Source organism: Centroberyx affinis, unplaced genomic scaffold (genome assembly GCF_046629955.1).
Source record: "Centroberyx affinis isolate AG114_WGS23_722 - 3 ecotype Tasmania unplaced genomic scaffold, CSIRO-AGI_Caff_v1 ptg000476l_1, whole genome shotgun sequence".
Lineage (NCBI taxonomy): Eukaryota > Metazoa > Chordata > Actinopteri > Beryciformes > Berycidae > Centroberyx > Centroberyx affinis.
Genome location: NW_027279134.1, coordinates 158,265 through 230,013, shown reverse-complemented (window position 1 = coordinate 230,013; position 71,749 = coordinate 158,265). Strand labels below are relative to the sequence as shown.

Below are 71,749 nucleotides of genomic sequence, written 5' to 3'. Positions count from 1 at the left end.
TATTGTGAATCTTTCATTCGGGTAACTTTTATGTTCCATGGGTAAGAAAAAACGTAAATCTTTAATTTAAATTTTTAAGAGAAAAAAAAACTTTCACTGTGTCCTTTCTGTTTTTGCTCAGTTCATCCAATGGCATGCCTACAAGTTTTATTTTATTAAGTATGATAAACTAATTGGCCTCTGCCTGAGCTCCTCTGGACAACATGCTGAGATGAGAGCGAGATGAGCTTTTTTCTCCACAAAGCAATTACAAATTAATTAAACACTTTTTCAATGGTGATTTCTTTCCACATTCAAATCATCCCAAACCTATAACAACGGAATTGTTTAGTGCAATTACAAATTCACATTTCTTCCAATTGGGTAATTATTTATTGGTCTAATAAAAAGTTTAATATGTTTCGGCTATTTCCCTGACACTCACACCATGCTTGCCTCTGTGCAAAGTTTTATGACTTTGATGCTTTTTCTAGTTCTTAAATAGCGGTTGCAATCAATAGATAATTGCGAGCCTCTGGTGTTAATAAATCAAATCTGTCAATTTCCATATTAATGCATACGCAATAAGGCAAAGTGCATATGCAATAAGGCAAAGGCACAAGAAACAGAGGGATCCAGATTGTTCCATTTTCTTTCAGCCGCAAATGTGTGCTCTGTTAGCAGATCAGAAAAAAATGATTTTGTGTCCGCTATTTGATTTGTTTGAGAAAAAAAAGTTTATCTGAATAGAAATTATGGATCATCTGAAGTAATTTTTTTTTTGGATACATTTTCAGTTAATAGAATAGATCCAGTGAATCCAAATGAATGCATATTGTACATTGACACAGCCATAGAACCATAATACTACATACAATAAGGTGAATAGAACTATTATATTAAGGGTTCTCAAAGCCGAATACATCTGCTATTGACGTTCACACAGTTAGGATTGGACCTATTCTTCCCACTTGTAAATGAACTGATAAAATATAACATCATGTTTCTGCTTACCCCACAAACCCCTTCAAGGACCCTTCCACATTTCCCAGAGTTCATCCTGAGAGGATTTAGAGTATCCTTAGCTTACATGAGGGTTCGTCAAGGTACGAAGCCCGCTGATGTATTATTACAGGTGTTGTACAAGTCGTGTAAGCTATCATGTCTCGTCTCTGCAGTTGCACACGCTCCACTCCAATCCATCTCCACGCTTCTGTCACTGAGCCCAGAATGCACCTGCTTCATTTTGCACTCTAATCTTTACTTTCTGTTTTCTCTGCTTGTTCCCAATATTTTATTTGTTTTGAGGGAATGATTAAATAAAAAGCACAGTCCCATCAGTATCAGTGAGTATATAGATATAGTCTGAAAAGAGCATTGTGAGCATTGTTGGCATTAAGAGTGAGGAAACTAAAATGTCAGTGTTGGATGTAAAATTCCCACTTAATAAATGTTTCAAATAGTATTTATTAAAATCACGAACTAAAAGTCTAAATAAATTAGTGCAGGCTGCCATTTCACACGAAAATCTGAGTCTTATTCAAATATTCAAACTACTTACTTTGGAGGGGGAGCTACAGATAGGAGAGGACTTTAATTAGTATTATGTAATAAATCTACATCACATTATGCAATAAAAACTGTAGTTTACTGTATCCTAGTTTACAAAGGTATCCTGGCAATACATAGACAAGACACATCACATCGAATTACCGGCATTGGGGTTTCTTAATAATTAACTATATACAAATATGTCAGAAAATATATAAATACCCAATGGATAAACAAGACAGATCAAATCAGAAGAGCTGTGTGCCCTTGCACTGTTTGCCAGCTTAAGAAAGCAGCATAATAGAAGAATATGTTTATGTGTATGTGTCTTTGAGTCTCTGAAAAGGCTGATTACTGTACTGCAACACTCTCATCTAGACATGAATATGGAGATTTGTATTTGAGCGCATCAGTTAAGTGTCTGCGCACGTCATGAAGTGTTCATCAGTGTGTTGAAGTATTCCAGGATGGTCAGCCATCTCTCTCCATGCATATAGGTGCAGTCACTGGTGTAACTCCTATGTAAAGCCAAACTGTCAAAACGTCCCAACTATTTTTGAATTTATACAGTATTACTTAGAAAAGTGGAGGACAGTATAGTATGAAGGCCCTCGAGTCATTTCTGCTGACTGTCCCTAAAGTCGGACAGATAGGTGAGAAAGCTTTCACAGTCTCTGCCTCTGATGCGTAGAACAGCCTGCATAAGGACTTACCTTTAGTGAGTTATGACTTTAGACGATGAATCTGTCAATGCTTTTTTAAATCGACTGTTCATCTCTGTCTTTTTCTCCCCTCTTTCGCTCACATTTTGAGATTGTATATTACTTCTCTAACCTTGTGGATATTTGCGAATCAATCACGCAAACTGAGGGTAGATGATGTTAAATAAGTCTGGAAGGAGATAACTCATGTGGTTAACATGTTGCTGTGGTCCAAGGAGAACTGTTGCCCAGTGTAGGAAACAGTTAAGTGATATTAGGCGGAGAGCCAAATAGACAGTTTGACTATGGGAGGGGGGCATCCACCAGCCAATCACTGACATAGAGGATGCAGCCGCCTCCACAATCCCCACTGAGAGTGTGGAAGGTTTTGGGGGGATCAAGGTTGGCGTAGGTGTACACCTAGAGATAAAAGTCCAGGAAATATTTTAGTACACGGCAATAAAGCTAAACAAGATGAAGTCCTGAGAAAATCCTGAGAGTTACTGGGGTTTAGGGCAAAGATTATAACCATCTCCATCTCTTCTATCCTTTTACCCACCAGACAGCAGTTTAGGGAATAATGGACCCATGTTTGACTTCAGTAATTGAGCTAAACAACCATGGGGAGGGGAACCATCAGGTACCCCTCTATTCTATTCTATTCTATTCTATTCCAATGGGAAGCTAAAACAAAACAGGTACAGTTTAGCAATTTGCAATGGAACAAGGACATGATAAAGCCAGTAGTATGCTGCACAAGTGGATGGTAAAATGTATGCTCTGCTCCCGCTTTCCCTAAAGCATCTTAAGATCATCTTAGCTCCATAATAAGTTCAAAGAGGCTTTTAGGAAACCAAATCTAGAACTGGTCTCAGTGGACATTTGGTACGCCACCCTGTTCACTCCATCAGACACTAATTCAAGTGGTTGTGGTTTGATGTGTAAAGCAGGCACAGGAGTATCAAGGGATTGCTGCTACAGTATCTAACTGAAGGTTACAATGGGCAAAACAAGTGGCTTTTTTCAGTGTGGGATTTTCATGTACGACAGTATCAAGTGTTTGCCAACAACAGTGCAACAAACAGAAAAATTTTTAGCTGCAATCGTGTGAGTGGAAACAGCTCGTTGATGAGAGAGGGTGAAGGAGAATGAAACAAACAGGGAAAGCTCAGAGCGAAAAATAAACAAATAACAAAACAGCATGTTCTCATACAGCCTTCGTATGATATCTTATATAAAGATATGGAACCTTGAGGGAAAACGCCCCCCGGCTATAGAAATAAACTTGAACTTGACTTGTACTTAACTGGCCACTGAGGGTACACCCAGTTCACATTTTTTTCTTTACTAGATTTTCATAGGAATTTTCATTAAAACAGTTATTTTAACGCAATGTATCACTTCACTGACACAATCAGTGACCAGGCATATTAGAAGAGACATTGATCCTCTATGCTCTTCACAAATCCATACACCTACTCACTGACAGATCCGTGGGGATCCTTGACACAGTATCCAATAACAGGCAATTCCTATATCAAAAGACAATCAATAAAAGCAATACAGAGCGAGATTGCTCAGCATGCTTTCCACTAAAGTGCAAGACAAGTTCCCGGTGAAGCCCAATAACAAAGCAAACATTAAAATATCACCTCTTCAATAAAAGAGAAGCCAGCTTTACCCCCAGCATGCACATATACTGTACACATCTATTGCCAGTGTGCTGCCTGCAGTCTTGATGCCGTGGTTCTCAATATGGTTTTGGCAGCCTGAGTCACTATCCATTTCCTTTCCAGTATAAGGTTGACAAATCAGCGGGGTTTCCCACAAAGCCACAGTACCTTAGCAAATTGGCAGATACTGACAGTCCATTTCTCCACTTTCACTCATCGTTTGAAATCACACAGTTTGGGTTTGGGAAGGGGAAAATACTTTGTGTGCATGTGTGTTTGTATGTATGTGTGTGTTGGCGAGTGTGTGTGTGTGTGTGTGTGTGTGTGTGTGGCATGGCCGTGCTCGGCAGGTGCTGGCAGGTGAGAAAGATGACATTGCGGGGGGAAATCAAAACCAATTACAGGTTGTGGGGATTGGTTTTAGGGGTTGTACAGGTGGCAGCAGTGAGAGGGAGAAGATGGGAGAAAAGGAGTTAGATGGAGGGAGCGAGAGATGATGTAGATGGGAGGGGAGGGAGTGAGCTCCAAGAAGCGCCTGTGAAAATCAGTGCCCCCCTGGGAGACCAGCTGAGCTCAATTACCAGGAGAATACAGTTGCAAAGGGAAGCCGAAAGGATACAGCATCGATCTGTCACACACTGACAGCGGGAAGGAGAGCGCAGGCGGCGGGGCGGGGGGGTGGAGGGGATGGAGGGAGGAGGGGGGGGTGGTAGACAGACTAGAAACGGAGTGAGAAAAGAGATGAAATTGGAAAAGGGAGTGAGCCAGAATAAATAGTGAAGTAAAGGCAGGAAAGGAAGGCATAAGTAAGAAAAACAAATTCTGCTGTTTAAAGACATTACATTTAGGAATGCACCGATGCCATTTTCATGGCCTACGACAGTTCACTCAGTATTTGTCTATAGTTCTCTCTAAAATAAACAAATAATGAAAAATTCTCTTTAAAAACTGGGAACAAGGAAGCCAAGACTCTAAACTGTGCTGTGCTGTCAGCCTGGAGCAGCTCGACTGGCAAAGAATAGGAGACCGGTTTACTCTTACTCTTACTTTACAATTTTGGTCTGAATATATAAACCCAACAGATTTGTACATTATAGTGTTGCTATCGGCTACAAACCAGAAAATGTACCCTGGACCCCAGCTGTGCAGCTGTGGTGCTTTAGACATATTTTACATAGTTGTCAATTCATTGTCCATGCAGCTGGTGGTGTGACATCACAGATTAGACAGCAGGACAAACCACTCATTCATACATGTATTTTCTTGCCATTAGACAAGTGCAATTCCCTTTCCTCCTGCCTCACTCAAGAGTCCCTTCAAGCCTGCTGCTTATCCAAAAAGCTGCCACTGTGGCTCTGTCTGGTGCCATACAGAGAGAGAGAGAACATATCACCCCTTTTTTATCCTTCCTGCACTGGTTACCTGTTATTTTTAGAATTGATCGTACGATGTTACTGGTTACTTTCAAAGCACAGCATGGTTTGGTCCTCGGCCAGACTCCTGCCTGTTTCACATTGCAGACTAAAAGACTTTATCACTTTTAAATCACTTCTTAAAACCCATTTTAAACATCCAATTCTTACATTCTTAATTCTTTGTTTTTATTTATTGCTGACTAATTTATTATGTACTCATTTTTGTGTAATCACTTGTTTTTATGTCGTGTCTCTCTCTCTGTTATTCTCTGTAAAACACTTTGGAAACGTCGCTTGCTTTGAAAAGCTGCTGTACAAATAAAGTTAAGTATTATTGCTGTCTCTGGCGATGGGAGGAATTCGAGATGGCAACAAAAATGTCCTAAAGCGCAGCAATAAGATACTGAAAAACTGAAATTCTGTATTCCCCTTTATGTATCTTGATTAAATGACTTAAAACTAACTCCGGTCATTTTCGAACTGAAGCCTATTTTCCCATCTTTTTTTATCAGTGCTATAGGGCCAATGGACACTCCAAAACTTGATCGCTCTATAATGAGGCACATTGGCAAAAAGATCTAAATGAAAATGATCTAGTCATGACTTTCTTGTATGTTGTATGCGGCCTTGAGAACAGTCAAGGCCGCATCAAAGTTGTCAGGTCATGGATAAACTGAAAATTAAATAAATATGTCTGTTGTCACATCTCAGTGAGCATCAATATGTTGAAAAAGACACTTTTGGAGTCCATTGACCTTTTAGGACTGTAATGGAGAGCTGCACCCAGACAAGCAAGACATAAGTAACTCTATAGTGCAGCAACTGTCGAGTTGTTGGTCAGAATCGATCAGTATGATGGGAAATGATGGGAAAATAGGAGACAATGTTTGCGTGTTGACAGTCTGTGGCACATTGCACTGCACACCTCATGAAACTGTAACTTTGCACCTGGCTTTGCAGATGCCACACAAGCACTGATGAGGCTTTGAAAGCAGTGAGGCAGGATTTCCAGTAAATCGTACAACACCATGGCACCAGCACAAGGATCACATGGATCAGCTCCTAATTCTGCTGTACCAGTACTTGTGCAGTATCCTCCATCATTGAGAGATTATGAGAGCAGGGACGTCATTCTTAATTATTGAACAGAAATTGCCGCGGTGCTTGAGTAGAGTGTAGAAGGGAAGTGGAACAACCTCAAACGAAAGAAAAATTACCTTGCAAAAACAGTGGGATTGCTGGGGGAAAGATGGTAGGAGACACAATACTCTCCTCTGTTTCATATTTCCCTTATTCTACATAATTTATGATCCTTTCTGTTGCTGAATTTCTGCTGCTATAAGGTAGAATACATGTTGAAGGTCGTGTGTGAGTTGGCTCACAGAATGCACGCATGCACACGCACGAGACGATAAAAGTAGCTTTACTAACTCGCACTTGATATTGCATGTGACATTTGTTTGGCAAGATTAGGATGGAGATGGAGCTCTGCTGTACTTGTGGAAAGGGGAAAATATGAGATCAGGTAAGATAGATGGCCCTTTATATGCAGAATCTATGAGCTTTGAGATGCTCTCAAGCAAAAGCAGATCAGCATGTATTCAATTTGAGCAAGATAAACGTTAGTTTGATAAAGTATCCACTTACACTATACCATGACCCCTTTTGTGTCTGATTTGTAGAAATGAAACCGATAAAGGATGGGAGAAAGATAGAGATAAATGGAAGACCAAGACAACAATCTAAATAAGGGATCGCTATGAATTATGTAAATGAGAAGCTAGAACTGAGTAAAATCCATTAAAAATAGAAGGATGGAGAGGCAAGGCATGAGGGTATCACGAATATGACAGATAAGGATAGCTGATGGAGAGTAAGAAAGATTGGGATAAACATGAAATAAAAACAAGCCTTGGCCTCCTAGTCATGACTTTGAACCACTTGAACACATACAGTGTCCTACAGAAAACAAAACTGACTAGACTGATAGACTGATGCAACATTAAAGTAACAATCTGGGATCAGAAGAATCGTCATCATCACATCACTTTGGGGTAAAATCCCTTCCACTTGGCTGTGCTGTGGTTAACAGGAATTCTGTCTTCGCTTTAGACTGTTTTATCATTATTTCTCTTCAGGGAATTGCAACAAATTCTGCAAACAACAAACCCCAAAAAGTGTTTATTTTAGGGATGGGATGATATGCTTATGTCATGACACGATTCGATACGCAATATGGGCTTCACGACTATGCAGATTTATGTTTATTTGTGAATCACAAATCGTTCTAGTAATGGCATATTGGCTTGCTAGAATGTAAACAATTCAAGAATGTCATTACAAAGTGCAAATAATATAATTTGGATGGAGAGCTTGTGAAATTGCGATGGGCAAGCCGTCTCATTTGTGATTACTACAGCAGAATAAAATGGAGCTAATATTGCAATTCATTTTTCTGCCCCACGATACGTATTGTCACATTTTCGTATTGCTATATATTGAATTTAGATATATTGTCCCTTCCCTAGTTTATATTACAGAATTCACAAACTCCTCTTGTATTACAGAGTTTGCAAACAAACTACTCACCTTTATGCCAGTATTATGAAAAATGTACCAATGCTTCTGTACAGCCTGTGCTACATTGTTTGTGATCTCAGTGTCTTGCTGATGAATCAGAATGTCATATGAGTTCACTGCGGGCTCCGAGGCGAAGGAACGGCTGCCGGCCAAGGATGATCTGCAGTTGCCTGATTCACTGCTGCTCCGCGTCTCTTTGATGGCCTTGAAGAGCCGTGGGAAGCGTGTGACCCGCCGCCTGCCTTCACCTGAGCAAAAATAATCTTTTTGGAGAAAGCCTTGGTTACTTCCTAGGGTTCTACCTGATCACATCTCTCCATAAATCCAGCTGTCTGTTTGTCCTTTAACACGAGAAAGGCCATAGAAGGCGTACAAGGTGCAAAAGAAATTCATGTTGTTATTTGGTGGAGAAGCGGAGGAGTCACAGCCACAGGTGTTGGCTCAGGCTCGGATCAGATTATTAGATTAGATGAGGGCACATGAGTCATAAAATGTGGGAAGTCCGCTTTGACAGAGTTTTGATGGCGCACGCTGTCTCAATGGGTAAATGCAGCAGTCATTCTAATGTTGACTAGTGTGTTTGAGGAGGAAACATTCACACTTGGGTACCAAACCCCCTGCAGCCCTTTGCTCTGCCACTAATGAGGGTGTTTTGTGTGGACTGTCAAAGCTGTATTTTTCCCAGGTTTTTAGAATTATGACAATACAGGCATTTAGTCACGAAGGATCAGTACTAATAAGTAATATTAACAAAACCAGAGAAGTAGAATTTTTAAATCTCAACACACTGGTCTTTACCTTGGCCTTTCTAGTGTTATCTCATCAAGCCTGTATCTAAGAGTTACCCAAGATTAATGTTCAAACTTTTACCAACATACTCAAAAGCTGATACTGACATGTTTAACCAAAGCTGTTAAGATTATTCACCTTTTCTATTATTTTTATGCGTATCTTTTATGTGTAATTGTCTTGTATTGTTTTTATTTGATGTGGACCTCTTTTTTAAGATGAGTCTTTAAGTTAAGTCTTTGAATTGAATCAGAAGTGAATTGAATTGGGGTTTCTTTGTTAAAAGCACTGAGAGCATTAAACACAATTTAAACACACTTTATTTGATCTCACTCTGACTACTATAATCCCCTGATGATTAGCAGAATTGTGCAGGCAGGTTACTGATGAAGACCACACACACGTCACAGGATCATAAACTGTAGCCCCTATTTTATCTTAACTAAACTGGTTGTATGTTTTTAGATCTGTTTTTAGATTTTATCGTTTATTTATAAGGCTCAGGTATATCTGGACCCTAGCTACACTGCAGATCTTTAAACACTAAAATTTGTATCTCTAAAAAATGTATGCTCTCCTTGCTGTAATCTAGAGACAGCTTGATGTTAGGGTTAATACTCTGCCTCTGACCCAGACCAAAACAAACAAAGCAAAAGACAAAACAAAGACATCATCAGATAATGTGCTTAAGAAAACTATTTATTTCATGGTTAAACACAAAGTCTTCTTCCCATTTACCCAGGTATAGACCTGCATAAGAAGGACTATAGCAAGCCCCCATAGCACAACCTTTTGTCTGTTTAAATACTTTGTCCTGAAAAATGAAAATGTTATTAGTCAAAGTCCATTCTGTCAGTGACAATAAGAAATCATTGGGTGGCATTTCAGATTCTGGCCGAGCATTTAAAAAGTGGAGTGCTGCTAGGCCCTGTTTGTGTTCTATGGTTGTGTACAATGCAACATACATAGTGGCTAGAATAGTCTCTGTGCCTATGTTTTCCTGTCCTGAACATAAACTGGAAGTGAAGGCAAAAATGGTTTAATAAAATAGTCAATATACTTTGACACTGGTTCAGTAAGGCGGTCATTGCCTGATGTCACAGGTCTACCTGGGGGATTAACCACACATTTATGTATTTTCGGAAGCATATAGAAAGAAGCCATTCGTGGATTTTCATTATATAGGAATCTTAGTTCAGCTTTAGAAATCCAACCATTTTCTTTTGCCTCTATGAGCATCTCTTAGTTCTATTTTGAGAGACTCAGTTGGATTAAATGTCAGAGGTTGGTAAAATTCAGTGTTATTTAGTTGACGATGAGTCTCTTTAACATACATGTCCTTACCCCAAACCACAATAGCGCCCCCCTTGTCTGCTTTCTTAATGACAATTTCATCATCTTTTGATAATGCTTCCAAGGCACTTTCTTCATTACGGGAAAGGTTACAATGTTTTGGTGCCCTTTTGTTCTTGAGTAAGTTCTCAATATCAAAATTCACTTTTTTTGCAAATGTATTTAATGTAGCATACACCAAAGGACTAAAGGTGGATTTTGGTTTGAACTGTGGTTTAAGGTTCAGAGAGGCAGACTGACCTGAGTCTATTGAGCTTGTAGATGCTGTGGAATTTTGCTTGTACCATGCCTTGAGGTGTAAATTGGTCAATCTTTGTATCAAATTCCTTTGCAGAGTAGGTAGGGGCAAAAGATAATCCTTTGGCGAGTACTAGGATACTCTCCTCACATAGGGGTTTACCAGATATGTTGATCACGGCCCGTATCTGGTTTTGCTTCATGTGTATCTGGGTTCCTGGTTTCTTTCTCCCCCTTCGCGTCCCCCCTGGGGGCGGTACATTGATGATGTCTGTTTGTTTTGGTCTGAGGCAGAGTTACAAGCTTTCCATGTCTTTTTGAACGGTATTAACCCTAACATCAAGCTGTCTCTAGATTACAGCAAGGAGAGCATATAGTTTTTAGATCTCACAATCTTTAAAGACAATCAAGGGACTTTGCATACATCTATATTTAGGAAACCAACAGACAGAAACACCATACTACATGCCAAGAGCTTTCATCCCAAGTGGCTCAAAGAGAATGTGCCTTATGGCCAGTTCCAACGAGTGCGGAGAATTTGTGACCAGGAAAAGGAGTTTGAGGCCAAATCGAAGGAAATGGCGTCACGCTTTCAGGAACGGGGATATAGAAACTTTACCCTACAGAAAGCATGCACTAGAGCCAAACACCTGGACAGACAAACTTTACTACAAAGAAATGCTCCCAAACAAACAAAAGATAGAGTGGTATTTGTCACAACATACAGCACAGAGGCAGAAAATATTAAACGGATTATAAATAGGAATTGGGGTATTATAGAGAGTGATGATATACTCAGTCAGATCTTCCCTGAACCACCATTAATCAGTTTTAGGAGATGCCCTACTCTACAAGATAAACTGGTACACAGCCAACTTCAACCAAACACCCAACAAACATGGTTGGGTCCAAAACTCAGGGCATCCTACAAGTGTAACCATTGTAATCACTGCACAAATTTAATACAGACCAAGACATTTATGGATTTTACATCTCAGCAGGAGTTCACCATTAATAATTCCATTAACTGTAAAACCTCTTTTGTTATTTACAGGCTAGAATGTCCCAATTGCAAAGTTTTTTACATTGGAAGAACAAAAAGACGGCTACAGGACTGGCTAGCAGAACAAAAATATACCATTCGCACAGGGAATGTCAACTACCCTATGGCTAGACTGGATCTGGACTTCCATAACAGTAACCCATCCACATTACAAGCCTTTGGCATTGACCACATCCCATCTTCCATACGGTGACAGACAAAGGAAACTTAACCAACGAGAAGCCTTTTGGATTGACAAACTACAGGCTAACACCCAGGCCTAAATGAGGACCTAGATTTTACTGCTTTTTTGTAAACGTTTGTTTTTTGTAAACATCTTTCTGTTTTATAACCATTGTTATTGTTTGTATTCACGTTGTTGCTCTTTAATTCAGCTTTTGATGATTATTGTGGGCCAAAACCATTGTTTGTCCTCCCCAATTTTAGACCAATTTCCAAACTCCCATTTCTTTCTAAGGAGAAAGTTGCACTCATACAATTGCAATCTTTTTTCGACATACATGGCATTCTTGAGGTGTTCCAGTCTGGTTTTAAAGCCCTTCACAGCACAGAATCTGCACTTTTAAAGGTTTTTAATGATCTTTTATTAGCTACTGACTCTGGGGATTCCGCCATTCTTATGCTTTTAGATCTCACAGCTGCATTCGACACAGTAGACCATAGTATCCTCATTTCTCGCCTGGAGCATTGTGTTGGCAATAAAGGTACTGCTCTGGAGTGGTTCAGGTCAGGTATCCTCCTCAGCACCTCTCCCTTGTGGAGTCCCTCAGGGTTCTATTCTCGGGCCTATCCTCTTTTCCCTTTATATGCTCCCCTTAGGGTGAGTGTCCATATAGCGTTTTTTTCTGAGCGCCAGCGTCTTCTTTCAATTGTTCCCAATGATGAGAGAGCGTATGCGGCCGCATGCAGCCGCCTAGAGAAAAAACGCTGCACCCAGCGTCTCAGAGCGCTCCAACTTTTTTGTGCGGCTGCTCCGAGCGCTTCTAGTTGAAAATCTCGGAACTTTTCAGAAAGGTGCTGGTGTCGTCACCAGCGCTCCAGTGCGCTCCAGCGCACCTGTATGATATGTCTCACAGAAACTATCACAACAGAGACAGAAAAGCCCATTTGTTGGAGCAGATCAGCCGGACACTGAATGTTGCTGGTGAGTGTTGTGCTTTCATCACCATGTGTTGTAAGCTTGTTGTTAGCTGTGTAGTCAACCCTCTGTTAATGTAGCGTTAAGTTAGCTACCTAGCTAACGTTAATGTCAAGATATTGTTGTCATAGAAACAAAACCCACACGCAGCGCCTCATCAAAAAAGCGCTGGGAACGCTTTTTTGATGAGGCGCTTGGATGAAGCGCTCCTCAGCGCCCTGCCAGCGCTTTTCTGCCAGAGAAAAACGCTATATGGACACACGCCCTTAGGGTCCATTCTTAGAAAATATGGCATCTCGTTCCACTGTTATGCAGATGACGCACAAATTTACCTGCCTTTGAAACGGAAAGATGCAAACTCTTTAAAACCATTGTTGGACTGTCTCAAGGACATCAAAGCTTGGATGGCCTTAAACTTTTTAAACTTCAATGAGAGTAAAACTGAAGTCCTGATGTTTGGACAAAGTGGTGCCTGTGACGCCCCTCATATGGACCTGTGCTCCCTGGAACCATATGTAAAGCCCACTGTAAAAAATCTGGGTGTGATGGACAGTGATTTTAAATTGGATAAACAGATAAACTCAGTGATAAAATCTAGTTTTTTCCAGCTGAGGCTCTTATCTAAGGTCAAGTCCTTTTTATCGTTTAGTGATTTTGAAAGGGTTATACATGTTTTTATCTCGTCCCAACCTGACTATTGTAATGCCCTTCATGTTGGTGTTAGCCAGGCCTCCCTCTCACGCTTGCAGTTGGTCCAGAATGCTGCAGCTCCTCTTTTAACAGGAGCACGCAAGCGAGAGCACATTTCCCCCATACTGGCCTCCCTCCACTGACTCCCTGTACATTTTAGGATTAATTTTAAGATTTTATTGTTTGCCTACAAATCATTAAATGGGCTAGCTCCAACCTATCTCTCTGACCTTTTACGACCACACGTCCCATTAAGGTCACTCAGGTCCGCTGACCAGTTGCTTCTGGTTGTCCCAAGGTCTAGGTTGAAGCACAGGGGAGATCGTGCCTTTGCAGTTGTAGCCCCCAAAGTATGGAACGAGTTGCCTCTGCATGTTAGGCTGGCCCCTACACTGCCTGTTTTTAAATCCTGTCTCAAAACACATTTTTATTCCTTGGCTTTTAACTCAGTATGGGAGTTGCCTTTCTTTTTCTTATGGTCTTATTGCTTTTATTATTTTATTGTCCTTTTGTCTTTTAAACTGGTCTTTGTTTTTATTGTGTTGTTTTATGTTTTTTGCTATTTTGATTGTACAGCACTTTGGTCAACTGTTGTTGTTTTTAAATGTGCTTTATAAATAAATTTGGATTGGATTTGGTTTGTATTCACTATGTTACTCTTTAATTCAGCTTTGATGAATATTGTGGGCCAAAACGACGCCATCTGCTAGAGTTTGTCTACACCTTTTCTAGGCCACAACACCATGGGTGCATCCCAAGTCTCTTAAATTGCATCCACGTTTCCCTCACTTGCGTCTTTTCTCATGCGAGGAGAGAGGAAACAAGGAAATATGTTTTTAGAGAAATGAGACGTCCTTTCCTCTGAAGCGTCATGTGAAGCGACGTCCGTTTCTGCATGACAAAACGGGTTGTGGATGAAATAAACGTAATTTAGGTTCCCCATGTTCTTTCATTAACGTTATATATCAAAAAGCATAAAATAACGGGCATTTACACTTGTACTGTTTCTCTGCCATCTCGTTCAAATTTGCCAGATGTAGGGGCGGAGAATTGACGTCATGGCGTTCAGCTGAAAGTCTTCCGGGAAGGCTGCTCTCGTGTATCCTCGCTCATAGCTCCTCAGACATCCCTCCTCGCTCCTCGATCCTCGCTCCTCGGAGCAGAAATAAGAGCTTTGGGACGACCTTCAAAATGACGGACCAGAACGACTTCCGGTTCAAGCGAGGATAGAGGAGCGAGGAAATATCAAATAAGAGACTTGGGATGCACCCTATGTCCAAGTGGAAGATTCCTATTGGTGGAATACCACTAGAAAAGGGCCAGGTGTTCCATGAGATCGGTTTGACTTCCTGACGAAGGCTTGATGCCGAAACGCGACAAAGTTTGTTTTTAAAGTCTAATATGACCATGCCATCACAATAAAGGCATTTTAATTGGTTAAAAAGGGTGTGCCTTGGAGGTTTTTTTTGGGTCAACATGTATCCCTATCCAAAGAGCACCTCAAACAAACTTAATTTTGAGTCCAGGAAAAGCTCCTACCCAAACGGTTTTTGTTTTTTACTAAAATTTGGGATCTGGGATTCGTGATTACGCCCATAAAAGAGAACAGCATTATAGCTCAAAACTCCAAAATCTTTGTGAAGTCTTTTGTGGGGGAATAGCTGAGACCTAATTCACACAAATTAATGTTCAAGTATGAAATGCTGTTCAAAATCATTGGTTGAAAAAGATTGACAGAAGAGTTTTCAGTCATTGGCTTTCAAACTTGTTGAAGAAGAGAAATTGACTCTTTTCTCCACCAGTGTGTAGATTTTTTTCAGAGGTTTCATGCAGCATATCTGAAGTTCTGCGTTTGAAGTTCTCCAGCTTTTTGTGTCTTTACTAGCAATCCTTCTTTAAATTTGCAGCCACTATTGTTCCTGAAGGGCACATACGCTGTTAGTATTGAAATTCTTACAAAAGTACAAAACAAGTGGTATTTCATTCCAGCAAACTGCGTTCAATAACATAGTTTTTATTCAGAAGTATTTTTTGTGTAAAGAAAAAGTGCAAAGACATTCACTGCACCACAAAACAAGCAGCACCTCTTTGATATAAAAAATCATGAAAAAACACATATTTGCGTAAACTCATGTGCTTACTGAGTCTTTAGTAAACATTTGTTGTAAAAGAATGAAAAAAAGTGCTTAACGTGCATTCATACAAGCTTTTTTCCCTTTTGTATCAAAAAACAAGGTTCAGAAGCATTACATGCAGACTTAGGCTCACGATACAAGTTAATGATAATGATAATAATAATACATTTTATTTATATAGCGCTTTACATGATATTCAAAGACACTTTACAACAGCTAAAAACAACAATTATATAAAATATATAAAACAATTGGTACAAAAAATGTTAATAATAATGATAAGATGATAAAATGATGACACAAGCATATTACAACCGTAAAGTCGAAAACAGTGATGATGGTTTGTTTTGAAATGGTGGGTGATGAGTTTATTTTTGAATGTGATGAGTTAGTTAGAGGCTTGAGGTCGGTGAACTGCGACAGCGTCTCAGGAGAGCAGTGATTGGAGTTGTGCTCTTCCTTCATCTACAGTGTTGCTGAGCAAAGGTTTCCTCCTCTGAAGCGCAGCGGAGTCCCGGCTCACGCTGTTTCGACACACTGTGCAGCGCCAGACACTTGAGTGATGTAACAGTAAGTAGGAACGGTGGTAATGTAAGTAGAAAGGGTGGAAGTAACTAATTACCTTTACTCACTTCACTGTAATTGAGTAGTTTTTTGAGTAATTTTTGTATTTTTTAATGTCGGTAATTCTACCTTTACTTAAGCACATTTTTACTGAAGTATTGTACTTCTCTACATTTTAAATCACATCCATTACAGAGTACACATTTTGTGGCTCTCCATAAGCGACAGAAACTGGGCAATCATAAATTGACAAATTTTTAATTAGTTACTTTTTACTTTTATTTAAGTAGATTTTTCTTCTACATAAGTAGGACAGTGTAGTACTCTTTCCATCACTGGTAAGTAGTAACAGTAGTAACTTAGCCTGAGAGTTGCTGGGTTACAGTGTATGAATGGCTCAGTTGCTGAGTCTGCTGATGTGAGGTCTTTTCGTTGGTTTATTTGTTTATGAAGTGAGATATTGAGCCTGTGATGGGACAGTGAAGTGATGGGATGGACCCAGCACCTGTTGTCAGCTTTTTGGGTCCTGTCTCACGGCTGGCAGGACCACAGACAGGATGAGAGCAAGACATTGTGCTGATCCTTTCCCATAAGAGACAAACATCTCGTTATCTTCAAACAATAATGAACAATAAGCAATAATTTTATGCTCATTGATGTTGTTGTCGACTGTGAAATTGTTTTTTTTTTCCCCTGTAAGCCTTTCCTCACTGACTGTTTTATGAGGGTAATTTTATTATCACTGACTAATCTTAGGAAGATGATTTTATGGTTTTGTTCCTCTGCATTACTCTATTAATTGCTGCTGTTTTTTTACTGTTGATGCTAATCCAAATTGTACTGTTACTCATGCATAGTCTAGTGGAGCCCAGGACAGTGTCATCGCAGATGGGCTGTCATCAGCTTCCATTGTTCCCACTATAATATAATTCTCCTGGATGGATTCCTGTTAATATGCTTGATGCACAATGAAGGAATAGGCTCAAACCCTCCACTTGGATGCAAGTAAAGTACATAAATGTAAATGAAAGCAACTTGTTTGTTCAAATGTTCGTTTTTCCCATTTGATATAAATGTAGAGAATATAGATATCTATGGAATTTATGTTTCGAATCAATGCATTAAAACACTTTACACACCCACTTAAAAAAATACTAAAAATACTCAAAAGACAGGAAATTTAGACTCCTTTTCACATGTAAAGAGCCAATTGTGTGTATATGGAGAGGCTGTGAGCTGCTACATCACCTGTGTTCTCTCGAATGCCCAAGACAAATTTCTCCTAAGGGAGACAATAAAGGCTAATCTTATCTTATCTTAATTAACTGACCACTCCTTCATTAATTTAGCTCCATCAGAGATATATAGCAATATTTTATATTTTGGTTATCATTAGTGTCTGCCTCAGCTCTTCTGGTTGGGAGTATGTCTTGGAATTGAGAACTTTTGAGCCAGGTCTGCACATGTTTCTGTACAGTCTAATATGACTCTCGTACAAAGTGTTTCTGAAGCAGGGAGGCATGAGTTCCATTATGGTTTCTCTTGCAGACCAAATTGGAAGTGACCTTAACATAAAATAAAGGTAATTTGTCCAGGTTACACTGCTTACAAGTGATGGTGACACATCCAATCTAAAAGCGAGGCTCTGTTCATGAAAAGCTTGCCTCAAGCAGCAAAGGACAAGAAAAAAACTGGTCAATATAATAGTCAGCTTTGTACATTAAGGCCCTACTGAGAATTTCTTCATCAGCTTGCTTTAGTCGTTGTGCACAAAAGAATAGAGCCAATATAAATGTGTCTTTCATCAATTTAAAATAAATTCCCTTATTGAAATAAAATAATTATTTCAATCTTGAGTCATGACCCACACACACACACATACTCACACTCAGACAAGCTATAGTGGTAGTGGGCTATTCCACTTCTAGCGCAATTGCCTCTTGATTTTCTTGCCACTGCACCAGTTTCTGCAAGAGATATATATAGATATATATATATATACAAAAAAAAAAGTTACCAAAGTGGTGGAGAAATACAAAATAGAGAGGAAAATAGAAGCTTTGACACATTATTTTCATTGAAGAATCAACTGTTGCCATTGTTGCTGCTAGCAATATTACCACTGCCTCCAAGCTGAGCCCCAACTTGAAGATAATGTATAGAAAGGATGGATTGAAAATGGTGAATGTTGGGACTCAAGGGGCCCCATATTTGCCTTTGTCTGGGCCCCCAAATCACTAAGTCTGCCCCTGTCGCTGTGCCTGATGCGACCCTACCAAGTTTTCTGCAGTGCTCATCATGAACTAAACCCAGCAAAATCCTGGTGATAAAGTATGGCACTTTTACTCAGCAGATCTATAGGACCATGGCTGGCCCAGGATTAACTGTATGAACCCTATTGATTGGTCCACCCTCTAAAGGCTCCAATGTGTAATATGCTGCATGTCTACATTCCTATATACAGTAGGCCCTCCAGGCATCCTGAATCCTGCATGATACTATTATGCAGGTAAACAAACTGACTTACATCTACAGGTCCGTAACCTTTGTCTCTGTGTTGCTCTGCTCTCTCTTCTGCTTTCTTTTCATTCTTTGGAGCGTGCTTCATTGAGACGTTCTCAGTGCAAAGACAACCACATTCTGTCATAGTATCCATAGTATCCTAATCCTCCTGACTGCTCTGTGGGTAAAGGTGTGTGTGTGTGTGTGTGTGTGTGTGTGTGTGTGTGTGTGTGTGTGTGTGTGTGTGTATACACCTGTTGTTGCCCTGTTTTTGATTTCTGTGTACTCTTATTCATTGTATTTGATATGTTTTGTTTCTTTCATTGTGTGCCCACTGTCTGGCATCTTTACACTGTACAGCACTTTGGTCAACTACAGTTGTTTTTAAATGTGCTCTACAAATAAACTTGACTTGACTTGATAGTAAGCTGATGTATAAATGAGAGAATGAACTTTGGTTCCAAATGTTCTGTACTTGGAAGAAAGAAATTATGACTAAGATATTCACAGAGTCCATTTTGAATGATGCATCATGCCCCTTGTTGACTTTACCTATAGGTCCTTTTGGGGAGTTGTCTTATTTTTTTAATCTCTTCTTTTCCATTTAACTAAGACAGCAGCATGCAAGCAGTGGGGAAAGAGGTGACTTTCAAGGCAGCTATTCTCACATCCAACATTCTTCCTTACATTCATATGATTTATTCTTTCTCTCCTTACTTTTGTATTATGGTCAAGAAAACCAGAATTGGAGCACATCAAGATTGCTTATCAGAGTTTAGAACAAAAGTAGACTCCACACACCAGAAGTTCCTCCCAAGGTGTATAAATGTATTTGCACCTACTGTGACATGTGCGACGTTTCAAACTCTGTGCTCTTCATCAGACTAGGTGAATACCTGCTTGGTGTCCTATGGCTGATCAAATGACCTCGCCTCACAGGGAAGTAGTGTGGATAATACTGGTATTCAGTTGACTTTTGTCTGATGATGAGCCTGGAGGTTTAAATGTCATATAGGTGTTGATACATTCACACACCTTGGGAGGAACTTTTCAGTGCGCAGACTCTAATTCTGTTCTGTTCTCTGTAGTCTGTCCGGCATCTGCTTGCTTGCTTACTTCTCGGACTTTGACAATGATGCTAATTGGCTATGAAAGCAGCCAGGTCTGACTCAAAGTGAGTCACTGAGATTTTCTCCCTCCAAATTGTTTCAATTTGACGAGTTTGACATCCTTCTCCCTCCACCGGCTCTCTGGAGAACATCCGGCGCGCTCGTTATTTTTGCACTTCTGTTGAAGAAACTCAGGGCTTCCTTCAGGGATGCGCGAGTGTTTTTGATGTAAATTTTATAAGATAGATGTATATTTCATAAGTACCTAAATGTTTTAATATTAACGAAAATACTCAGAAAAAAGGGCTTGATGAGTCCCCTTCTGTGAACAGTGGCTGAGTGCTATGAGGGGGACAAATAGGGGTTTTAACTTCAATGCTTATCAAAGGGCTATCCTCCTACGCGAGTTCACATCGGACTTCAGCTCTAAGTGTTATGATTTGTACTCAGACACCTAATCACATGCCAGCGATTCATGCACATCTTTGCACAAGCGCACGCATATTTAATACTTCATCTCGACAAAGAAATTACAGGGGATTTGGCCTTCAACCCTCAAATCTGACAATCTGACACGCCCAGCTCCTCACCCAGACAGCAACTGTGGCTCTGATCTTCTGCTGGTGTAATGAGGCAAAAGTGAAACTGCCAGTGACAATCCAGTCTGGCTTTCATTATCCTGTCCTCAGGACAGAAGTGATTAGGCATGAAAGTAATGTGACATCTTCAAAGAGGCTACACGACTTTGAGAAACAGCATGCATTCATGTATGAATGCACAAGCAAAAGTCTGAACTGTTACAATGGAAACCGAGCTTGTGCTGATCGCAAAAGTAACAGTAAATGGGATGAGGTACATTTACATGCCTCAGCAGTTTGGATGATATCATGATATCAGCATCGCCCTGCTATCATATTTAGGTTTCACATATAGGAGGTTATTGCAAACAGGATACAGCATTTACATGCACAATACTACATACAATACAATACCCTGTATATTGAGGGAATATTTTTATGAATGCATGGCTCTGTTTATCAAGTCTGCCTGAATGGCTCTTTACTGCATAAAGTGTGATGCTGTCTGTGGTGTTAGGTTTAGTCAGTATTCCTGCTTATAAGACTGAGTGTGTGTATTTATGTGTGTGTATTTATGTGTGTGCACTGTTAAGGCACTGTGTGTCTGTCTGTGTGACATCACCACAGGGTCTCAGGAGACATCAGGTGATGTTTGGGTGTGTATAGCCTAGATCATACAGCTGCTCCCTTCTGGTCCTGTCCATGGACAGACTTTCAATAATTCAATACACAGATCACTCAAACCTGGGGACACCTGATCAATATTTCATCCAGTGTCTGAGGGACGCCCCGCTATAGCGGCTCCTCCCCCACTCAAAAACAAGAACAAGCTCAACAGCCTCAGATAGAATCAACAGGAAATGGTAGGACAGTGAAAATCACACAGTTTAAATTAAAACAAAGCCCTCCTACACATTGATTTGTCTAACACGATTTCACCACTTTTCATAAAAATTGGACAGAAATTATTCTTGCTTAACAGTGGTATGAGAAAATTCATTATTTATATAGCACTTTTCTAAAACAGAAGTTTACAAAGTGCTTCACATTAAAGCAAGGGAGGATAAAATAATACAAACAGTGGAACAGAAATATCTATTTTGTTAAGACAACATAATGGGGGAAAAAAAGGAGATAGAAACAACAAAAATTTGTTTTAAGACGTGACTAAAAAGAAGATGCAGTCTTTGATCTCCTGATTTCCATTGGTAGGTTAAGGCTATTGCCATCCATACAGTTAATGATTTGAGTACGTTTGAAATTTGGCGAGCATCAATTAAAAAGCAATTAATGACTCTCTTTTGAATAATTACAGTTTCAGGCATCTGACTGGCTAAATTATGAATGTGAAGCTTAATGATTTGTATTGACCCCAAGATGACTAGCTCCTGTTTGCACAGCAACCAATAACCAAATATGTGCAGTGTGCAGTAACTGATTCAGGAGTATGTTCTGATAGAATGCATACTTTGCATTCTATCAGGTAAAGAAAAAAAGGTAGGCAACGAAATTCCAATTTTCGCATGAAAGCAAATGTCTGATAAAAATATTCACGTCGAGTCATTTTTAATTAAGTTCTTTAAACCAAACAGGCTCACCAGATTTTATTGAAGAGTAATCTAGAATTTCATACCTGTCACTTTGCATACTCACTCTCCTCTTCATGCTTTATAGTTATTAAAGTTCATATGAGCTGTGTGCAGGAAAAAGGTCATCAAACAAGAATAATTATATGTGCTTTAGCCATGTTGTACAGTATACTGTAGCAATTCTATGGCTCTAAGATTTTCTTTCATGAGCACAGGCATGTCAAAGGGATTAGCATTTTTGCTCTTTTTGACAGCAGAAAGATTTTCAGTTTTTGTGTTTGACATAACTTATCTCCCTTACACCCTCCTGTAAGACAGTGCCAAAGAGACACACACACACACACACCAGTCACAAAAGATATGATTTCTATCAGCTATTTTCCAGGTTTATGTTTTTGCAAAGGGAAGAGTAGGTGCACTGAAAGAGCCATTTTAATCTTTGTACACGTGCCATGATAACACACGGCCTCTAGCCTCTCTACCCCCAGTTACCTTTTTATCCTCCTTTCCCGAGCTCCTTCTGGACCAATTTCACATGGCAGTAATTACAAAAACAGAATGCTTTTGGAGGCTCCAAGCTTCTGGACAGCGGCAGATAAGAGAGGTTTCTGGACTGGATAATGGTTGGGATTAACCTCCTTAACACCCTGACTTTCCCTCTAATAAAGCAAGGAGGTTGACAGGAATAGAAGCTATGACAGACAGCCCAGACTGCCACAGAACGGCAGATCACATAAAGACGTCATTCTGCATATTAAACGCACAAAAACTTTCTCTCTTTCTCTCTCTTTCTCTTTATCTCTAAGCACAAATGACACCAAAGGCAGATTCCAGTACGTTTATTGTGCTTGGCAAATAAAGTGATTCTGAAAATTCAAAAAACACTCAAATGCATTAGAGAGGCCAAGCCTGAATAGATATTAGCTTAACAAAGCATACACTCCACTAAATATCTTTAACAGTCACTTTAAACTCACCAGCAGACACCAGCTCTTTTAGTTTTAAGTAATTTTGCGATGGTTTCTGAGCAGAGGGGCACAGAGAACATGGAAGCCTTTTTTTTTTTTTTTTGCCTAAATCAGTTTTGCCAGAGTGCCTGAAAGCCCTTCTGCTCAATTCAATTTAGAGACAAAAGCAAAAACAGGGGGTGTTGTGGTCGGGATGGTGGATGGGCGGATGAGTTTACCTTCAGTGCTGCTGACTGGGGTTTAACTCCCACCTTCTATATAGGAAATTTCTACTGTGAGTGAAATGTTAAATTTTAGCTTTGTGTTTTTCTTATCTAACCATAACCTTAACCAACGCTGTTTTAGTTGCCTAAACTTAACCGTTAGCCAAACTTTAGCTGAAAATGCCGTGTCCAGTTTATGTTGTTGCCACAGAATCCAAAATCGGGTTATTGTCACAATCCAATTCATAGTGGAGGAATGTAATTTTCGCATAATTTGTGTCCACAGCATGTAAATCTGCATTTCAGAGTTCATGCTTCTTTCACGACTTTTTGTGAGATCATGTTGACTCGGACTGTTCTTGCCGCTGCATGAATGATGTCGTCGAATATCATAAATGAGCATCATTTGTGGAGTTTTTCTTTTTGTGATGATATAAGCCATGCTAGTAATTTGTTGAAATTTTAAAGTCCCCATGAAATGAACTTCCATTACTTTTACTTCCTGGAAAACACAGGTGACCTCATGCTGCACTAGTAGACGTAAATATAAATCTCTAACCAATAAAACCATCAGATTTTTGAACAATTCCGCCCCTCTGCACCCCTCCCCATCAAATAAAATTGCCTTTCTCTGCCTGACTGATATTCCATTGGTTTACACTTTTGAATGATCCCTCACTGCATGTCCCACCCCAACATCCTGTTTCAACAGGAAATTCATCAAATCAAGGAAGTACAGATGCCATTTCATGGGGTCTTTAAAGCCATTTAAGTGGAGTCATTTTTTCATATGTGCACATTTGGTAAAACAGCTGCCACAGTGGAATACGTTTGAAAAACAGTTGTGAAGTGACAGTGAAAAAGTGTCCATACTTCATGCACACAGACTATTAATAACACTGTACAATAGAGGTGTTCCCTGTTTTCCTTGAAAGTGAATTTCACTGCAGAGTATTTCAGTATTTCCAGGAAACAGAAGCAGAGCCGTGTCTGATGACCTTGATTATTGACCCAGACACTGCTTCTAGAGACAATGTACATGATTTAAAGATAACCACCTTGAGCGCACACACACACACACACACACACACACACACACACACACACACACACACTCACTGCCCTCCGTGTCTGCTTAGCCCTGTGGTCGATATCCACTGGTGCATGACATTGTGTCTGGGGAAGGGAGACAAAGGTTAATGAGAGGGGAAAGGGCAAAACCTCTCTCTCCTGTATGCAGTTTCTGCCCATTTTGACTGGAGAAAAATACAGGCAACACATCACAAGGGGGCTGAGCACGGACAAGAAGTGATGTATGTGTGTGTGTGGCCGGGTACATGCACGTGTGTATGTATCTCAGGGCTGGGATTCCAAAAAAAGATCTTTCAACAGTGTTTCCAACAGTGATATAGTTTGGACCATATAATTTCTCATTAGGCGTATCTGGGCAGACTTGTCCTCTTTGTACTGATTCAAGTTCTACTTCACTACCTCAGCCAAGATGAGGAGCACTTGCACAACATCATTAGGACACAAAAGCTTAAAAATGAAGATAATGTGTATAGAATCCAGAATTTAGTATAATATGCAGCAGAGATACAAGAAATGTGGGAGCATAATGGAGATTGTTGGAAGGAGTTATTACTGTAGGATATATACAGAGCATAATAGGCATAATAGCCATATATTGAGCGTAATAGGCGTGTGGAGAAGAATAGCAGAGTGGATGAGTTATTAAATCCAGAGTGAAAACTTGTCGGAGCAAAGTCGGATAAAAGGTCAAGGAGCAGAGACAGTTACCGTGCGTTCACAGGCTCTGATTGCATGTAGCGGTCTTGAGCAGCTACAAAGTTTTGAACAGGCATTTTCAAAGTTAACAAAGCTAGCTAGCAAGCGCTAATTAGGTAACATGAACTGCAAATGATGGTTTTTGAGCCGTTTGTCCCTGTAGTCTTTCAAATTAAAGTGGTAGAGAACGGGAAGCCTTGAGTGACTGCAATCAATTTCTTGTCCATGTATCACTTGCCAGGCAGAACTACTACTGTCCATGAAACTACATCATATCGGTACGGAAACAAGGAAACACGGAAATCTGATTGGCTGTTGACGGCCGATGACAGTGAAAGTGAAAAGCCGACTTCCTCTGGTCACTCGGCTCGGAAATGAATGGACTTCCGGTGACTTGTTTGATCTTGTTGCTTGCAGTATGAACCAACGGCTGGAGTGCTAGACAGGTTGGTACAAAAGAAACATCTAGTATAGGTGATTTTCTGTGATTGCTCTTTCCTACGTTAATGACCCCAGGGCTTCAGTGAAAGCAGACTCCACTTGTAACCCCTGATGCCTTTAATCCTCTTTAACTGCGCCCTGCTCTTCTCACCAAAGAGGAACTAGCAGCAGAAAATCATTTTTCTACTCCACAGCCTATCAACAAAGGCTTACATTTGACTCACGGCTGTGCACAATTTACACATGAACAGCGTGAATTAGCGAGATAGAGAGAAAGAGAGCGAGAAGAGAGAGAATAACAGCTGGTCACAATAGGCAGGGTGGCACGGCCTCACTAAATGTCACGAGCAACGGCTAAAATTGTGTAATCTTTGACAGAACAAAAAACGTAATCTTCTCTGTTTGCTCTGTGCTCCCAACACTGGCCGCAGTCTGTTGTAGTGTGAGCGTTTCGAATACGCACCTTCCGATCGCGAGACTGTTCATTCATGTTGGTCCGTGTCTGTGTGAGTGGGAGGAAGCAACTGAGTCCGTCTGCTGTGTTTCCCGGTGCGTCTCCGATCTCCTTTCATTTCAGGCCGTGGCTGCAGCTGGGCAGTATCTGCTCCCTTTGTGCTCCTCCACTCTTCCTCCTCTCCTCACCTCTGGTGGTCGTCCATGGTGTCTGTCGGTGAAGCCAGTCTTGGAAGCGATGAATCTGCATGGCCCCGCTGTCGCCCTGTCTAGTCGGCCACTTGTGGGTGCTTCTGTGGCGGACTGACCAGCAGCAAACAGGTTAGGTTGGTGTTTTGTTCAACTCATCAAGTTTGTTGACGCAACGTAGAGTTTCGCTGTTTTATTGATTTTCCAGCTGTATGGTAGCCTTCTAGCCTACTTTTCTGTAACTGTTTACATTTATCCCAGCACACGATTGTTTAAGGAAATGTCTTTGTGAAATGACGTTGTTATTTGCTCAGTGTGTCTGCTGGGCTCGGTATTTTGACAGGACAGAAACTTTGATTATAATTTTCTCCTCCAAAGTGCCTGGCTGCGCTGCCTCTTTCCCCCCAGATTTGATTAGTTTACCATGCTGCTAATCTCGTGCTCATTTGCATTTTATTGACTAGAGCTCAACTTTTTCACAGCCTCACTAGCCAGGCTCAAGCTATCCCAACATGTGATGCGCAGTGACTCATCACCCTGATGATTAGTGATGATGACCTTGATGACAACAATGGTGATTTTGCGCCAGATCACCCAAGATACTGTATAAATCATTGGGCTGGTATGGGGGAAGTGTACATTTACCTTCCCTGTCAGACTCCCCTTTTCACAGTCCAATGTAGTTTGCATAGCTAGATGAGCAAATCCAGTAGTCGAAGCCTAATCCACATAATTTACATATTCCTACATACCCTCTAAAATAAAGTAAAATCGTTTCAAGTCTACAACTCATCCAGGGGCGTGTCTAGGGGGTGGCAGGAAATCTGAATGGCCACCCCAAAATCCTGAGTTATGATTTTCTGATGGCCATGTTAGAGGCGGGACCATCAAGCGAGTGCAGAATGAATCTGCGAGAGACGACCAAAGCAGGGATCTTCTAATGTGACAAAAAAAAAAACAGACATTTCAATATTTGCACTGGCAGACGAATGAAAAGTCTCTGTGATGCTGTTCAGTGTATGCTGCCAGCCAAGGACACATCCAAGAACACTTCAAGGGCTGAGGAGAACAATGCAAAAAGTTCAGCAGAAATATTATGGACTGAACTGAATAGGCTATGGATGATGATGGATAAGCCATGACTATATTTTTTTCTGGGCACTGGGCCTATAGTTGTCTTTCTCTTGGCACTGCGCCTGTAGCCTGTGAATTGAATCCCCAAGCCTTTTTTGGTAGCCTATAGGGCAAAAACCTGTGTAGGTTTTTATATATTTCTGTTGCTTCTTCAAATCATGTAAGTCTTTTTCCTCCTGCAATTACATGATATACAGTTTCTACTAAAAATGTAAGAGTAGAACAAAGGATATTTCAGTGCTCATTCTGAGTCTGTACCAAATATACTGTATAAAAACGGTTTAGAGAAGAGACGGGGGGTGGGAAAGTCATCTCCTCCAAAATAAAGGCATGACAAAGAGGAAGAATGCAAATGCATGGTAGATAAAGCAGGAAAGCAGGAGAAGAAGGGCGGTAATAAAGTGACAGTCACAACACCTCTGAGTTACTTCCCTATCGCCTTGTAGGAGAAATATGGGGCTTGCACAAACAAAACAAAAAAAAAGAACACATAATATTCATATTTTACCCTATAATATACCCGCATGTACGCACACATGGATACACACAGACACACACACACACCGAAGGAAAAAAGACACATTTCTGCACAGATTCCATAATTCAAACTTTTCCACATAGTGACCTTGATTTGTTGATAAAGATATTTCTTTCAGAGCAAACCTTTAAACTCCCAGAGGTTTATATTTAAGTTATGAGCACTGCTGTACTGTACTGTAAGTATTTACCTCCACAAAAGAGCTTATGTTTTTTCCCTTGTTACTTAGTCTGTCTGTCTGTCTATTTCAAAAACCTATGAACAGATTTCTAGGAAATGTGGCAGAGAGATCGTCCTTGGGCCAAGGAAAAATTTTGAGTTCGGTGGAGCTGGGATTTCTGCCTTTAGACAATTTTCAGCCATGGCTATGAAACTAATGGAGATAGCGACTTGATTCCAAGATGTTTACAGCATCAAGAAATCAACTTAACTTAAAATCTAAGTGATAGGAATGATGTCTTTGGGTGTAATGGCAAGTTGGGGAATTGTTCAGCGCTGGTTGAGGTTTGTGCTCTCCGAGGTCTAGTTTGATTTCTCTGAAGGAGTCTTATTTTCTCCCCTAAAAGATTATCTGTAGCTTCTTCCACATACCTATGGGCTTTCTTCCTGCGTTGGCTCAGCAGTGGTGCTGGGATCAAACTGTATAAAAGATTCAGGATTTCCTATCGCTCTCAACCCAAACTATGCCTCTTATCCCCACTACACCCCCTCCACACCGAATAACCACATGAACACACACACATACACACTCACACACACACAAACACACAGCATCAACCCAAAAAAGACTGCATTAACTATTTAGGCGGTATCAAAGGTGTTCTCAGGCTGTGCTAAAAACTGAAAATACTCTGTTTTACGGTGGAAGTGGCTGTAAAGGCAGAATGCGCGGTAACCATTATATTCTTGTAAGTTTCTGAAGCATCTTTTTCTGTGCATCCTTTGCCGCTATATTGGGAAACTTTACACACAGAGAGATGACATGGACAACATCAACATCAACATGGAGAACCAGACAAAATGTTCCAATGCTCCTGTGTGAAAGCAGAAAAAAGTGGGTGTTGAGGGAGGCTCAAAAAGGCTGGAAATAATCACAATGCAAAAAAGAGAGAACATCCAGGTATAAAGTTGCCTGGACACACTCTCTTTTTTGCATCGCATTTATTTCCAATGCTAAGTCTTTTTTCATTTTATTAATGGAGACAAAAGGATGGCCCCAACTCAAAATGTCTAAAATGGCATTGAATATTTTCTTTTTCATATTGATTTATGATGCTCTTAATAGGCCTACAAGGACTAACAGGATATATTTTTTTTTTTTTTTAAAGAAAATATTTGAGCAAAATCCTTTTTTTTTCTTTTTTTTTTTTATTATGAGTAATTTGTAAAGTTTTCTTTTATGTTTTCTTTTATTTCTGCCCTACACAAATATTGTGAGCCTATCATTTATAAATATTCCCACAGGGACAGTTTGCTATTTTCATATTCAGATGCTAATCCACAGCTTTCTCAAGAGAACACAATGATGTCTAGGGTTCGTTCAGAATATTGTTCAATGTCACCCATTCTGACTCAGACTGCTGTTCATTACATATGAGAAATGGTGGTGTGATAGAAAGGAGGAAAGACCAAGGGACCTCTGTTTATAAAACAGCTAGAGAACCCATCTGCTCTGTCCTTGGGCTGCTTCAGCTTTGTGAGCATCTGTATGTGGTTGTTGTGTGTGTACGAGTGTGTGTGTGTGTGTGTGTGTGTGTGTGTGTGTGGCAGAAAGAAAAGAATAAGCGAGCATTAAGACCACAATTTGACAGGATGTTGCGCAGAGAGGAATTAAAAATCAATGCCATCCTACCATCCATGCTATTCTTCTCTTTCATCAGAAGCAGTGGTGACCATTGACCTGCACAGACTGTTCATCATGAGGTGTCGGTAGAAAAAAAAATGAAGTCTTCAGGATCACTGCAACAACCTTGATCTGTCACGGCACAATTGATAAAACTGACCTTTAAGATGAGAAATAAAGCAAGACTCCAATCCACATTTTACTAGCTGTAAATTATAGATTTCAAGCCAAATAAGGAGGTTTCTGACTCTTTTCTATGACATTATATGGCAAAGGATTGTGGGTTGTCCATTTGCCAGAGCTGGATAATGATCATATTTTGAGTATACAATGGAGAAATGCTATGGACTCAACATGAACATCTGTCAGCAGCCAGATGGCAAAATGTCCGATGGATGTAAAACAGAAATACAAATATCGACCAACATATCTCATTGTATTATGAGCCGTTTGTCCTGAGAGAGGATGAATAAAACTGAAATGCACAACATCTGGATGTTCCTGAAGTTCCCTCTCCCTTCACCTCTGACCAGGGAATGAACTATATGAATCATTTAATTGAGATTGAGCTGATTTTATCCATGAATACACTGTTTTCTGGTTAATAAAGACAGGTGCCAGCATAAAAGTCCATTCACAATCCCACAGAGACGCCCACACACACACAGGCGCTATCACAGGCCACAGAGTCAGCATGGCCTTGTTCATGAGTTCAAAGAGGGTGGAGTAAATGGCCCGTGAGATTGAGCGGACAGATGTTTGCATGTTGGCGCTTTAGTTGAAACCAACTGCTTCTGACAGTCTTGAAAAGGAATGCATGAACTATTCAAGGTGAAACTGAGTAGCTACTGATTTAGAGCCAACTGTGCGATCACACCTACAGTTTGTTTTCTTTGGTTTGAACCATAGTTGAAAATGTATCGCATTTTTGTATTTGGTTCGTTTCAGTTCACACTGCCCAATTACAAGGGATATTGCAGGATACGCTCATAAAACCGTATGGAACAAACAACAACATACACCATATGTTTTGGGGTGGTTTCTGTAGTTGGTACGATTACATTCCCTCTCCTAACAAACCGCACCACAGTTTGTTTTGAAGAGGATCGAAAGGTCAAGTCAAGTCAACTTTTATTTATTTATAGCCCAATTTCGCACAGCATCCCTCAAAGGGCTTCACCACAACAAAAGGCAAAAGCAGAAAAAGCAAAAATTTATTTGATTCATTTCATTCTCACCTGGCCGCACACATCAAAGTAAAGGAGTAAACGCTCCAGAGTGTGATTGAACCAGTCCAAACATGCCTGGTGTGGACGCACGCTAACACCCTATTTGCACAGGACTAGTATTATGCTGAGACCTCATGTAAATAATGAATTTACCCCCCTACCTGTGAAACACACTCACACAGGGTGATGAAACTCGCTGAAATCACAGGTGCACCGGCTACAATCGTTAAGGTAAAGATTTTACAAGTCGCCACTTTGTGATTTATCAAAGCAAAACTAGAAGTTTTCGCCAAAAATTTATTCAAAACCTTCCTGTATAGATTCCACTGCTGCCTCCATTTTCCATGACAGTAGGAAGATAGAAATTGCGCATCTATACGAAAAATCACTTCACTTCCTCAGGTACTGTGTGAACCTACCTCAAACTATTGTGACGAATAATCCCAACATTATATTCCTATAACATTTACCTAACAAGGTTTTCTTGGAAGTTTTTGGTGGTTTGAGGGTCTAAGGCTGGTGGAGCTGGGTAGGTTAGGATAGGTTGGCTGTTATGTCTTGATAAAATCTGCTTTTGTGTGTCTTGTGCTTTTCCTGATGTTTGTCCTATATCATTCTGTTGCATGGTTGATTGTTGATCAGTTGGATCTAGTCAGGCTCATGTAAAGCCCTTTGAGACACGCTAAAGGGCTATCTAAATAAACAAACCTGAACTTTAACATATTGCATTTAGTGGATTCTTTTATTAAAAGGCCCATAATGTAGAGTGCATACATTTTTAAAATGGGCGGCCATGGGGGAAATAAAACCTTCACGACTGAACCGAACACAGCGACTCTGTCATTGTTATGGATGTTTCTCTGCCTTGCTGTGGGCGCTCGCCTGCAACCCCAACCCAGCTCCATGCTGTGAGACAGATTTCCAGACAGGATTTGATTCTACCTGCAAATCCTGCCGCATTAATGGGAAAGCAGAGCATATCTGCTAACCAGGGGAGTTCACTCAGGCCTCCTGGCCAGCGAGGTGCCGCGAAGAAGAGAACAAGGCCTCGTCTTTGCTCTTCTCAAGCAGGTTTTCATTTCTCTGCCTTCATTTTTTTCTCTTATCATCCCGTTTTCTGTTTCCAGTACAACACACAACCTCTGATGTCATTCAAACTGAAAGAATGTTCGCTCAAGTCACAGTGTAGCTCAAACCAACGCTATGGATTAGGTGTACAATCAATATTTTCTGCCTCGTCTTGACATCATGAGATGAGTTTTTGCTCTGCTGTACATTTACTGCCATTGGAAGTCAGAGTGTGTCGGCTTTAGCCTGACAGCTACCAGCCAATGTGTGTCCACTAAATATTCTGTCCATCTTCAGCATACATATATATATAACTCACATATTTTTTATTCATAAACACATGCCAGAATCCCTCCCCTTAATTGCTCAGGGAAGTATACATCGAGCTGGATCCCAGTTGCAGCACCAGACACTCTTCATTACCTGCACTTTCCCATAAGACACAGAGGATTTGGTTGTGAAGTAGTTCATTCACCTCTCTCAACTCTCTCAACAAACGTAGGATCTGTGATGGACCAAAGTGCTTGAAGTGCCCTCAGCAGCACAATGCATACATTCTCTCTTTGTCTCCCGCCTTCTCTGTCTCTCTTTGAACACACACACACACACACTCACACACACACACGCATACAGCCACACTTATTATTCCTTTCCTTTCATTTTCCTGATTAGATCTGTTATTTCAACTTGTTTACTTTCCATTTATGCATTTGTATTGCTCTTACACCATCTTCCTCCTTGTTTTGTTGTCCTTTAGTTTCTGTTATCCATTTCAGTTGCATTATTGTCATATTAATTTATTAACAACTTCTTCTGAGATGAAATGTTTTGTAAGACACTTGAATCTCTTACCAGCACAATCTATGCATTTTCTGTGTTTTATCATTTAAAAGCATGCTCTATCAGCTCTACCAGTCAGTAGGAAGGTAAAGTCAGCAGTATACAGCATAAATTACGAAATATAAACAAACTATGCAATGTACCATTCTGGCTTCCCAATATGTCATGGGATTTTGGGCTATGTTTCCTACTTACAGAATTTGAGGGCAATTAAACCACAAATACATGAGTTTTGATGTTTTGAACATTGAGATCAAGTAGAACTTAATTTCCCATCATACACTCCAATCCAGTTCTTCCTCTCGTTGATGTCTGATGTAAATACAGTATATAAAACAAGCAATCGGGGTTTTTTTGCATTATAATCGTCAGGTATAAAACACACCATGTCAATAGTAATTCTACCCTCGCCTATCTACCTAACATTAGCAACCTGGACAAGGAAGTTTTTGTTTGCCCCAGTCCATATCAACAGAGAACTTCCTGTACTTGCATCCTATGGTACACAAATTTGTCTGTACCTACATAATTTTTTAGGAAGAATCATTGTTTATTTGTTTATGAGTGGGGACTCAAGTCACAGAACTTAGACTCGAGTCAGACTCAAGTCACAATTTTAACTGCTTGAGACTTGACTTGATGCATGAAGAGAATATTTGAGACTTGACTTGACTTGGGTTCTGGTGACTTGGGACTTGACTTTGACTTGTACTTTGATGACTTGAAAATGTTTCTAAATTCTGTGAAATTCTGTTCTCTGAATTTGTATGGAATGATTGAATTTATTGAAGTTGAAACTGATTATAGAAATCAAACTCATGATACTCATGAAAAGTCCTAGATATTTAGTTTTCTTCAAGATATTACATTTCTTGATTTGACTTGGTGTTCTACATTTAGACTTGGGACTTGACTTGAGACTTGTGCCTCAAGACTTGAGACTCACTTGTTGACTTGAGCAAAGTATGGAGCATACAAAATTTAAGCTTACAGGCCAGTATATTGTTTAATTTGATTATATGAAGATGTAATTCTTGAGATCAGTAGGTAGCATCTGTGGATGCTATGTGGATGAGGATTTTAGTGAGATTTCCGTTTTACCCCCTTATACTGTTATGTGATTGGTGGGGGAAGCATCAGCTCAGAAGAAGCACACAGGCTGTTATTAGACTCATTACAATCTTTTAAATCAGGGCTTAAAACGTTTCTGTTCACCAGGGCTTTTTAAGAAATCTAGAGCAACACTCATCTGCACTGTAATATTTATTTATTTATATCTTTTTTATTTTCTTTTAAATGTGATTTTAATGCACTTTTCACTTTTCTAATCCTCTTGCACTGTCCTTTTCTGCACTAGTTTACTTTCTAAGTCTTTTATCTTGTGGATCTCTTGTCTGTACTTTTGCCCTTTGTAATTGTACATTTTTTACATTTACTGTATTTTTTATTACTCTGTAAAGCACTTTGAATTGCCTCAGTGTATGAAATGTGCTATACAAATAAAGCTGCCTTGCCTTGCCTTGAACCTGGACTCACTGGAGATGGCGGCGCAGAGAGAGAGAGAGAGAGAGAGAGATATTGGTTAAACTATCTGCCATTATGGACCGTGGCCTCCAGCCTCGACATGACATGCTGTCAATGCAACAGAGCACCTTCAGTCACCAAATTATTCCACTGATGCGTGCCAGGGAGAATTTGCGCCAGCGGCCATTTGGCTCCACAATGGCTTCTCTGGCACCGGCATGAGCAACAGGATTAGCTTTAAGCACGACGTATGCTTGCTGCGGAGATGAATTTCAGCACACTGTTATGGACGAAGCCCCGCGTTAGTTTCAGACTCGGCAGTGTGACAAGCTAGTGATCGTCTGAAATTACGTTAAAATGTCACGTGTCGGCCTGTGCTGCCTTCAAAAGCTTCTCCTTTCCTCCTCCGGGTTCATTGTCTTTGTTTACGTCTTCAAGCTAACATCTCATCCTAAACTTCTCTCATGTCACCTCCTTTTTCTTCTTTTCCTTTTACAATAAAACGTCTTCAATCACCGCTATTTCTCGGTTATAGGTTATGGTTACCCCTTTAATATTCATGCGCCCCCACTGGCATGGACTGTAAATTAATGAATGATATGCAGCCGCTGCAGGTATACACAAATTCATATGTGGCGCCGTATTCGACTGTGTTTCTAAAGTATGTTAAGTTATAAGTATGCCGCCTCCTTTAGGCAGCTGGGAACTGAAAATGCATAACCTACCCATATAGGAGGATCATACTGTCTGTCCACAGCTCTGTTAACCTGTATATATCTCTGTGAAATATGTCAAAATGTGAATTGATCGATTTTCTGGAGTTACATTTTGTCTCGCTTCTTAATATTTTTTTATTCCTTTTGGTATACAGATTGTTTCTTTCCATCTATCTCTCTACTCCTCTGCAAATAAATAAACCATGAAACTCCTGCCTTGGTTCTATAGTGGCCCGCCCATATGTTCACTGTAAGGCGCACTCATTCTCTCACCTCTCTCTTATACTGACAGGTACTATTACACATACTCATAAACTATTTCCTGTGTGTGTGTGTGTCAGAGAGAGATGGCGTGTTGTATGCAAGTGCACTTGTGTGTTTGCATGTTTTATGCTTTAATGGCTCTTTTAGATTTGAGAGTAAAGGTTGCCAAAATAAGCATGCCCACAGGCACAGACACAATCAATTAATACAAGAATGAAGTTACTACAATATAAGTGGCTAATGAGAACTTATATCACACCGGTTAAATTGAATCGGTGGTCCCCTGGCATTCCAGACACCTGTATTAAATGTCTAGAGGACAGGGGTACTCTGTTCCATTGTGTGTGGGAGTGCCCAAAGTTACAATCTTTTTGGGAAAAGGTTGTTCAGAACATATCCAGGATGGTGGGCAGGGAGGGACCTTTCTGAGCAAAACGTTGTGTTCTGGGTATATATCCAGAGGATTTTATAGTTAATTTGAAACATTCATTATTGATAGACTTCGGTCTTCTTCAGGCCAGAAGAATGATTGCCCTCTTTTGGAAAAATGTTGATGTACCTTCTATACATGCATGGATAAAAGAGATGGCATCTTGTCTTGTTCTAGAGAAACTGACACATATATCCAGGGGAAGAGCAAATGATTTTGCAAAAATATGGACTCCACTACTAGATTTCCTTGAGAATGAGAATGTGCTATTAAAATAAGGGTGCTGTATATTGCTGCTTGATTTTGATGTGTTTTTGTAGATTTTTTGTTTGTTTTGTCTGTTTTTGTTGTTGAATTTATGTTTATCACACTTGATAATTTTGTGTTTTTATGTGTATTATGTATTATGTGTATTACGTGTAAAATACTAAAACCAATAAAACATTGTTTAAAAAAAAAGGATGCCAAAATATATTTAGACAGACGAGCTGACATTTGAAGAGATTGCTTGCGCTCTGCACATCCCTTTTCTCACATAGAATGGAAGATTGTGCCCAACGCTTTCAGGTGTAGGAAAACTTTTAAAGCCATTCAAAATCCACAAATAAACCTCCCAAAAGAGAGGGGACCCAGAGCATGTTTCAACCTCCCTGCAATGCTCCCTGAAAAGACAAAAATAGCCACACTCCAGGGAGGGCAAGATCCTTCCTGACCAAAGCAAGATAGGAATCATATGCTCCAGTTCAGACGTGAACAAAATAGGTGGCAGAAAGGCATATACTAACAGTACAGTACGCCTGCTGAGTTAGATATTTTTGCAGATAATGGGTAGTTTTACCAGTCTAGCATCATTAATCCAGATGGGTGGCTTTGTCTCCTCCTATCCTTTAAGACCCGAAGCTCATAACGTTACATATCTTACGATTATTATCAGACATCAAGCTGGCAATCTAAAGATCTAAAGATTTGTCTATAATCCCTACTTTGTGTATCGCACACTTCTCTCCAGTCAGCAGTTGCCTACCAAGACCCTAACTTTAACAGACTGTGTATTCTATCTGGCATATTATACAGTCCTTTTGTATAATACATGAGGTGGGCTAAATGATCACATATTGAGTGTGGCCCTCCTCAGATTCAGAGATGTAATACAAGAGCTTAATAAGACAGACCATAATATACAGGAGAAATGTACGTCCAACATCAGCTGAAAAAAGCAAAATTTAGCTAGGGCCTTAAAACATTCAACTATTCTATTCTATTCTATTGTGTAGATAAAAGTGTATTTTATCAACCTGACATCATCTATGCAAATGCAACACTATATTCACATCATTGATAAATTAGTCACTTTTATGCACTGATCGCATATTTTTAGGCAAAATCATTTGTAAAAAAACGAATTTATAAATGCGCCATTGAAAAAAAAAAGTAGGGAATTTGCTTTGGAATTTGGCGGACTGAGTGTATAAAGTTCCTTAAATAAACTGGGGATGGTCCAGGAGAGAACAAGGTGTGATTGAGTAAAGAACCAATGTAGGGTGTGTGTGTGTGTGTGTGTGTGCGTGTGCGTGTGTGTGTGTGTGCGTGTGTGTGTCTGTCTTATTTTAAATTAAACAGTTAAATATAATTCTGTGTCAGGATGAAAAAAATACAAACAATTACAGACTGCAGTTATATTTAAAAGGAATCACAGCCAACTATTTGTGAGCGCCAGGAAGAAAAAAAAAGACCTACACTGCCAGGAGGAAACAGATGTGGGGAGAAACACCAGCAAATACAGAGAGCTGTTACATAAAACACGGACCATCAACAGCATAGCTTTGCTATTGCTGTGTGTGTGATGTTTTGTCGCCACCCAGTGGACTTTCAAATAGACAGGCAACATGAAAAAGTCTGGAAATATTGACCACCATATTGATTTAGATCTGTGATTAAAGCCAGGCATTTAACAGCAGCTTTATGCAAAAAGCCATTCAGAATCAAGAATTCAACAGAGACAATGCAGGCATCCATCAACTCATCACTCCATTCATCACCAATATTTAGGCATTTTTTACATTTTATCTTTATTTATACTTCCAAACAGGCAACTTACTTCTTCAAAACAGAAACCTGATTCCAGTCAAGGTGACAGCAATCAGACTTTCAGACATCTAGATGGAAAAACAATGAAAGGCGAGTAGTGAGTGAGTGGCATCACTTCTGATTACCTGGATAATCATGTTGATGGCCGACTATTCAGAAACTAGTGAGAGAACAATAAGAAGTGAGAAACATCCAAGTTGTACAAAAGTGACATTTCACAGATGGAGGGTTAGAGAGGGTTAACAGGCAGTTAGGGTCAAGCCTTTGTTTCGGTCAACAGGTTAATCTGGTTAGGTTTAACATGTTTGAGCCCACCACACTGCAACCCGACCCTAAACTCATTTATTTAACAAACCAGCCTTACCTTGTAACATGACAATCGTAAACAGACTTTTTAACCCAAATTTTATCCTGACCAAATAAATTTCACATTTACTTTTATCCACACAATCAAATTAATTTCAATATGTACAGATGTGGGTTGTTTTTTAATTAGTTTATCACCAGCACCCTGATGACAAATCATCCATCTTCATAGGTCACCAAAATTAATTTTAGCTGGCTATCATATTTTACTGTATGGTTAAATTTTTATCTTTTCATTGTTGTTTCATGTTTTTTTCTAGTACAATATCATGGCAGATACACAGATTCTACACTCTTGCAGAGTTTAATTCCTCTGGTATCCATTTTACTTTAAGGTTTGTATGTAATTCAATTAAAACAACAGAGTGATTAAGAAATTTGCATAATTTCTTGATGCATTTATTTTTATTATTGGCCACCAGTAGACCTTCTATCAAGATATGAATAGAAGAACCAAACTTTCTGTTAATCAAATCCTCTTAGGGACACTCAAAATAAAACCTGTATTAACCATGGCCATAGTGGAGCTACTATTTTTAAGCAAGCCAAAACAAGATGGCTTTGTATCGATTTAAGACCATGGGTAGGTTGGCCTGCTCTTGGCTCTGTTTTCTCCTGCCTGGTTTTAATCTACATTATATTGTGCCAGAGAGCCAAAAACAAATTTCAATTCAATTTCAACATAATGGACAAAGGCAAGCGTGATGCGTACAAGATTTCTCCAATTTCACCTAGTCGATCCAATTTTGTCAAGTACTTCAGCTTTGATAGGAATGCAACACCACAGACATCAAATGCATAGCTGAACAATTATTTGTGATTAGTGCAAAACACATCGACACCATTCCAGTAATTCATTATCATTTAACGCTAGAATGAAGCTATCAAAACACAGAGGAGAGAGAGGGGCTGACCTGTCTGGCTAGGAGGAATCAAGCAGCACAATGTGAAGTGTTTATTACTCAACGTGAATACCAAACTTTTTATAGTTGATGATATGGGACATATCAGCATACAAGGCAAATAAATATGGAATCAATAACTATGATACACTGTAGTAGCAGATTCCACTTATTAAAAAATACCACACATGAGCCATCAGAATGGAACAAACCCACAAATTAACCCACAAATGAAGATCTGAGATAATGGAATAGATCTTGGCACTTTGGCAATTGGTAAAACTCAGCCAGAACTTGAGATGCGCAGGATTTGAAGGCAACTGGTCTAATTCCTCCTTTAGAAACAGTAGCTTTGGGTAATCAGGACTTTGAACTGGGGGTAAATGATGAAACCTTGAATGAAAGTGTATCCTGTATACTGATAGTGAAGACTGTGAAGAAGATTGTTGGCAATACTCATTAAAATCCTGATAGAGCATATGAGGAACAAACTAGGAAATATCAAGTCAGATAAAGTCACAGTTAGTTGAATGGCTCTATTTTTGATTTTGCCTCTAATTTTAAGTTCAAAAGTTAATGGAACAAGGAGCGTTTCTACTGGTGTAAGGCCCAGTTCACATGAGCATCTGTGGTATGTCAAAAAACAGACAATATTCCATGTATTTATATGAGACCTACGCGTTGACGGACGACATGGATTGACAGAGAGCAGTGAGTGAAAATATCCCAACCCAGTCCGTCAACAGTTGAAAGTTGTTGAACTTTTGACAAAAGGACTTTATCTGCCAATGAAATTTGCACAGAGGCGGTTTCTGACCAAACAGGTTATGCAATGGCCTGCTGGGAAAAAAAATGGAGGAACAGATTATCACCGTGGTCTCTGCCTTTCCAGAACTGTATAATCCAGCTGTTAAAATTTCTAAAGATATTGACCAGAGAACATTTGCGCGGCGGGTGGAGAGCGTTCAAACTCACCTGGCAGTTTGTTCTTAAACCCCTCCCACCCTGAACCTGAAAATGTTTTTCTCTCACTTTTCATGCACAGAGCAGAGTGGAAAGCGGCCATAAGTGGCAAACCAATCTCAGTGCAGAAAGAACATTGCATGGATCAAGTTCTGTGGACGCCCACAAAGATCAACAAAAGCAAAAGTAACCTAGTTCTCTCAGGTTTCAGCATCTGTGAAAGAGGGGGGGAAATATTGTGAACTATGAATTCATAATGTGTATAACAGGTTAATAACAAAAAAAGCAATAACCTTCCAGAAGACATGCATCCTGAATGGTGTAGCTCAGTGATTCTCAACTTTTTTCGTATCAAGAACCCCTAATTTAGTACACATTAGAGCCATGGACCCCGATTTGATGAGATTTTGTCTGTCGGACCCAAATCTGAGAATATTTTTACTGCTAGATATGATTCTGTCCAGAATTCTATGATTATCTGTATTGTAGGTAGAGAGATAACAGTGAAACTATGATCAAAATAGTCATTCTTCTACATTCTTTAATTGTGTTAACCTCTTGTAAGTGAACTACTGGGGAAGATTAATAATTCATCAATTTTCTGGGGACCCTGTAGAACCCCCTCAAGCACCCCTGGTGGTCCCCGGGCCCCACGTTGAGAACCGCTGGTGTAGCTGATCAATGTGTCAGAACCACAAACAAGAGATTTAGCATTGAATCCAGCATCATCACACTATACAATACAATAAAATACAATAATCCTTGACCAAATGTCAGTCACTTTATCATGACTGGAATTAGGAGTCAGACAATATACTCAAATAAATCAGTCTAATGTAATCATCATTATTTATTTCAGTCAGCAGTTTCTGTGACTGTGCAGAGGAAGTGAGCAGAGAGCAGGCAGCAGGCTGGCAGAAGGAGCCGCAGTAGGAGCCATTATCTTTTGTTTGCCAAAGGCCAGTAGATTGGTAGACAGCCACTGTTTCTACCAGCCTCAGCCTGATTCTCTGTGGGCTTGCTGCCAAAGTAGCAGCACAGGCAAAGCGTTTATCCCTCTACGCCAATGCCAGACCTTTATCGTTAATATGGAATATATCAGCATATAGGGCCTATGAATATATCACCATGATAACTAATACACTAGATGCCTCTTGTTCAAAAGTACAAATACAGACCTGTTGCTACACTAGATCCTCCTGTCTTTTGATAATCCTGATAACCTCTAATCACCTCTCAGGGCTTTCACCGCGGGTCACACTGCTAATACACACACACACACACAGAGTGCAGAATTATCTCATGCCCACTGACCAATCAGACGTCAGCATGGAGGGAATCCTGAAATTTACATCTCGGATCATTGCATAGACTGCCATAGAATTTGAGTATTGCCCATTGAGCATCTCTAGCGGACCAGTTAGATTAGATGCCTTGCTCAAGGGCACTTTGACAGGATTTGGGGAAAGAGTGGAGAAAGCACTTCCTGTTTACTTCCTTTGCTCAGATTTTCCCCGCCGTTCTGAGGATTCAGCAACATTCCAGATTTTGGCTCCAGGTTTGTGGTTTGACTTGTCTGTGGCCAAAACACAGAGCAGTATAGTCTAGCTACAGGTACACAGCAAAATCATTAGTGTTAATTAAATTCTGAGAGTGTAAAAATTAACATTATGCCAGGGTTTATGTAATTCCACACCATCAGAGTTAATTTAACACCTTTAGATAGTTTTGAACAGCCGCCCCAGAGCCATATCAGCTCTGTGAGTGAACAAATAACTCTTGGCGACGCCAAACAATTGTCACTGAAAAAACAACACTTATTAAGTTTGGAAATTTTGCTGTGTATAATTACAACCATTCTGAGTACAACAAAGGATTGGAATTTTGGCTATATTTTTTTTCGTATACATAATTGCGTTCAAAAGTACTCAAAACGGGGTTAGACTGGCGAGACAAGGCAGAGTGTAAATATGTTTGGATGCTGGACAGTTTGTTAAAGGTAACAATCCAGCAGTTAAAGTATGTAGTTACCAACAAATAAATCAAGTATTTCCAGAAGGAGGTCGTCAGCCTTTGCCCTGGTTAATTTCAGCCACACTGGGGAATCCTCACAATCCCTGCTTTTTATAGGATTTGTCTCCCTAGTCTCTAATTCGTTGGCCAGGGAGCAAATGCAATCTAATTAAAAGAGACTGATACACAGATTCCAAATTAGCACGACCCAGAGCTTCTTAGCTTCTGAGCTTGTTTTTCCAAGGCACAGAAACAACATTGAAACTGATTAGACAGACACAGACTTAGAACTCTGCCGCACTGAAAACACCTGAAAATTTGAGTCTCAAACAAACCAAAAACTTAAGGGTTTACAGGAATAAGGGGATGGATGATGACATCTGATAACCAGCAGTTACTCATATTTGGAAAGCCTAGCCTAACAAAATGAACCGAGGGCAAACAGAAGCCTCGACTGATGCTCCTATTCAGTTATTTCTTCATGTGTTGGCATTAAGATCAGAGAGGTAAATTACAGCAAAGAGCGCAGTCAAGTTCATCCTGCTTAGCTAAAGGAAAAATGGGTACAAGAAATCATTTGTGCTCTCTGCTGTGACCATTCTAAACAGGGACATAATAAAATACCAAAGTACATTTTTCCACTAGAACCAAAGAAAATCTGTAGGTGGGACTGCACCCTGTGACAGTTTTCAGCCTCAATATTTTGGCCTCATGCTCAAAATTGCTCAAATCTCTTTTTATTTAGTCTAACTTCCTCATAGTTTGTTGGACCAATGCACTATTGGTCCAATGCTTCCCTGCTTCCCTATACAACAGCAGTCATAGGGCATGCTATACTGCTGGAATGCATATAGTTTGAGATTGTATGTCACATAATGTCTGCCACTCCTACCTAAGACTTAAGTTAGACCCACATTTAGCTGTGACCCTAATTAACTGAGAGAGAGGAAACCCCACCAACGTAATTCCATAGTAATCCTGAGGCCGCACTAATCACCTGCCTCATATGCAAAGTGCAGCCTAGTGACAGCACCTAACAGAATGAGATACCCAGTTCAACTCCAGCCCCTTCATCTCTCAACAAACACGCAAAGGCTACAGAACTATGGGCAGCACTTTTTAAATTCCAAGCCAACCATGGGACAGACGCAGCAAACAGAGAAGAGCGATGAGATTGATGTCAAAGCGCTTCAGGATATGTACAAAAAGTTTGTCATGGAGTGTCCAAGTGGAGTACTTTTTCTTCATGAGTTCAAGCGTTTTTTTGGTGTAGACCCAACAGGGGAAGTATCTGATTATGCAGAATGCATGTTTCGAGCTTTTGACAAAAACGGGGTGAGAAAGTAATTGCCTTTACAGCCTTTGCGTACATCTTTACCAAGATATTTAAAAATGTGATCTGATTGTTCTCATTCATCCCATCCTGCAGGATAATACGATCGATTTCCTTGAGTTTGTGGCAGCGCTGAATCTTGTTTTCCGGGGAGACTTGGAGCATAAACTGCGCTGGTCGTTTAAGGTGTATGACAAAGACAGCAATGGCTATGTGGACAGGAGTGAACTGCGGTCAATAATTGATGTAAGTCCATACAGAAGACAAATGCAAAGCAAGATCTTGTGAGCATTGGATGGAGACTGTAATGCTTATCTTGTTAAAGGGGAATCCCTTAGGGAAAGCTGTTAGGAGTTAACATTTCTTACAGGGAATGAAAGACCAGCTGCATCTTCTGTATAATTCTTAGCACAAGCAGTATATTTTTAACAAATATTTAGCTAATAATCAAGTCAGAAATGTCATGCGAATGACCCTGCTATACTAGCAAAGAGCACAGGACGACTTTGAAGGCATAAGATTGTTCAGAACTCCTAAAGCCAGCCTAAGGCTCAGACTAACATATGAAATGTGTTGAAACAAGGGGGGTAATTTTCTATTATTTAAATTGAATGCCTTCACATACATTTTTGGAGCTCTCAGGCCAAAGAAAATCCTTTGGAAAATAATTTTGTAGCACAACAAAATGTGCAAAAAAGCCAAGGGCAAGTGCATACTTTGTGATGCATCTACTGTATATCTGGATCAGCCCAAAGGAGTGCACAAATCTTGTACTTGAAGACTGCCTGGAATTAAAAATGACTTGATACTTCAGTTGTAAAGACCCCTTGAGGTGAAAAATGACCAATAAGGCACCTCACAAAAATACATTTGGCCAATTTAAAATGAAAACAACCCAAAACCAATTATTTTTAGCATGTCTGCTTCTTCAGAGGAACCACAAGGATGTCTTTAAGTTAAAGCAAGCATGGTGATAACATCTGTTCCACTACAATCACCTCTCATCACTGTCTTCTTTTTTTTATATTGTCCTCTTCTTTGTTAACACTTGCTGGCATTGAACAGTTAGTTGTTAAGCTTTGTCCCAACATGATGCGCACTTGCACTGGTCAACTCATTTAACTATAGCCCACATATCCTTTTGTTCAGAGCCACTTGTCATGAACTGAGCCCCATTTCATCATCTTTAAAGGTTTAATAGATAACTGTAGCATGTAGTTGCCTTGGAAGTCTGACGTAACACAGAGCACCAACCTTTGCCCAAATATAGACTTCCGGATCAAAGGGAATTTCCCTATGGAGAAAATGAATGGTGTTTCATATAATGGTCCCTGTCACAGACTGAGATTTAAGATAGCATTTTAAACTTGTACATTTTTATCTACGCACATTTCTCTCTCAAATGGCCCTTGATCCGCTGAATTCAGATGCCACTTTCGAGTTGAAGCAAATATTTTGTTAACAGCAAGCTAACATTGCTGCGCATGTTATATGTCACCCTAGCTCTGTGACCAGCTATTCAAGTAGGTTTGCATAAAGGAAGCTAAATAACAACACACACACAACATAATATATAGAGTAAAATTTTTATCATGATTTTACAAGCATTTTGAGGCATTGAAACGTTTGTTTACATTTGTAATCTATGAAAACACTGGATTAAAACAAACCTGCAAAATGAACTCATAGATTAGTACTTTGTTAAGTAAATAATTCATTCAAAATTAAACATAAAAGCCCTGAGTTATGTGATATTAAATGTATTCATGTATCAAAGGTAGCAACAGTTAAAATACATTGTAAACGTTGTTAAATTATAGTGCTAGAAAACACACCATTTTAACTTCTATAACTTACTACAGTAGCTACAGTTAGCTGCAGTAAAATGGTCAGTTGTTCAGTTATATGCTCTGATTGTTTTCAATTTTAAAGTGGTTGATCAGACATCAACAACCACATGATTTCTATGAACAGATTGCAATATTTGTATTCTAACCAAAGTAAAAGTGATCCAAAAGTGCAGAATGTATGCTGTATGTAATTTATGCTGTAGTTTAGTAGTGTATGTGTACTTCAAAATAAAAATAAATAGGTACAGTACTTTCTCCTCCGAATAACAGCACACTAACATGCATGATGAAACAATTTCTAACATGAAATGCTATACATGTCTGCATATTGTTTCTCCTAGAGCATCTACAGAATAAAGAAAGGCACAAAGAAAGACACAGATGAAACACAGCTTACAGTAGATGAGGTTGTTGATCGAATATTACAGGCCGTAGACACAGATGGAGACGGTAAGCATTTAATCTTTTTCACTTCTCCTGTATTCAATGCAATGAAAGCACTTCGGGACCCAGTGTGGACACAAGGAAGACCTTTAATTCTGTTCCGACTGTTTTTGTTCCACAGGTCATATTAACATGGATGAGTTCATTAAAGGGGCACAGCAAGACCCCTGGGTGCTGAACATGTTAAAACTGGACATGAACCCCTATGGATGGGTGCTGGAGCAGAGGAGGAAGAGTGCTCACTTCTGAAACGACACTTGCCATCGAAAGCCTTTCCTTGTGGACAAAGGGAAAACTGTCAAAGGCAAAAAGATTGTATCTCCAAGATGTTTATGTGTCTACATCATCCTAAAAACTGGCTTCATTTTGCACATGCAGTTTCACATTCAGAGACTGAATAGAGCCAGTTCAGTCAGGATGGGCTATTCCTTTGGCTTAAAGGCAGCTTAGTTCTGAGGAGCTCAGCACTTACTGCATCAAAAGAACAATGTTAGACAGACGAATGGACAGAAAATGTAAAGCTCCTTTCTCCTTTTCTCTTTTTAGGTTGAAAAAAAGAATGAACAAATTTTGCTTAATGCATTTACTATATTTTTACTATAATTTACTATAATTTTAAGCAACTGCAGATATATTCCACTGCTGTTTGCTCACATCACAGCCTTCTTATGATAAAGTGTCAATATGTAAATAGTGGATGTCTCGAATATCTGATTTTCAGATTTTTTTTGTACTGATTTTCATTTTTGTTTTGTTTTATTTTCAAGTAATTAATCATAAAATATATATCGTTAAATCTTGATATTTCTGGGACAACACAGAACTATATTGTTATAATGCATATTGAATAGATTATCTTGAATTAAAGCACATGCCTTAAAATAATCCCTTTATTTTTACCTGATCACTAGAAATAGAAATATCTGTAATGTATTTGAGTGTCATTCACAGCAGGTTTAAACTATTATGAATACAATCATCAAGAAAATAATAACAAATAAAAAACAGACGACGAGGTTTAAATGTTTGTACAACATTTAATTGTACAATGTCAGTAGAGAATTAATATACATCAGTGTCATTTCATTCAGTGTAATTTTGTAATAAAGTTGAATGATCAAAAGTGTATGTTAATGCAATGACAAAAAACATGGTTACAGTATCAAAACATGATACCGTGATACATTGCTTGAGTTTGGCATATATAAAGACACTTCCCCTTAAAAAAGAATGCAGCATGTTAGTGCAACACACTTTACAAACCACACTTTTAAGTAATTCACATCTGACTAGTAGGGGCCCGTTTTGTATCTAGAGGGCCTGTGATGCCTGCTCCCATCCCAGATTGTGGGGTTTGTGGGATTTACACCATGTCAGTCAGGAAACATGAAACAGGCTGACTGGCTGACTGGAGGTTCTGCAGTGAGGCTTATTTTAAGCCTGAGGGCTTTGTCTCCACCTAAAGGTGAACTACTGTCCTTCCATTAATTATTTAACAGTGTCTGATGCCAACTTTTATTATGATCAAAACTGAAAAATAGTGTCTCCTAAAAATATTTCATTGTTTGTTCTCCTTTCATCTTTTAAATCATCATTAACGCTTCCTGTTATTTTTATACAACTTAAAATTGTTGCAGTAAAATGTATCTTCACTTCACTTCATTCCAAATGGTTCCACCTGAACAAACTATCATTGAATATACATATGGCATCAAGTGATGATTACACTTTGAGCTGAAAGAAAAACATTTTCACCTAGTTTGCAATAAAATGACAAAGTCATTAGCAAAATAATTGGCTTTGGTTTCTTAGTGTTATGATCGCTCGTTAAGATCATAAGCAGAGGGAGTCCACATGGTAAAAGGTATGATTAACCAATTTTTTATTAGAATACAAAGCAAAACAAAACAAATGGGATGTGTAGGAAGTATCAGTGTCGGGCTAGTGTTGGATGTACGGTGAAGGGGTGTTGTTGCGTGCAGGGAAAGAAAAAGCCCAAACAACCAAAGGGAGCAGGAGAGGGAGAGTGAGAATGGGTGAGAAGTCCACTCTCTATAACCTCCACCCAGGTGATGGCCATACACCTAATGAGGGAGGGAAAACTGGGCAGGAAGTGCAAGGAGAGAGAAGTGTGGGAGAGCAGCACGCTTAGACGTCTTTTTAACACTCTATTATCGTTTGATTGATCCATTGTGATACTGCTTGGGGCTCCACATTTGCTGCCAATATCATCAAGAGCAATAATAGTGAGTGGTTGTTTTTTTTAGGCCAGCAACTTTCAGTAGCTGGGTTGAGTATTCAGCATTAAAACCAGACATTTTACAATTATTTCTTTTAAAGAAAATCTTTAGATAGTTCACAGTCTCTCCCAAAACACAACAGTAATCAAACAAACTGCATTACTTCCACTATACTAGAAATTAAAGACACTCACTGGCCTATATCCAATATTTAATAAAAGGCCAATATCAGCACAATAAACTGGCAAACCAATATATGGGTCTAAGCTTGTGTGTTGCAGGCTTCGGATCAATGCAGCTCTACATAGAGCTGTGCCATGTTTTCTTTAACACACTTTTAAGGAAATCAGAGCGGTACACAAAGTATTGCTGATGGCTCTGTTTTAGTGTTCACTGTGCTTTCCCATCCAAAATATAACTCCTGAATTCACACTAATCACATCCCAAAACACACCAAATAGTGTAATTTTCAGTTAAAACAGATTAAATTGCACTGTTGTCTGCCAGGTTGATTAAACACAGTCCAGTTGGCTAAGCATATCATTTAACCTGCCAAGACTATAGTAAGAATTGACCTACAATGGCTTAGTGAACGTCTGCCAAGTTAGAGAAGAGCCAATGAATGATTTGTTCAGGGATTAAAGTGAATTAAATCCATAGCCACTGACTTCCCAAACATCTACTGATTAATTTACCTGGTGAGATTTTATTTATGTTTTATTATACATGTACCTCTAAACCTCTAAGGATGTGATTGCTTTTATCTATAGCCTCTCAGTCTTGTCACTGTTACAAGGTCATGTTGTCATTTCAGTAAGAAAACAGGTTGGAAAAATGTGATAATGAAACAACATGATTTGCCACTTGGATATGAAAGGCACTACTGACCCTGGGTCACTAAAAGTTCAAGATGGGATCATGTGTGTGGATTACAGCCTTAAACTCAGATTGCAGAGGCCTTTGGCTAAAAATAAGTGTGTTGGTTAGGTTCATGCATGAGTCAGGTGCTGCACCCGACTCACAACTCTTGACCTCTGAGCCAATGGGACCTTCAACGGCAGCAATGAGACGGACATAAATACTAAAAACAAGCTTCTGAATGCAATTTACCTTTGGGATATTGCTGCACTAGAGTATCTTTACCAGACTTTATTTTTTTCACATTTTGCACACAAGACTTTTTGTCCCCAGATTTTGCACTGATGTGATCTGGATTCAACATGGGTCAAAATCAGCAACTTCCGATGCAGGATGAGGAACTGGAGTTGAACAGCATCCAGGACCTTTACAAATCGTTTATCATGGAGTGTCCCAGTGGATCTTTGTATTTGCACGAGTTCAAGAGGATGTTTGGAGTGCAAAATGGAACGCCGGAATCGGAGTACATGGACAACATCTTCCGGGCATTTGATATGAATCAGGTAAGTATCAATTCCACCATGAGGGAAAATATTTGAATCTTCAAATTAAAGTCCCAGGCAATATGAGCAACAATTTCATATGGACTTAGTTAGATAGTTTACAATATCTTTTTTTTTTTACAATCATTTGCACATATATCTTTGTTTACACTTTCAAAATATTGTTTTCCCAAAGGTGTTTATTTGTATTTTCAAATTGTATCGTTGGTTTGTAGTACACAAGTGGACAATGATTCTGATAAGGTTTGAAGAAGAATTACAGTTTATTGCCTACTTAATCACTTATGAATGTGAGCAATCTAACATGGAGATTACTCATTAGTTAACATCTGGCCTATCACACCCACACTCACACACTGTGCCCCAACGCAAATTTATTTTAAAAGCAAACTGAAAGCATTTCTTTTTACTATAGCCTATGATTAGGTATTGTATTATCACTGCTTCCTTGTGTTTTATGTGTTTTTTTATGTATATCTCTGTACATATATGTTTCTATTTTTTAAATGTAGAGCACATCGAGTTTAACACACAAAGTTTAACTGAAACAACTTCTGTATTTTTAAAGTTTGATTTACAATGTATGATAAGATACTCATTAGTAATCCAATCTAAAGCTTTAACACAAGCTAACTGACGTTTAACGTTTTCCTGGTTTCAGGACAATACAATGGACTTCATAGAGTATGTGGCTGCACTGAATCTTGTACTTCGAGGAAGGCTTGAAGATAAACTACGGTGGTCCTTCAAGGTGTTTGACAATGATGACAACGGCCGTCTGGACAGAGATGAACTCAGGAAGATTGTAAAGGTAAGAGCCTCGATTTAAAGAAAGCTCTTAGTAATCTGAGTAAAACAAAAGAGTTTGCTTGAGGTACACCTTCAATTTCAATGGGTTTTTCCAAAAGATTGACTTACAACTGACAGTAAATCAAAGTGATTTAATCATCTGAATCTTTTATCTAGATTCAAGTAGCAGAAGAGATAGTTAAATCATGTCCTGTGTATTGGTAAAATATGATTTAAACAAAAAACATATTCAAACATGTTTTATAGATGTTTCCCCATAGTGAAATTAAGTGTAAGTGCACATTGCACTGTGGGAATGATGCTAAGCTGCCATCTTTATAAGCATGACCATTAAAACTGATGATTGAAATGGAAATTAAGAACTAAAGCTTTCCTTATGATAAGCTTGTTCATTGTGTGCATTAGGTTTCAGTGAGCTACTTTTTGCTGTTTCTATCAGCTCCTTCATAAATATATAGTAGCTAACAATGTTAATTTGGCCCTTTATTGACCTGGCCATGACTTTACCACACACAGTATGACTGCTCCTTGTTGTATAACACTGTATAAGCCTAATCAGTTAGTTTAAGCCACACAAGCCCAGCTTAGTGTAAATATTTAACTGATGCAGAGTTACAATCTGGGACCTCTCATAATGCAATTAGTGGCATAAGAAGCTAGGGTCAGCAGGCTGTACATGTAAATGTTTGTAGGAAATATATTACCGCCATTAGTTATACACTATACTTTACTGTTTTTTCTTCAGATTTAAATGTAAATATATATTTTCAGAAGCCATTGTTTTGTGGGCATACAACAAAACATATTAGCTGTCTTAACTTTTTTCAGCTGGTGGATTATGGCCCAAAATATTTATATTAAAATCATGTGGTAATGCTTCCTATTGTAATATAATCATGTAAAGTGATCAGTCTATGTTTGGTTCTAGTATTAAAAAAAGTACTCATAAAAATACTCATGTTTCAGCAAACTGTTGCGCTTGACAATCTTAATTGTTTTCACTTCTTCTAATCATAATGATTATGAATGAACACATTATCCCATAGATTACTTAATACATGATATTGTATGAAATAATTGGTGCAGAACTTACGTTGATACAGTATTTGTGAACTTCAGTGATGGAGGTCAAAATCAGAATCACATACTTGAAACCACAAAACTTATCAACATGATTAACCTTTTATCTATTTTTTTTTATTCTTTCAGATAATCTACAAGATAAAGAAGGGCTATGTGTCTGATGAGACAGGCACAGAGAGCCTCACACCTGAGCAGGTGTGTGACCGCATCTTTCAAGAGGTCGACGCCAACGGTGATGGTAAGTTGACGTGTGGCGAGCGTTGATGGCGTGCTCAAGAACCAATGAAATCCTCAGGCAGGTTTCCTCATTATTTGATGGTAAATAAGTCTACTGACACTCAGATCTGTTCTCCTGGGCCTGCAGGTCAGATCACGCTGGATGAGTTCGTCCAGGGCGCTCAGCGGGACCCATGGCTACAGAACTTCCTGCGTCTTGATGTCAATCCCTGTGGTTGGGTCCAGAGGTACTTGTGCGACAGAAAACTCATGAGTTCCAAAGATTCTCCCACGGACTCATAACGGTCCGGCATGCCAAATGGGAAGGAACTTTATGGACGTAATGGAAGGAACATTAATATTTCCGCCAGCAGAGTGTGATGAGAGTCCTCTTGCCTTGAAAGGTTTTCTCTGTGATACCCAATAAGGCCTATGGAGATTTTAACCCATCTATGACACTGGACACTCCCTGGAAATCCTTGTGGCAGCCAGATGCATAAAAAGACACACAATACATAAACGCACACTCACAATCCATTCAGCCATTATTGAACTTTTTGAATTAATTCTCTATGCAGCTGAATTATATTGTGTTTCTTTATTTTGTCTCACATGGCAGCGTTACAAACAAAAGTTCACAAAACCAATAAAGACAGAAGTAACTTTGAAATCTGTAAATGTAAAATGTATGAACTGAACATAATCAATTATGGCAATACCAGACTATGTGCAATAGATTGGCATAACGATATACTGTATATACACCTTGTATGATAAGTACAGTTCTATATATCAATAATTATGCATTACAACAATGGTTTAACATTTGTGATAAGGGCTCACGAGTTGTGAAACGTTTGACCCAGCAATCACATCTGTTGATTACAGACAGACAGAATTAAACGTCAAGACCTTATCATAATCAGCATGTTTAATGACAAGTTTCATTTTTTCTTAATCAAGCGATGTCAAAACTGTTGAATATTTGATAAATAGTCAGATGCAGACACTAATGGTGGATTTTACAGTGCCTTATTGTTTCTTAAAGAAACCAATTAGTTGTTCTGTACATGTAGTATACAATAAAGGTTGATACTTATTTATAATTTTAAATTAAAATGTCATGTCATCTAGATACTGTGGGCTTTACCTTATACTCATCAGAATATGAATAAAAAGTTAATCACAGCAACATAATTTATTTAGTTACGTTAGTTACGTTAGTTATTTGTCTATTTAGTTATTTATTCACTTGTTCATTCATTCATTCATTCATTCATTTGTTGTTGCATGCTTGTTAATCACTCACAGATATTTTAATGATTACAGTGTGGAGCTTTACATCTAAAAGTTACTGAACGACTGACTTGTAACTTTCCTTTTCATTATCGGCTGTTCTCTAGCCTTTTCTGTCAAAAAACGTCTCATTAAAGAGATTTGACTCAAATGTTGTCTTTGTGTGTATTTTTTGCTTTAGTGGATAAGCCAACAATTTGCTATTAGGATAACTTCAAAAAACAAACAAACAAACAAAAAAACAAAACTCAAATCTCATTTTTATTTTGTATATTATACCATCTCAATGTCACAGTCACTGACTTTTAATTTGTCAGTGATGTGAGTGGAGGACACCAAATCTTTGTGTTGATATAGTTCACTGAAGTTCAACAATTTATGCATACTAGAATTTAGAACCTCCTCCTCTCCTCTTCTCTCCTCTCCTCTCCTCTCCTTGTCTCCTCTCCTCTCCTCTCCTCTTCTCCTCTCCTTGTCTCCTCTCCTTGTCTCCTCTCCTCTCTCTTCTCCTCTCCTCCTCTCCTCTCTCCTCTCCTGGTCTCCTCTCCTCTCCTCCTCTCCTCTCCTCTCCTCTCCTCTCCTCTCCACTCCTCTCCCCTCTCCTCTCCTCTTCTCTTCTCTTCTCTTCTCTTCTCTTCTCTTCTCTTCTCTTCTCTTCTCCTCTCCTCTCCTCTCCTCTCCTCTCCTCTCCTCTCCTCTCCTGTCCTTGTCTCCTCCTCTCCTCTCCTCTCCTCCATGGTGAGACACACAAACACACAAACCGCTCTCCAATTATAGTAGTGAGATTAAAGTTAAATAGGGCCGGTGCTTAGTACAGTGAATATAGACTTGGAATTTAATTCAAATAATAATAATCCACCTCGAATAATCCTTTTTTCATCCTCATGGAAGAAAAAAAAAGGCTGAAGTTGATGATGAAAGCCAAGCTAACAGACTCAAGCTGTTCTTACTATTTCTTAAAACTTTGGACTCCATTCCAACTTTAAAATGCTCATGTACTTTAAGAGATGTTTGGATGTATTCAACTTGTTGATATTTTCCCATAGAAACAAATAATGGAGAGTGAATAGTGACATCTGGCGGCCAAATTGTAAACAATTTTAAAAGATGAACTCTCCAATGAATTCAACAGTTTAATCTTTCAAGCTGAAGCAAGAACACTTACAGTACAGCTGCTTTCAGCTGCCCACATGTTTTCTGCAGGAAATGAACCTTTCTACTTTGACGTGATATTCAGGCTTCATCATTATTTGTAATGCTGTTACAGTGTGTTATTCGGTTGTGCCACAGCATCACATTGCATTACATTTCCAATATGGTTTGATCCCCCAGTTGTCATGAATAGAAGTCCCCTAGAGTCTAAAGGTAGACTACCCTGTCATTATAATATATGTTATATATAAGACATGAAACTGACCGAGGCGAGGTGAGTATAGACACAAGGTGGTGGCAGTCTAATTTATCAAGGACTGGCTGAGAAGTGACAGCTATAGCACATTAGGCTAAGATGAAGAAGCATTGTGTTGCCATGTGTGTGTGGCTTGCTGTGTTAGAAAATGGCCGGTGTTTTTGTGCAGAATGCTGCTGTGCTCGACAGTCAGTAGCATTGGATGTACAGCAAAGATTAAATTAATGTTGGGCTATACAATTACATTATTACTTTGCATAAATATGTTTGCAGTGCTACAGGTAAATAAAGAAGAATACTACACTTTATTGTGAAGCATAAACTGAAGAGAAAAGATCAGTTTTTGAGGACAGGGGGCCTCCTGGAGCCAGGACCATCTCAGAGGCAGAGGGTTGGTTCTGCACCACAACACACACTCACCCACCTCCCTCCCACCTCCATCTCATCTCCCCTCACTGTTTTGCATTTTACAACACGTTCAGGGCAAAAACAGGCAGTTACATTCCTGTTACATCACTCTTTAATCCCACTAAGCTAAATCTATAAGAGCCTTTGAATGGCTGTATCTTCAGCTATGCAGAGCATCAGGGAACATCTGAATGCAGCGTTGTGTCTCATGTAAACAAACCGCATCCCAAATGACATTCAACCACCTCACCTGAATCCATTTTTCCATCACTATTACATGGATTACTCCTGAAGAACAGACAATAAAAGGTTTGCTTTGTGTTAATAATAATTGATATGAAGGTTAACAGTAGACAACAGCAGCAGGCAGAGGTTTGCAACCAATCTGTCTATTACCCTACTCAGGCTCTGTCTTGAATTCACACAAAGTTGAAGAGAAACATACTAATAGGTATAACATGAAATACAAATCTGTCTAAACATAACAACATAATAGGAAATAAAAAAATAAAAAATCACACTCTCCATTCTCACCAGTCAGAAAGGATCATCTCTACTAGAAATCTAAGCTCCAATGAAGCTTCTTACTCATGTTCCTATTTCCAACAATTCAAGCACAATAAACACCCGTCCTACTGCATCTGCATCTAGAGGATATATTAAGCCAAACACTCTGAGTGGTACAGAGCACATAATCCACTCAGTTAGCGCCTCCCCTCTGCTGTTCTTGTTAGTCATATCTGCATGCTGATATTGGAATATATTAATCTGAAAATTACAAATCAGAAACAGTTTTATTGGCCCAGTAATTTGACTCAGTGGGCTGCTCCCATAGGTCACATTAAACATGAAACAGCACAAAAAAAAGGAAAAAAAAAAGAAAATAGTATAAATCCAAAAGCTTAAGGAAAGGGTGTCATTTAGGAGTAGTATATAGAAGAAAGTATTCTATAAGTATAAGTAGACCTACTAGTACAGGAACATATGTTAACAGAATTTTTACACAATTAACTGCAAGTTCTTACTATATTAAAGGTTTATTATGTCAATAGGAAGTTATTACATTAACAGTTGTAACATTGTCAGTGACAATGCCACCACCTCAACATCTTTCAGTAATGGCTAACATTAGACTGCAACAGAAGTCTGAACCGCATAGATCCAGACAAAGATATTTTACAGTTGGAAAATCCAGTAAAAACAGCTGCGTACAGCAGAGGGAGCCTCTGTCCGTGGAAACCTTCTAGAGGCTTCTGCCAGGTCCGGTTACACCCATGTTGTGTTGAGTAACAGAGTGGGCTTAGTGTATGTGTGGGGTGAAGGAACATGACTAATTATGTCTGTCTAATTATTCAGGTCTTCAGGTGTAATCCAATCAAGACTCTTACCACTCTTACCCTTCAGAACACATTGCTGTCAGTCGAAGCTGCTGTCCTGCGTCGACCCTGATGACCTGTCTGTCTGAGTGTCCACCAAAAACACACCACAATAGCACTCTTTTATTTATTTATTTATTTATTTATTTATTTATTTATCTATTTATATTTAGCAAGGGACTTTTATAGAGCTATTCAGCATATTTCGTAGAAAAATTAATCTCAGGACAGTGAAAAGGATTTTTCCAGACCGATTGTTTTTTTATATCTATTTATTAACTAATTCATTGACTTTCTTCTATAATTACGTTAAATGTCTTTTTGTTATGTCTCCATCCCCTCTGTCATGGTGTGTTGCTGCTTGTGTTTTAACTCGTTTGTGTCTTAATCTGTTGTTTTTCTATGTATTGCACCTTGACTGCCCAAATTTCCCTATAGGGATAATAAAGTTTACCTTACCTTACTGTGTGTCAAGTCATGTGCCTGAGTAACAATGGTCTTGCATGGGTGTCTGACTGGCTGTTAAAATGAATTTCCTCCTTGACGACAAATAAAGATCTAATCTGATATAATACAATCTTTGTTAGTTTGACAAAATATTAAAGGAGAATAAGTGGCTGAAGTCTCAAATTTAGTTTTCTATGATGCTGCTAACAGCTGTTTACAAAGAAGTTAGCTGAGATGCTCAGCAGCAACACAGAGATGTTACTGTGGGAAAGTGTGACAATGCACTAAAGTTATTCAACACATCTAATGAGCAATTAGCTCACCGAGACCCAGAGGTCTTAACGTCTGACAGACACTGACAGACTTGGGGCAAATAGAGGCTTATGTGTTGCACTACAGGTACGAGCTGTTCTCAGGGTCACAAGATTATCCTCAAAATACACCATGAGCTCAACTCCCTTCACAGCTGTGTGTATGACTAGAGGAGATTATAAAGAGCAGGTATATAAAGGAGTGACTGAGGGAGAACAGTACAGGACAGAGAGAGTGCAAAAAGAAAGAGGACCGTCTCTTTGTTTTGCATCTCCTTCTTTGCTGAAACCTCCCAGAGAGCTTCTCTCCGCAGATCCAAACACCCAACCAACTACAACGCAGGTAAGTGGCATGACTTTAATGTCTACTATTTTAGCTCTTCACTGAAATTAGTTTTCATACGGCAGCTCTTACGAAATTGGATTCTTTTATGAAGGGATATTTCAAAATTTCATGCGAAGTAATTTTCTGTGTGTAAATGTTGTTTTACACTTTTAAAAACCATTGAGTGGATTGAGAAAGAAAAGCTACAAAGAAGGTAACAATGTTACATGTTGGACTTTCTTGTTAATATGATGCTGTGAAATTAGACATGATGACAAATTGTGATCTTGGATTGGAATTATAAAGTTTGATCTGGGCGGACTGAAACTATATACTGAGCATCAACGATTTGACATAAAATCTAGCAAGATTTTATGCATTATCTGTCTTTTTTTATATTTAATGCCAAATATTTGATGCGAAAGTAAAAAGCTGCCATTATAGTTGTTAAAAAGTAGCTAATTTGAGCTGCTTTGTACTTTAATTTGGTCCAAATTGGAAGTATTCAATCTCTACTCATTACAGAACATTAGAAACCCCATCGGTACTCTGGTAGGATACACATCAAAGCAACAGGGAAAGAGGGGAAAGACAGTAATGGGACAGGCTGATAGAAAGAAAGTCACAGGAGTGATGATAGTCATTTTCAGCATCTATTTACTTTCAGATAGACCATTTCAACACTAAATTTGCTGCATCCTGCTGAAGCATTGGTGTAGATATGGTCAGGGTGGTTGTTCTGTATGCTGTTGTATTCATTTTTACACAGATTCCATCTTTTAACTTGATTATTGTTCTCCAATTGAATATTTATTCAACTTGAACAAAACGTATGGCTATATATTCACCCTTAGGTTTTTTGGGGGGTTTTTTATGCCCACAATTTTTGCTTAATGCTTACAATGGCAAGAAAACATTTTGATGAGAGCATAATATGTGGGGAGAGGAGAGGGACGTGTGTGAGTTTCTCTTTGCAGTATAGCTGCAGTAAACCACAGCTACACACAAAATAACCTACTGTCACAACTGATGACACCAAAACAAACTTTCTCATGTCCTCAGGACAACTGGTCATTTATTATAAGAGCTTCTTGAGCTGGTCACATAACACAAAGTGACAGCTTAAAATAAAATGTAATCACCTGATTATGAGGCTGGGAGTGGGGCTCTGAGATAAGACAGTCAGGTGCAGGGGATTAGCTGAGGACGGGGACTGCAGCCTGGAATAGGTAAAATAGGGTGACATGGGCAAAGTGAAAGATGAGCAAGTTTCTGAATTGATATAATGGTGTAGTATTGTTATTTTAATTGTTTGACTAAATGGTTTCTTTGATACGTGTTTCATCAGATTGATTTCCCTGTCTTTTTTGTTTTCTTAGAGATGAACGCAGCAGCAGCAGCAGAAGGCGCCAAGCCCGCTCCTCCCAAGTTCAAGCAGAAGGAGACCAGGCAGTTCAAGAGCAAGGCTCCCAAAGCTGGACAGAAGGGGTGAGCTGGAAAAAAAAACAATCCCAATCATGTGATCCCAATCAAATTGCAAGGTTAAATGAGATGTCATGCCTCATTATCACTCTCTGTTCTTTCCTTAGATTTGACAATGACGTTCCAGGGATGGAGGGCCTTGGAGGTAACTATCAATTCAAGCTATAACTCCAAATGATTAAAACATAACATGTAAGTACAAATTCCAATAAGCCACCGTTTCTCTCCTCCAGACTCTGCGGTCATCTGCCCCTGGGAGGCTTTTGGTGACATGGAGCTGAGTGACCTGGCCCAGTTTGGCATTGTCTAGACCTTATGCCAAATGGACATATTTTATTCTTGGTGGCTGCGATCCAGCAGCTTTTTTGCTCTGCTCTTGAGTTCTCTCCCCCTCTTTGGGCATGGAGATGAGCTTCACTTGGTTCCATTTGAGGCTGAAGACTGAAGGAGCATGAGGGATTGGGTTTCTGAGGAAGAAGCTCTTGGACGGCAGCCCCCAAGGACCACTCCTCTCCTGTCCTGGGCATCCAGACCTCACCAACTGGAAGCTTTAGTATTCCTCTTTAAATACATCTGAATGAGATGTCAGTATATCTCTGTTGTGGCCCTCTTCTCCTATATAGCCCAGAACCTGTGTAAAAGTGTAACACATTGTACCAGTTACTTGGGTTAAAAAATGGGGATGAAAGGGGATCGACTGAGAATAAACACATCTTTAAGTATTATAAAAAATGGATAGGTAGATTATCTCACATTTTGGCCAAATCACTAAAATTAATGTATCAGTGTAAATATTATTTTGTAAATATCTATCTATCTATCTATCTATCTATCTATCTATCTATCTATCTATCTAACAGATACCAGGTAGAAAGTCATACAATGTATTTCTATATTGTAATCTCTCTTGTGGGTGATGTTGTACTCCATATGTAATAAACCATATTTTATTCTCTTAATTCTGATCTCTCTCTTAATTCTGAGCATCATTCTCACAATTCAAGCACTTTTTTTTATGCACAACCATTTAATAAGTGGTGTAAAAGACCCACAGTTCATATTATCTATGGTACAGTGTAGTGTGTAAAAATAACATTCCTGTTCATGTTCTAGCCCTAGGGATCACCCAAATGACCAATGACTACGCCATTGCACATCTTCAATGTATTTCCCAGCATTTCACCGTTTCATTATTCTCTACATTGGAACACAAGGAAGTGCACTGGAGATATCTACATATTGGTGATAGCTGTGGAGCCACATAGACAGGATAGTGATTTTTAGGAATAGCAAGAGTTTACACTCAAAAAAACTCAAAGCGCATCCCGTCTCCATTATTATTTTGCAGAATGTTATAACCGAAGTCATGAAACTCGCTAAACAAATGCAGTGATGCTTTTGAGCTGGTGTTACATCAGGTATGCTAAGAAAGATTCTGATTGGCCTTTGAAATTTTTGGCCATCTTAAAGGCTTACTGAGCAGGATTTTCCCTGAAATAGATAAACTCATACAAAAATGATCTGTCTGATCGTCAACCTTTTGGCAGTGGATGTGTCCGCCTGCAACCAAAACCACTGCTGAATCGTTTAATATCTAAAAGCCACGCTGGCTACAGTAGTGGTCCTGAACTCGAATACAGAGGAAATGGAGTTCTGGTCAGAGCGAGTGTGTGTCGTGAGTGTGTGTGTCGTGAGCTGGCAGCTAGCTACCGTTAGAGAAGCTTGTAGTAGAAAAGCTGATACCTAGCTAGCTATAGTTAGCTAAGCTAACCAGCAGCTACCTGTCCAACACAAAACAGGCCAACTCTGCATCACTCTTCATCCCCATCCTCTCAAGTTGGCCAACTGGTGAAAGTTGTGTTTACAAGCAACAACCAGCAAATTCCTACTCAGTATGCCTTTAAGGATTCATGTGTGCACTGGAATGGTAGCTATTAGGGGATGTGTCAGATATTACAAATTGCAAAAGTAGGCTACAACTGAATTCATTTGCATGGCAAAACTGAGAACGTGTTAGAGGGAACAACAACTGCTATTATTTGTTTTTTGTTTGTTCGTCTGTCTCATGTGATTTGCACTTATCTTAGGCCCTGTCCACACGTATACGGATATTTTTGAAAACGTAATATTTTCTTTGCGTTTTGGCTTTCCGCATTTTAGGTCACTGAAAATGGAGCTTTTGGAAAACACCTTCCAGGGTGGAGAGTTTTCCTGTTGGAAAACGCTGACATCATAACCTCAACTTGCGCATGGCAATTGTTGTTTTATTTGTACTGAGCATGCGTCAGGAACCTACGAGCGATGGCGGACCACAAGTTTGTTTACGTGCCAGTACTGTTAGGTTTGATTACATGTTTACAAGTCAACCTTGCTGTACTTCTCTTACTTTACTCTTCTGCTCTTTTGAAAAAAGTGGCGGAGCGCTCAGTTTGTTGCCAGGCAACGCTCAAAAAGTGAGCGTGGATCTTATCCACTCAAGTTGAACTGAGGAGGAAAAAATGTGTTTTCAGAAACATCCATATACATGTGGACATGCAGGGCCTTAGTAGAGCCAGACGAAAGATTGATGTTTGTTTTCTTAAAGGGATATGGGCCGTGTATTTTTTCACCACTCATCAGTTCGTTACATTGCACATGTGCTGGCTCCTTTAAGACCATGTTGCACATTAGCAACACTCTATCAGATGATATAACTGTCCCATTCACATGCAGAGCATCAACACTGCAGAGGAGCTAATGGGTTTAGCTATTATTATCTCTCACTGTGCTGAGCTCATCTCTTTCAGACAGTCCATAGGTACTAGTAGTACCTATGGACTGTCTGAGGTCTTATGAGGATAAGTGTAGGACCGTACTACACTTACTACACTATATCAGACTCATGCTATTCGGTTAACATTTTTAATTGTTACAGATGTTTAGTTAGTTGCCATTACAGCAAACCACAATTTTTGATGATTTTATTTTATTTGTTTGTGCCCAGTGTTTAAGCAGTCAAAGAACACATTACATATATTATTATAATACATATATTACTATTACTGGCACTTCAGGAAACCTGTTCACCATCTGATTATCAAAATTTTGCAAGTAACAAAAGTTATGAAAAGTTATTGATACTAATTTTTTCCATGAACTATTAACAAGTATTCTTGAAGGTCTTCAGGTAATTTTTGACCTTTTTATGTCCATTTGTTGATGTTCACAAATGGCTCAAAACTAATTGTTTTCAGGAATATTCAGGGTCTTATTTTTCCATTCGTGTTTAATAAATGTGGTATTTTCTTTAGAATTGAACCCTGATTTCTGTATTTTCTGAATTCATATCTTAAAATTTCAATCAATTTTTTTTCAGTGTTCTATGATGCAGATTTGGTCTCTCAGCTCTCGTTTGAGAGTATTCAGTGTGAATGTTCAATGTTTGTTTCTAAAATCTGTTTCTGGCTCATTCTGTAAACTGGTCTGGTTTGAAGTCGCTAACTCAAAAAAACAAGAATCTGCTTGCCATCCACATCTTGCCATATTTAATGAAGAAGCTGAAGAAATGATGTGAAAATCATAGAGTGTATGTTTAATTCAATAAATGACTTTTATTTTAGTAAAATAAAGATCTCAATAAATAAATAAATAAATCCAGTGTCTCAGAACTCTACAAAGATATGAAAGGGAAGGATGAGAAAACTCTTACAATTTACTTTGTTAACATGAAGCTAATCTAAGACACAAAGATTTTTCACAATTCATACTGCATACATAAACCCTGATTTACTGAAGCCTTTCATAGGTGCAAAAACATTTAGCATGTGCAAAACCAATGACATAACTCCTGACTGGTCAACCAAACTGTCTTGCACCCGTCACAAGTCTTAGTGCTGACTTTGAACACTCCATTGGGTTTTTGTACCCACTGAAGGTTTTAGTAAATCTGGGCCATAGATTAGAAAAAGAAGAAGCGAGTGGAAGATCTAACAGATCTAAACAATGCCAAACTGAGCCAGGTCACTCAGCTCCATGTCACCAAACGCCTCCCAGGGGCAGACGACCGCAGAGTCTGGAGGAGAGAAAAACAGTGTAGTGAGCAAGAGAAACGGATTAATGTAAGATTAACTAAACAAGAGACAGAAATAATGTGGTTATTCAAACACATCTTGAGGGCTTGGAGCCAGAGGGGTGTAAGTAGGTCTTGGCAAACTTTACAGGAGAGCAAAACCAAAAAGTGGATCTATTGATCAACTGCTGTAAATATCAACATGTGATGCTTTTTTCTTCTTCTTGCAAATTGTAACCATGGAGTGCTGTCATGGTGTTGGTCTAGGAAAAGTTCCCCTCCCACCCTCTAGAGCCTATGAAATGCTTGCTGCATGGGATAGGGAAGCTATTCAAACTTTCTCTGCTGGCACCAGTACTGTTTAACTGTTTGCAGTTGCATCAAAATGTTAGTCCTTGCACCAAATAAATACAATTTTAACTATCTATGTGCTCCAGTGCCTTCTTTGGGTAAACGGGGCAGAGACCTTCTTCTGTTGTAAGTACATTTTGATAATGATAATCTTATATAGAGATACTTACACTACTAAACAAATCTTCTCAAGAGCTTTTACTTGACATATTGATTGACTTGATCTTATTTTCACCCCAAAATGGCAGTTACATCCTTCTGGCTCCAAGCCCTCGATCTACAAATTCAACTGGACTACCATTCATACCTCCAAGACCCTCCATCCCTGGTACGTCATTGTCAAACCTGTATTAAATACACAAATACATACATTTTTGAATGAATTACCTTCAGCCTTTTGAATGTTTGGACAATAACTGTATGTGCTATATCTTTATGTTGTTTTCTAAATTAATGTGGGAGGCTCACCCCTTCTGCCCAGCTTTGGGAGCCTTGCTCTTGAACTGCCTGGTCTCCTTCTGCTTGAATTTAGGAGGAGCGGCCTTGGTGCCTTCTGCTGCTGCGTTCATTTCTACAAGGTAGGAATAGTGGGTTTAAATTGTCTGTTATGTAAGTTGATGAGTGGGTCACAAGTAGCAAACACTCCTATACTATACTTTGGAAACTGTAAGTATAAAGTGATACCACAATATTCCCTCACATTAATAACGCACAAGACAAACTAAGGCAGAAGATGCAGGGAGAAAGAGTTTGCAGTTAGCTATGTGACAAATAAACAGGTGAAAATGGTGCATCCAATTTGTGTTATTGTCACTTAATCCAATTTGTGGTGGAGAATCGTAATGTTCACATACAGTATGTTTGTGCTCATTTCACAAAAGTTTATGAGACTGCGATGAGCTTTCTGGACCTCTTCCCATGATGGATAGTTACAAAATCAGCGGTAGTTTGCACAATTTAGTTTTAAAGACTGCTCTTTTTTGCCCAACTCCTTCTGGTCTTTCTTTCTCCTTGTCTCTCCTACCAAGGCACATGCAGCGGGGCAGACAGGGTAAGCAGTGTTACAATTCCCAATAACTGTTCAATTGGACACAAAATGCATCATTTTGTGTCCAACTGAACAGTTACTGAACTAGTTTTGTCTAATCTAGTTTCTGAAACTTTTCTCGAGTCAAATGTCGAGCCATTGGTTACATAAAGAATGAGTCTTAAATCGGTTCACTGAAGTGTGTGACTGTGGGTATAGCACTGCTTCTTGTCATGGGTCTTACCCACGATTCTACCTTGCCTCTATTTTTGCTCTTTTTGTCTGCTGCTTACCCAGAGGTGTGGCCCACTGCACATGCCTACCCGCCATTAACGAACTGGAAGGCAAATGAACTCATAAGTACAGACAGACAGCAAAAAGCATAGACGTTTTTCGTTTTAACACAATTCCAATATTATCGTGTCCCCAGCTTCTTCTCTTGTTAACAATTTAGTTAATCTTTTACCGTGACATTTGATTGTTGGTAAGTCAATCAGTTATTAAGTAAAATAGTAAAAAAGACATGTTTAGACTCTTAGATTCCTTAGGTAAGAGTCCTTATTTTTTATAATCGGAAAAGATGTGACACACTGTTGAAGTGTCAGAAAGTGGCTTGGTTCCATTAAATAGGTGGAACTTGACTGCATCACCCATTTCAGAAGTGTCTGTCACTGTCAGTGCTGAGTTAGAAGTCGTCTAATCTCATGTTACCTTTTAGAAACGTTTGTTCATCCAGAAACACACTTCATGGAGAAGGAAATGTACCTCAATATTGTCTTTCCTTAATGTATAAATGTACCCAAGTCATGAGATAATCAATCACCTGTTGATAATCAGTTGTCCAAAAGTATACTGTCAACCATGCAGTCAGTATTACATCACAACATGATTAAAATAAAAGTGTTTCTCTTACCATAAATGTCAGTCTGTTGACTCGCCCACTGAAGAATGTATAGTTTCTAAAAGTTTCCTCTCCCACCATGCCGACTTTATATACTCTAAGTCTTGTTTATAATCCAATCATTCGTATTTCCTGGCCTGGTCTGGGGAGGGGAGAAGAGTATTTTGGGACTTGGGTCTTATGAGTAAGCCTCATCAGGTGAATGCGAATGTGTTTGTTTTGACAGTCCCACCCAAAGATGGTCTTAGTTTTCAGACTGTGTACATGCGTATTAGCACGTAAGTAGGTTTACGTCTGAGTGCGATCAGTAAAAATATAATATAGTCTGTTGCATGACCCCATCCACCCATCTAAACACATTATCATCATTATTAATTAACGCTAACTTTGTATTGTTTTGTTTACTTCTGTCCAGTTTTCACATACTGTACAGAACAAAACATTAAAGGTGTGTAATGTTATCACGAATGGATGCTATTGGTAGCCAGGCAGATACTTAGTTACTATGTTATCACATAATGAACAGTTGAAGTTTTGCACCATGACAGGTTAACACTGTAAAAAGGTAAATGTGTCATGAAACAGCCATTCATTATGTGGTAAAATATCATCTTCCTGTGAACAAAGCAGATTTATAGATTAATTCTAATCTAGTCAGTGGCTAATAAATTCATTATATGTTTGTCGAAGGAAAGACAATGATTCTTCTACTGGAACAATTCAGTAACTGAAGAGGACATTAAATACAATCTGATCTGATGTAATCTTTGATATTGATGTTCTGAAAATACTTCTTGGCAGCTGATCACAACACAGTTCCTTGTTATGCAAAGGGCTCATGATCCCTTTACTTCACAGCAGGCACATTGTATGAGATTATTACCTGTAATCCCTCATTGACTCACTGTGGTGTCCTTGTATGACCAAGTTGTTTTTTCATCAAATTCATGATCACATTTCTCATTTTGGTTTGACTTTCTTTTGTCATTTGATCATCAATTTCAACTGCTGAATGTTCAATGTCGTATTTGATGTATTTGACGTACGTTCAGATGCAGATTTCTTATTGTACATCAGGGAACTAATGGTAATGCTAGACATTTTGTAGATGTTTAAATGTGTAAAGAAAGGAGTGTATAATTTGGAAAGAATGTACAGAATTTCCATATCATGATGTGAAGATGAACACTCCTTGATTTATATATTCATCACTTCAAGTGTGTATTTTCCAGAGGCCACAAAACAGCTGCATCAGCATCACTGCATGGCCCTTAAATCAAGATCTGAACTGGGCCCTGAGGATGTTCCATTCAACAGGGATTGGGCTACTATGGATTCTGTGATATTGGTATGAACGATGCAAGGAGATAAACAATTAACATTCAATTCCAGAAACTCACATTTCTTAAGCCAAGAATCCTTTTGGGCATCTATATTTTTGTGTTAAAATTAGGAGAAAACAAATCCCCAGTAGAGGATGTAACTTTGCTAAACATTTATTTTTGTGATGTGTTTGCTTGTTACCTCTGCCAGAGAGGTTACGTTTTCGGTGCCGTTTGTTTGTCTGTTAGCGGGATTACGAAAAACTACTGGCCTGATTTTCATGAAACTTCGTGGAAGAGTGTAGCATGGGCCAAGGAAGAACCCATTAAATGAGTGGATCCGGATCCGACTCACAAACAAGCAATAATAGCACAAACCTTGGCGGAGGTCTGCGCTCTCTGAGTGCCCTTCTAGTTTTTAATGAAATTCTTGCTTTGATTCACTCTTTTGTCAGTTTTTTTCTAAGATGTTTGAAGGAAGTGTTGCTATAGGGAAGAATGCTTGAGACTTGAATTATCTCAGTATTTGAATTTCAGTCGCAGTTTGACGCTCTGGTCGTAACAGTTGACGCAGACGGAGAACACATTCTGGAGCAGCTCCAGGTATCTCCTCAGGTCAACATACATGTATATCATCAGTTGAAGCAGTGCTGAAGTCATTACTGTAGGACATGTTTAGCCACTGCTTGTGTTTGTTTACATAATTGTGTAGAATGAGATGCACATGTCTCATAACTGGGTGGTAAATTAAGCTCCTCGCTTAAAACAAATAGCTGTAATTATCTTTGACTTATGAGGCTTACTGATTGGCCTACACTCAAAATACCCCTCAGGCCTCGTGGTTCTCTGACCACTTTGTTATGAACAGGCAGTGAGTGGGAGGTGGTTAAGCCAAGGCTATAAAGGAGGGGTGATGGGACGAGTGAGACAGAGAATAGAGAGACTGCAAAAAGAAAGAGGAGGACTCCGTCTTTGTTTTGCATCTCCTTCTTCGAAATTTAATTTTCTTTGACATCCAGCACTTCGAGAAAACAAGTGAGTACATTTTTTTTTAGAGAGATTTAGTGGGCTCAATTTTGCACTTAGTTACTTTTTAGAATTGTCCTACAGCAAGTATAAGGACAGGGAAGAAAGCTTTTGTTAATATTATTTCTTTTGTATCTGAACATTTGCCAATTCACTTTGTATCATTGAAGTTATTTGCATAGCTTCATTGTATTTTAATACAATTTGTGAATGTGAGTCTCAACACCATTCTGCAGTTAAAAGGTCTGGATAATAACACAATAGCTAAGAAATAGCACCTTTGGTGTGTCTTTTAATCTAGATTAATTTGTAGCCATAAAAGCCCTCGATGGAGCTTTAAATATTACCATACTCTTTTTGGTCAATAATTACCTGTTTCTAGAAAATCTATATCTATGGCACTCTGAAGTACCTGGTTTCCATGGTTTATACTTTGCTTGCATCTTCTGTCTGATCTATTTAAACTCACATGACACATGAGAGCAGTTGGTGGAATGGCCCATTCTCATCACTTTGTAAGAGAAATGTTCGAGAAACCAAAACCGTACTAGTGTCCGGTGTCTCTTACTGGAGCATCTCTACCAACCACATATTGTATTTCTTGCTAGCTAAGTGTCAACAAACAATTTTGCCTCCATGTTATTGTAATGCTTAATTTGCTGCAGGTATGGCTTTCGTATGCATCAATAGTGAAGTCAAAAGTTGAGGATATGAAAATATGAAAATGTTGCACAATAAGTTTGAAGTTAGGTTATGAATCCATCTTGTGGTCTTTGTCAGATGTCATCTCCTTTCTCCCCCGTCTTTTCTATGTCTCCTGTGCAATGGAGAAGAAATGCAGTAAAAAAATCATCTTTGAATTTTCACCCTGTGACCTGTCCACACAGAAGGACCAAGTTCAGTTCATTTCTGACCCAACAGGGATGTTCAGCAGTTAAATTAACACCGAAAAATAGAATATAATCCTTGTTATAATCCGACCTCATCCCAGAACATGAGATGGATCACTGAGACCTTGTTTTGGTATAGATTTTGATCCTCAAGTGATGCACACTGATCCTTGACTCACCTAAGACTTTGTGACTCCTAGGGCCATCCGATGATTTCAGGATTAACACAAACAGGATTACCATGGTGACTGTTTATGACAAGTGAGAAGATGAGAAGATTGGTTAGATCAGGATAGGTGACTGACCTGGTTAAAAATAGTAATTACACAAAGAAAGAAGTCTGCAAACCCCTAAGAGGATAAAGTATGAGTGACAGGAGCTCAAAGAGGGTTGGGTGGGGGGTTGTTGTGTTGTCCATCTCCACATTCAATAGATTATCCAGGTTGAGACATTCATGATGAATGACAAAAACATGTTTCTTTCTTTGTAAAAAAAAAGTCTCAAAGATGAACGCAGCAGCAGCAGAAGGCGTCAAGCCCGCTCCTCCCAAGTTCAAGCAGAAGGAGGCCAGGCAGTTCAAGAGCAAGGCTCCCAAAGCTGGACAGAAGGGGTGAGGCTGGAAAACATCTCTCTCTCTCACACACACATCATGCTATTCATCCAATAACTGTACACCTACCGCCATATTCCCAAACCATACTGAACGGAATATACAATTTCACTTTGGTTTCTTCTTTTTTTCATAGGTTTGACAATGACGTCCCAGGGATGGAGGGTCTTGGAGGTGAGGATGAATTGTCACAGTAAGCAGCTTACATGTCAGATACATGTTCAGTCCTAACTCATTCCTCTATCTTTCTCCCCTCCAGACTCCGCGGTCATCTGCCCCTGGGAGGCGTTTGGTGACATGGAGCTGAGTGACCTGGCCCAGTTTGGCATTGTCTAGACCTGTTAGACGGGGTCTCCCACCCTGGTGCTGCAGGGTTGTGATGTCTCAGTGTTTCTCTGCTCTGACCGGCGTCGAAGACAGGAGCGTGCTCTACGCTGGAGGATTGATTTCATCAAGTTATGGTGCAACACAGAAAGCACCGTGCAACAGATCTCTACAGTCCCATGGTTAGGGACACACCCAAACCCATCTCATCCCAGTAGAGAAAAATCCTGCCTCTGTCCCCTATGCAAATCTGAAATTCACTCCCTCTTTATACTTTAAGTATTTTCTAGTCTGTGGTTAAATCAATGATACCTACATTTTCCTCTTGATTATGTCATATTTACTGGAAACATTGATGAGGAAAAATGTACCTGACTCCCGCTTTTCCTATTCTTGGTCTGTCATTCATGTGTGACGATGGAGTGATTGATTATCCGTAAACTGGTATAAACTAAATTCAAAAAATACTTACAAAATTGAACCCCATATATATGTTTTGTTTAGTCAACATATAATCCTGTAGTAGCCATATAATCACAATGTTATTAGAATAAATTTCAGTATTTATGTGCTCGTATAAAAGTTATTTTCCTTACCGCATTTGGTTTCTTGTGATTTTTCACTTGTCAGTAGGTTACCGTCCTTTTTAAAGATATGTACCCCTTGACTTTTTGCAATTGTTGGTGTGATAAAAAACAATGTAAAATCAGCCTCCCACTATTTAAGAACATACATACATACATACATACATACACATACGCACACACACACTAAACATGTCATTCCCCATGAATGATGAAGTCCCTGTCTGGGCCAATCAGTAACAAATGTGTCCACTTGTTTTGAGCTGTAACTGTGGTTTCCCCTTGGGCCAATCAGTGTAATTTTGAATTTTGGAATGTGAGCTGCATCATTTCCCCAAGTTTCAGCAAAATCCAACATGTAAACAAACACTTAATCCAAACAGTGCAATTTTAAAAATGCCAGAATGTTGCAATGAGGCACATTATTCCCCTGAGTTTCATGAAAATCCGATCAATGGAGTACAAGATATTGAGCAATTAATTGTGGGGGACAATTAGTCAGGAGAAATGCCACAGTATGAGCCAACTGAGCTTTATCAGGCTCGTTCCTGCAGAGCTCCGCTCGGCTTGGCTCTGAGTAATGGAAATGAGGTGTTAGATCTAGTTAGTTGGGCTGCTGTTTTCCAGAAAGCAATAGTCTAGCTGATAACATAAATTGCGCTTACCTGTCTAGGTTTTCAGTTCTCATTCCTTTGGCCTGTCTCAGGTTCGTCCATGTTTCAATAACGATACCAATGGAGGAGGAAGGTCTTGCATAAGAACCTGTCTTTGAGCAGCTGCTTTGTGCTGCACAGTATTTAAGAATCTCCCCAAGGTTGTACATTGTCTCCGTTCAGACTCAAGATGCAAGTAAATATAAATTAACAACAACATCTTGAGGCATATATATATATATATATATATATATATTTATATATACAAAATTACTCATGTAAAATTATGAAAAATATTTCCAAAGTCACCGGCACCCAATGTATTGAAATCTACATAAAGAAATATGTGTAATATGAATTATAGATTGAGCACTAGCTGTAAATTGGCAGGTTGCAATCCAGCAATAGCATAGTGCACAGCAGACCCATCAGCTAATTACCTCTCCTTGATCTTCCATCTGTGAACAGTAAGCATTTAGCTGAAGGGCAGAGATGATTTTCAGCCTCTCTCTCCATAAAAATCCTCCATAAAAGACGTGTCTCCTCTTATCCAGCGTGTGCAGTAAAAACTCTCCTCTTCAGATGAAAGAATTACAACGGATGCTATATTGCACTGAGGAGCAAGCCATCAGCACCAAGCCTTGTAGCTAGGCCACATTCTTTAAACAAGAGGAATCTGAGCTGCCTAATGTCCTACTATAATCACCATGATATATTACACATGACCAGTTATGCTAATGAGTTCATTAATTAAGTCAATGAATGTGTTAATTAGCAAATATTTCTATGTCAACATCCTCGTCTTCACATAACAGATGGGCTGCATGAATGTGAAGTCTGTGTCTTTAAGCATTAAGGAGTTATACTTGTTTCAAGAAAAGCAGGTTTCCCTCATTAATATGCAAGAATGGGTCAACACACAGACAGACAGACATATAGACATACAGACTCACAGACAGACGCCACCATGGTGACATAATTCCCCGCATTACCATGGTGTGTGTGTGGGAGGGGGAGGGGGAGGGTGGTAATAATAGAAATGGGCTATTTTCTTCCACTTCAGGTCAGGTCGAGTCAGGTCTTCTAAGGCAAACGCACCCCAAATTTAGATGAAGGCGGGATAAATTGAACACACAACTTCAAATACTATTTCGTGGGGACTTTATTTTCTTTTCTGTTAGTTTCCCCCAATTATGGAGAGTAGCCTATAAGAAACGTTGGCTTCCACTGAAGGCAAGGCTTTCAAATTTACAAAAGAAACATTTACAAAAAAATAATAAACAAAAAAAAAAGAAACTCAGTACTATCCCAGTACAGATAACACGTCACAGAAATGGTGACAAATTGACACAAATGTGGCACAAATACGGCAGTGGCACCTCTATAAACGCAAGAAAACACACAAACATAGAAAACACAGAAACATATTCACCACACTGCCCTGTAAATTCTCACATTCATTCATTCTGCTTTACACATTTGACAAACAAAAATACAAAACAGCAACAGCTCTTTCATACCGAATTCACAGATAGCAAACTGCTCTGCATGTGTGAGGTTTTCAATCCACAACCATCTGCAATCCTACCAAAACAATCGCACAAAATGTGGTCTTTTTATGAGTGCATCAAACAACATTAAACCAATATTTTACAGAATTGTGCAAAATAACCTCAAAACCACATAAGATGCTTGATAAATGTTCTCACCGTTGGAACCAGTGGCCATCCCCAGCGAAAAGTAGCACGTTACAGTATGTTATACTTCCTGTATTTTACCCAGCGTTCCCTGACCACTCAGCAGGCATACCGCTCCAAGAAATGGTGAACCCACGCCCCCTGCTGTCCAAAGTAAGCATCCCCAGCTGCATCGCAGCAACGGAAAACTTCATCCACATGGATTTTATTTCCCGTAGATATTATTTTACCTCCTGGTTACATAGACTTGTTTTGTAGTT

At 39.2% G+C, this 71,749-nt stretch overlaps 5 protein-coding genes across 5 annotated transcripts; 4 read left to right on the top strand and 1 right to left on the bottom strand.

The window, feature by feature from the left end:
• Positions 1-42,743: 42,743 nt before the first annotated feature.
• On the top strand, positions 42,744-45,482 carry LOC139642409 (guanylyl cyclase-activating protein 2-like). Its single transcript, XM_071517227.1, has 4 exons — positions 42,744-42,941; positions 43,036-43,185; positions 45,131-45,239; positions 45,355-45,482. Exons 1-4 carry the CDS (start codon positions 42,744-42,746, stop codon positions 45,480-45,482), a joined length of 585 nt encoding a protein of 194 aa, XP_071373328.1.
• A 3,211-nt stretch (positions 45,483-48,693) lies between these two features.
• On the top strand, positions 48,694-51,306 carry LOC139642401 (guanylyl cyclase-activating protein 2-like). Its single transcript, XM_071517215.1, has 4 exons — positions 48,694-48,894; positions 49,556-49,705; positions 50,914-51,025; positions 51,152-51,306. The coding sequence occupies exons 1-4, from the start codon at positions 48,694-48,696 to the stop codon at positions 51,304-51,306; spliced, it is 618 nt and encodes a 205-aa protein (XP_071373316.1).
• A 5,178-nt stretch (positions 51,307-56,484) lies between these two features.
• On the top strand, positions 56,485-58,918 carry LOC139642404 (retinal cone rhodopsin-sensitive cGMP 3',5'-cyclic phosphodiesterase subunit gamma-like). The gene is made up of 4 exons (XM_071517221.1): positions 56,485-56,592; positions 57,954-58,062; positions 58,164-58,201; positions 58,290-58,918. Exons 2-4 carry the CDS (start codon positions 57,956-57,958, stop codon positions 58,364-58,366), a joined length of 222 nt encoding a protein of 73 aa, XP_071373322.1. The 5' UTR covers positions 56,485-56,592; positions 57,954-57,955; the 3' UTR covers positions 58,367-58,918.
• A 3,112-nt stretch (positions 58,919-62,030) lies between these two features.
• LOC139642410 (retinal cone rhodopsin-sensitive cGMP 3',5'-cyclic phosphodiesterase subunit gamma-like) lies at positions 62,031-63,027 on the bottom strand. Its single transcript, XM_071517228.1, has 3 exons — positions 62,924-63,027; positions 62,763-62,800; positions 62,031-62,107 (listed from the first exon to the last, which is right to left on the bottom strand). The coding sequence occupies exons 1-3, from the start codon at positions 63,022-63,024 to the stop codon at positions 62,031-62,033; spliced, it is 216 nt and encodes a 71-aa protein (XP_071373329.1). The 5' UTR covers positions 63,025-63,027.
• A 3,620-nt stretch (positions 63,028-66,647) lies between these two features.
• Positions 66,648-69,126, top strand: LOC139642405 (retinal cone rhodopsin-sensitive cGMP 3',5'-cyclic phosphodiesterase subunit gamma-like). The gene is made up of 4 exons (XM_071517222.1): positions 66,648-66,740; positions 68,120-68,231; positions 68,368-68,405; positions 68,491-69,126. Exons 2-4 carry the CDS (start codon positions 68,128-68,130, stop codon positions 68,565-68,567), a joined length of 219 nt encoding a protein of 72 aa, XP_071373323.1. The 5' UTR covers positions 66,648-66,740; positions 68,120-68,127; the 3' UTR covers positions 68,568-69,126.
• Positions 69,127-71,749: the final 2,623 nt, after the last annotated feature.

Bases quoted from the DNA above. Each gene is read 5' to 3' on its own strand.
- LOC139642409 (XM_071517227.1), top strand. From the start codon at position 42,744: ATGGGACAGACGCAGCAAACAGAGAAGAGCGATGAGATTGATGTCAAA. The intron at 42,942-43,035 runs GTGAGAAAGTAA...CCCATCCTGCAG, and splicing joins GAGCTTTTGACAAAAACGGG to GATAATACGATCGATTTCCT. The intron at 45,240-45,354 runs GTAAGCATTTAA...TTTGTTCCACAG, and splicing joins CGTAGACACAGATGGAGACG to GTCATATTAACATGGATGAG.
- LOC139642401 (XM_071517215.1), top strand. From the start codon at position 48,694: ATGGGTCAAAATCAGCAACTTCCGATGCAGGATGAGGAACTGGAGTTG. The intron at 49,706-50,913 runs GTAAGAGCCTCG...TTATTCTTTCAG, and splicing joins AACTCAGGAAGATTGTAAAG to ATAATCTACAAGATAAAGAA. The intron at 51,026-51,151 runs GTAAGTTGACGT...CTGGGCCTGCAG, and splicing joins GGTCGACGCCAACGGTGATG to GTCAGATCACGCTGGATGAG.
- LOC139642404 (XM_071517221.1), top strand. From the start codon at position 57,956: ATGAACGCAGCAGCAGCAGCAGAAGGCGCCAAGCCCGCTCCTCCCAAG. The intron at 58,063-58,163 runs GTGAGCTGGAAA...TTCTTTCCTTAG, and splicing joins CCCAAAGCTGGACAGAAGGG to ATTTGACAATGACGTTCCAG. The intron at 58,202-58,289 runs GTAACTATCAAT...TCTCTCCTCCAG, and splicing joins AGGGATGGAGGGCCTTGGAG to ACTCTGCGGTCATCTGCCCC.
- LOC139642410 (XM_071517228.1), bottom strand. From the start codon at position 63,024: ATGAACGCAGCAGCAGAAGGCACCAAGGCCGCTCCTCCTAAATTCAAG. The intron at 62,801-62,923 runs GTGAGCCTCCCA...TATTTAATACAG, and splicing joins CCCAAAGCTGGGCAGAAGGG to GTTTGACAATGACGTACCAG. The intron at 62,108-62,762 runs GTATGAATGGTA...TCTCTCCTCCAG, and splicing joins AGGGATGGAGGGTCTTGGAG to ACTCTGCGGTCGTCTGCCCC.
- LOC139642405 (XM_071517222.1), top strand. From the start codon at position 68,128: ATGAACGCAGCAGCAGCAGAAGGCGTCAAGCCCGCTCCTCCCAAGTTC. The intron at 68,232-68,367 runs GTGAGGCTGGAA...TTTTTTTCATAG, and splicing joins CCCAAAGCTGGACAGAAGGG to GTTTGACAATGACGTCCCAG. The intron at 68,406-68,490 runs GTGAGGATGAAT...TCTCCCCTCCAG, and splicing joins AGGGATGGAGGGTCTTGGAG to ACTCCGCGGTCATCTGCCCC.